At 37.1% G+C, this 72,089-nt stretch overlaps 2 protein-coding genes and 1 pseudogene across 2 annotated transcripts; 2 read left to right on the plus strand and 1 right to left on the minus strand.

Annotated features, from left to right (window-relative positions):
* Positions 1–19,508: 19,508 nt before the first annotated feature.
* Positions 19,509–41,794, minus strand: LOC127794591 (putative disease resistance protein At4g19050; annotated as a pseudogene).
* Positions 24,093–24,974, plus strand: LOC127794590 (uncharacterized). Its single transcript, XM_052325827.1, has one exon. The coding sequence runs from the start codon at positions 24,093–24,095 to the stop codon at positions 24,972–24,974; it is 882 nt and encodes a 293-aa protein (XP_052181787.1).
* LOC127794726 (uncharacterized mitochondrial protein AtMg00860-like) lies at positions 37,462–38,765 on the plus strand. Its single transcript, XM_052325973.1, has 2 exons — positions 37,462–37,650; positions 38,595–38,765. The coding sequence occupies exons 1-2, from the start codon at positions 37,462–37,464 to the stop codon at positions 38,763–38,765; spliced, it is 360 nt and encodes a 119-aa protein (XP_052181933.1).
* Positions 41,795–72,089: the final 30,295 nt, after the last annotated feature.

The following is a 72,089-nucleotide window of genomic DNA, read 5'->3' on the forward strand; positions in this document are numbered from 1 at the left end:
TTTGCAAGAATTACATCATCTCGGACCCATCCAGAGGAATCTCATCGAGGCACTGTCAACTCGAGGACCCTTTAGGCCCTCCAACCTTACTCGATGCATTACGCCAAAGAGTCTGAAGACTCTCGTCTGTGAACCCCACCAAGTGTCTATATATACCCGCTTGCATCAAGGCAAATAGATCTTTTTCCAACTCTTGGCTCCAACCCCTTTTGACATCCTTATTCGGGCTCTTTACATCTAAACACTTAGGACTTCGGACTTGAAACATCTTCGAACCTCATCAAAAGTCTATTCCTCGAAGACCTACACTAGACATTATATATACATTGGACATCATACATATGTGCACCTGCATTTCATCTACAGGCATCAGAGTTTGACTTAGGCATCGAAGGGCCTGCTTGGGGAAGATCCCTACATGCCTTCTAATTGCCTCAGTGTTGTTGTAAATATCACCAAGTCCAGAATCGAAAGACCTTGGAGACTCTCTGAACCCACCTGAAGTCGCTCCCCGAAGACCCCACAAGGATAGTCAGTCCTGAAGGCTCCCAAAACCCTCTGGGGACCTCGAAGCCTTCATCCTTGGGTTGGGCTCAAATCTTGCTAACCATTGATGACCCCTTAGATTTTCTCAAGAACTCTGATTTGGCTGTTTGCAAGACAAATAAATTTAATTGTTGTAGTTAGGCAACAACAATGTAGCACCGTCTGTGGGAACGTAATGAAAAGCCATCCCAAATGGTTAAAAGAACAAAGTCTACCCAATTAAGAGGATCCCGCCTAGAAGCAACTCAATCTAATATCCCAACACAGCATGATACTACCAGTGTGGAGCACTTGCTGACTTTGTCCCCCGAACCAGTGGCCAAAGGACATCCTCTGTAGGTGCCAGACTGGTTTGTGGGGCAAACATTTCCTATGCCCACATCTCTTGCACCCCAAACCTTTGGTCCAACCTAACTAGGCAATGACAGGGATAATCAACTGAGAGTAGATGTTCCTGGCACCTTTGGAGCTAAAAAATCCTCTATTATATCCCTTGGAGAGTTTCAAAGACTAGAGCAGAGATATAAGGATTTAAAAGGAGTGATGAGGAAAAATCCAAGACGTTGCAATAGCTAATTGAGCTATTGCGTGCACTCCTGCCTATCCAAGGAAAAATCCAAGACGTTGCAATAGCTAATTGAGCTATTGTGTGCACTCCTGCCTGTCCATGAAAACATTCTAGCCTCGAAGTCGCCTACTTCAAGAGGTGTTCGTATCAGTAATTCAACACCCTTGCCACAACTATCCTCTCAAATACCAGTGGCACTATTAAAACCTCAACAACCAACCTCTACCACAGAGGTTTTGTGTGTAGAAAGGTGTAAAAACGATGGAAAGGGCATCATGCATGAGGAAATGGTGGAGGGTACGACCTTGGCTAAGGAAGTGCACAAGCCCGGGTAGGGCACCGAGCCAAGACCCCTCCCAGCCTCTTTGAGGCTAGAGATTAAAAAATTGACCGAGGAGGTTTTCAAAAAGAAAGTGGCAGGAGCGATGGCTGATGACAAGCAACAGAGAAGGGTCCTTGTCACAATCCGAATTCTAATGGGTCATGACCGGCACTAACTCTAGGCCCAACGACCCCATTGTGGATTAGTAAGCCTCTTCTCTAGCTCGATTTGCTAAAAACATTAATACTATTGACAAAATGTAGAAACATGGAATAAAATACTATATCATCTTTCCACAAAAATATTTCAATATCTTATATACATCAGCTACACAAAAATATGAATATCCATCATTCTGCTATCATAAATACATATACAGTCCCATATCTCGGGCCTTTGGCACAATTATGTACCACAAAAATAAAATACAAAAGAACAGACTCAACAGTACGTGTACGTCTCCACAAAGCATCATATATCACATCAGGTATCAAAAGGGGTCTGACATCATACCAGAAGATCTGCTGGACCAATATTCAAAAGAAGAATCTCCTGAAAATATTTTTTTTTTTTAAAAAAGGGTAAGTCTTGTGGACTCGCGAGTATAAGGTATGTCAGCCCACTAGGAGAGTATGCAATAAAAATGCTAGAATGAGCATCATGGATACAATAACATAATAATAATATGAACAATTAGAATATATACCATAAGTTTAAATAATTTGCGGTTCAAAGGAAAACATAGTATAGGAAAAGTAGGTGCCTAGAGATAACCCACATAAGTTGTTCACCTAACCACTTAAGTCTCCTATACTTTTTATATGTAATGCATGCACCGAGTCTGAGGACACACTAGTAGAAACTGGCCTAATGCCTATACGCACATGCACACAAGTACATATAGTGGGACATACATCATCATCATACTATAATACTATCATAGCCCACGTGATAGCAGTGCTGAAACATACTATCTGTGTCTCTCATGGCCTTGGCATGCCAAGCCTCACAGTACCATGATCTTTTCTTGTTGTGAGTCACCAGGGAATCTACTAGATAGTCCTCTAATAGTAATGCAAATGATATCTTACTTAATGCAGAAATCATAACCATTTATCAATTCATGCGGTGCCTAAAATACACCATATCATTCAATATTTCACATTCTCAAGACAAGAAATTAGTTAGGGTATCTTTCTGCTTATGTCTCTCCTAGTAGGATGAAAATATTTCATGCAATTTAGAAACATTTAAAAGTGTTTTTCTATGATTCGCATATAAAAATCATATACAAGTTATGCATGGAACAATATATAAATATATATATACGTGCATAAAATAAGGTAAACATAACATATCCTGTCTACTCGCTTGGGAAATGATAACTCAAGTTCGAGTATGGGGAGAAGATCGAGCAAAATCCTAGGAATCCAAGCCTACAAATAATAGAATGGGTTGGTCACATTTGGGTAATAAAAATTATTGAAAATCCTAACCATTGCCTAACACCCTGAATCGGTTATTTTATACCTTAGCTCGCATAATATTTGAATTTGGTGCCATAGAATTCGTCGAGCTTAGCCATCGACTATGTTATCATGCCTTGCCTTGAATGCTACACGTAAGTGTATAGTGGAACCACACACCTATTTATAGGCTGCAATAAAAATAATATATATATTTATATATTCACCCATAAACTAGATTTCTTTTTATATAGATAATATTTTTAAAGTTTCTTTTTTTCCAAAATACATATATATTTATATTTATAACTCAATTGGAAAATTTTTAAAAACATAATAATTAATTAATTAGTGATTTAATAAATGACTTAAAAGAAATGATTTGTAATGTACTAGTCTCAGAATAAAATGAATCCATCAGAAATTAGGATTCAGGATAAACCCAAGTCATCATTATAGGCTAGCCTAGATAGCACTCGGGGTCAGTCTCGTTCGACCTCGAGTCATCTAATAGGGATTCGTTCTTAGATCTCTGATCAACAAAGTGACTCGCCAATCACATAGCCAATTCCAAGAGACTTAAGGAGAACCCAAATTAGACTGACGTCAATATCCTGAGTAGGACCAACTTAACCAAGTAATCCTAGGTCCATGGACAAGCGACAAGAAGGGAAAACAAATTAAGTGGGCCAGCCCAAGGGCTGTCACAACTGGGTCAAACCATGCCTAACACATTGGGTTATTCTATAACCCAATCGAGCCCCGTTATCCTAGGCCAAAACCCTACTTGACCTGCCTTACCCCAAAAGCCCATTTTTTTTTCTTTTCTTCTTTTCTTTTTCTCTTTTTTTTTCTTTCTTTTTCCTTTCTTTTCTTCTTCCCCACATACTGTCGCCGCCAGCCGACGAACCATGGCCGACCAGCATATCGAATCGAAGCCCTCACCACGAACATCGACATATCTCAAAATGAGAGCCATTAGACGGTTAGATTTTCAAAGATCTATAAATTAATTTTCGGCCAACATAGGGATGAAATCTGGCCATTGCCGACTGCCAACCACCGGCCATTTTGTCGACGATCGGAGGCTACCACAAGGTGCATAGCACCTAGGTGACCAACATACTCGAAAATAACAAAGATCGGATGGCTAGATCTTCATAGATTTAAGATTAACTTTTCGACCAAAAAGAACAAAACCCACTGCCAACGCCGCCGGCCACCATGGCCTGTGATTTTTGGCGATCTGAGACCGCCATCCGACACCCTCAAGCAATCCGGCCAACATATCCCAAAACCAACGAAATCCAATGGTCAGATCTCCATAGATTTGACCTTAAACAACCGACCAAAACCCACATCGCGCCTACACATACATCTCGTGAAACAACGGCCAAACCAACAAAAATCAAAGCGAAACACTTACCTCCTTGAAGATTGAGGGTGCTTAAATAGTAAAAATGAAGTCGGATCGAAGATCGGTTGGCTAGATTGCGAGAAATCAATAGAAATCTGAGAGAGAGAGAGAGAGAGAGAGATAGAGTTAATAGATTTCTGGGGGGGAGGGCTGCCCGCGCGCCTCCCCCTTTTCTTTTTATATTTTTATTTTCTTTTTTTATGATTTTATTTATTTATTATTGTTATTTTTATTTATTTATTATTATTATTAATTAAATTATTAATACTTTTATTTATTATTATTTTTTAATTATATTATTATTATTATTATTATTATTATTATTATTATATTTTTTTTCTAAATCTTTACAGTCCTCTTTTCCAAAGATGTGCTTAGTCATGCACTACCACTAAAATTCAAGCTTCCATATCTGCCTGAATATAGCGGTAGGGAAGACCCCATTCTTCACGCCCAATAATTTGAATCCTTGGCATAGCTTTATAAGTGGAGTTATGCCACTATGTGTCTAGTTTTTCCACAATCTTTAACAAAATAGGCCTATGCCAAGTTTAGTGAGTTACATGCAAGATACATTACTTCTTATGACAAGTTGCAAGCAGAGTTTATGGCAACCTTCACAACCCATGCCTCCCGAAAGAAAGACCCCACTTATGTCCTCATCATTTGGCAAGGACCCAGGGAGACACTGAGATAATACATAGACCGCTTCTGAAACCCAATGCTGGAGGTCCAAGATTTGACGATTGGAGTAGCCCTATTAGTTTTCCTACAAGGAACTACTCTTGTACCTCTGAGAGAATCCTTAGCCCTCAAATAGCCCACTACGTTAACTAACTTATTTGCACATACCAATAGATACATCATATAGCTAGACATTTTACGCACCTGTGATCCTTCTGAACAGCCCGATAAAGAAGCCAAGAAGAGAGGTCGGCCCATCGGAGGTGGAGGAAAGTAAGATGTGAAGGTTTCTAGATCAAACAACTAATAGAGTTGTAACCTGCGAGCCAATCATAAGAGTTGTGAGTTGGCTACATCTCTTATTAATCTTGAACATATTTTGAATAATAAAAGTATTTTTCTTTTAATACTTGGCAATACGTTCATCTTTATATTTTTTTATTTAGATGAAGCCCAAAAAGCCTAGCAATGCCAATCGGGTTATGATGAGATCATACTAATGAGGCTGAATGACTGATGCTTCATTCCTAAACTATTCCTGTTCATAGGATTATAAAGTGGGGCCTCTATAGTACCATTAAGACTGGTGCACACTATGCATGTTCATAAGCAGGGTAGTTGATCTCATTGATTACTTCTGTGGTGATACTAATGCAAGTGTGTGGTGCTCATTGGTGAATGAGTTCACTGAATAACCTAACCTCAGAACACCCAAATGGTAATTCTTACTAAAATTCAATTGGGAGCTTTATGTGGCGACAGGTGCTAGTAATCCTTTGACTTGAGGTACCATGATTATCTTGTATAAGGAGCGTCATGCCTTGATGCCACTGTATGGGATTCAGTAAGATGGGTCTCTAATAGGGTGGTTATTGTGTATGATCTAAATCATACAAAGGTAGGTGAGTATGGAAGATGAAATCTATCGATCTTAGTAAGATTTAGAAAAGGTATATGCCCTATGTGAATAATGAAGTCACAACTCGGGAAGTCATTGGCCAACGCAAATAGTTGAGAATTAATAAGATTTATTAATTCAACTATAGGAGTTTTAGACTTAGCATTCGTACACATAATGTTGGTTATTAGAGGTTTGACATTTTATCATACTTTTAGACCATACTAGGGCATTATGATAGAGGGATCAAACAACACTGGAACTCGTTGCCGAAAGGTTCATCTGAAGTGTCGTTTGCATTTCATTATGATATGGGGCCCATGATACATTGCTAAACGTCAATTTTGATCTAAGGGAAAGATAATAATCTTTATCATGAGATGACATAAATTATGGATCATAATCAAAGAGTTTGATTAAGAGATGATTATGTAAATTACCCTTTGACATCTTCATAAGGAACCTGTAAGGTCATACACAAGCAAAGAGAAGTTTTAATGGAAAATTCAATGGGACCGAAAAATGTTTTTGGGCCTAGATGAATTTGTGGGTTTTTGTAGCGAGCTGGCTGAAAAGTCCACAGGATGTCAACAAAATGAGTAAAAAGGAAAACGAGGCAAAAAAGGGTAAGGAGCCATGCTAGGCATGACCCAAGGCCCACGTACGCGTGACTTAACACATGGTCGGCCAGGAGCGCGCAGCCAATGTGGCTTGGGGCACATCATGGGTGGCCCAGCTTGCACGTGCGCTCACATGGGCAGCCCAGCCAGCTCGCGCCAAGCCCAACCCGCATGCTAGGCCTACGCGGCCAGCCCACCCATGGCCTGGGCCACAGCTTAGCATGTTTAGAATGTGCTGGGGCTTCTTAAATCCCTAGTTTAACTAGGTTTTGGTGAGATTCTCCATGTTTGCCTCATTCCTTTTGTTTCAAGAGAAAGAAAGTGGTTTTTGAGAAAAACCAAGAAAAATTCCAAGAGTTAGATAAGATCTTGCATGGTTAATGCGAGGAGATCAAAGGGGCATGCTCATGGACATCGATTGAAGCTTCTCTTTGATGTTGATCACTTATAGAGGGTGGGTGACGACTCGCGGCACAAGGATTCATCCTTTATTTCGTCGGATAACTACAAGGTTTGGTCTTCATTTTGTTCATTATTCTTGGAAAGATTATATATATATATATATGCAAACTAGATTCAGTCTTTTGGGTTTCATGGAAGGCCAAAGAGTTTGGTTGATCAAAAAAAATTAAAGTTTCCATTGCATTTCATTCCAAGAAACCTAACAACGACTACCTTGGGTATCGCCATCAAACATACATGCCACCCCTAGCCACAGCTTTGACCCAGGCTCTTGCCATTTTGCAAATAGAGCTTATCTCATCAACTCATGAGGAACACAAAGCAAAGGACTCGCAACCGTTCTGCGTACTCCACCATTATTCAGGCTATGCCACAAAAAATTGTCACTCGTTCTGTGAGTAGGTCGAGAAACTGGCCAAACCTAGAAAACTCGAACTCCTTCATAATCAGCCCAGATTTACCCTAGTAGACTAAAGGTGTCTCCATATAACCATTTACCACAACCATATAGGTTCCTCTAAACCAATCATGGCCTCGGAAGAGGACAACCTCGGGGTGGTGGAAACCAACAATATATGGCCGCATTGGAGTAGTAGAGGATGCCCTAAGAGGGAGAGACCTCCACATTGCCCATGGACAATGAACCTACACAGGAGCATATTCATGTCATCTCAAGAGGCGAGACCCTAGCTGGTGACTCTTCTACAGCCCGAAAGTCATACGCTCGCTAAGCCTTGCCTATGGACTTTGTGGCCCACATCACACCTGGGGAAGAACCCATTACATTCATCCCCTCTGACTAAGGGAATATACTCATGCCGCATGATGACCACCTGGACATCTCAATAGTCATAGCTAAGCACTCGAATAATTGACCGCATCCTTGTGGATAGTGGCAACTCCATCAATTTAATATACTGAAACAACTTCAAATGGATGCACATCTCCCATGACCATCCCTTACCAGTATCCTTCCCATTATATAATTTTACCGACGAAGTAGTGCCTTTGGCAGGTTCTGTACAACTGTCAATAACTTTGGATACACACCCTCACAATGTTACTCGTTAGGTGAATTTCATGGTGGTCAAAATAATGTCCACCACGTATAACGTTATTCTTGGAAGATCACTCATCAGTAATATGAGGGCAATCATACACCCAAGCTACCTCTTGATGAATTGCCAACTCCTGGCAGCATAGGGCAGGTTAGAGGAGACTAGAAAAAGGTTAGGCTTTGCTATGTCTCCTCTACTAAGGAGATTAAATGAAAAGAAGTTTCCCAAGCCCTTGTCAAGACCATGTCTATTTCGAAACAGGCATCCTTAAATCCCTAGTCGGTAGAAGCCCTTGATCTTGTTAAACTCTATGAGACTGATAATGAGAAGAAGGTCTACATAGGAAGTCAATTGCCACTAAAGGACAAATAGGAAATTTTATCTTACCTAAGGGATAATACAGATATTTTCGCATGGACATCTACAGATATGCCAGGAATTGACCTACAAGTGATTTCCCACCAACTGAATGTGAAGCCCGAAGCTAAACCTATTAGGAAAAAGAAAAGAAATATAGCACCCGATAGGTTACCGACTCTCGAAGAAGAAGTGAACAAACTCCTAAAAGCCGAGTTCATTTGTGAAGTCCATTATACCGATTGGCTCACTAATGTTGTGATGGTAAAGAAGCCTAGCGAGAAATGGAAAGTCTACATGAACTTCATTAATCTAAATAAGGCATGCCTAAAGAATTCTTATCTACTCGTGTGAATTGACTGCCTTATGGACGACACATCAGGGTACCATATGTTGAGCTTCTTAGACGCTTTCTCTGAATACCATCAAATAAGTATGTTTCCACCCGATGCTAAAAAGACCTTATTCATTACAGAAACAAGAACATATTGCTATAAGGTCATGCATTTTGGGCTCAAGAACGCAAGAGCCACTTATCAACACATGGTTAACAAAGTATTGAAGGAACTACTAGGAACCACCATGGAGGCATATGTCAATGATTTGGTGGTCAAAACCATAGAGAGGAACTGCATGTGGAAAAGTTGGCCCAAGTCTTTGCAGTGTGCTGACAATATAATATACAGCTCAACCCCAGCAAGTACGCTTTTGGCATCAAGTCGGGCAAGTTTCTTGGTTACCTCATTACCCAACGTAAGATAGAGGCCAATCCGAAAAAGATTCAAACAATCTTGGACATGCAATCTCCCTCCAACATCAAGGAGGTTCAACAACTAACTGGCCGTCTTGTAGCTCTCAATTGTTTTCTTTCTAAGTCCGCCAAGAATAGTCAATTGTTCTTTTAGGTGATAAAGGGTGGTAGGAACTTCCAATGGGATGATAAATTCGAGCAAGCATTTCAAGCCCTAAAAGACTATCTCTAAGAAATACTATTGCTCACCAAGCCCGGAGTAGGAGAAACATTGTACCTTTATCTTAGGGTCAGCTAAGCAGTCGTTAGCACGGTGTTGTTAAAAACGACAGATCAAATAGACTATTTGGTGTACTATGTTAGCCGAGTGTTTCATAAAGCCGAAACTCGGTACCCTTATGCTGAAAAGGTAGCGTTCGCATTGATTATGGCTGCTCGAAAACTATATTTCCAAGCACATACCATTGTGGCGCTCACTGACTAGCCTCTATGCCAAATCCTCCAGCGACCCGAGCATTCAAGAAGACTTACCAAATGGGTCATTGAACTCAGTGACTAGAACCTCCAGTTTGAACCTCGAAGAGCTATTAAGGGCCAGGCACTCGTCCATTTCATAGTAGAGTACACCCATGCAGTGGAAATAGAGATGGAATCTCTACCTAACTAGAGGCTATTTGTGAAGGGTGCTTCAAATGCACAAGGCAGCGAGGCCGATATAGCGTTAATTTCATCTAATAACGCCATTTTGGAATACTCTCTATAGCTCACCTTCCCCAGTTCAAACAATGTAATAGAATATGAAGCCCCCATTGCTGGCCTAACTATTGCCAAATGATTAGAGGCAAAACGGATAGTGGCCCATAACAACTCTCAACTGGTGGTACAATAGTTCCAGGGCACCTATGAGGCCAAGGATCCAACGTTTGCTAGGTTCCTATGAAGGTTAAGAGAATTAGGCCATTCTTTCCAAGATCTTTAACTAGTCCAAATTAATAAGTCACTCAACCAGCATACTGACGCCCTATCCAAATTGGCAGTAACTAAGGATACCCCTGGGTGCCTGATCCACATGGAAGTCTTCTAGAATCCTAGTATAGAGGAGAATGACGAGGCAAAGGTAGTGTTGTGTTGCTTATAAACATGGCCCATGATTAGAGAACACCCATTATGAAGTACCTGCTTATCGGGGAGCTTGCCACTGATCCTGAAGAAGTAAGAGTATTGAAAATACGGGCTGCTCGATGGTGATTATCGACATAATTTTATACAAGCGAGGCTTCTCAATGTCACTATTAAAGTGCCTAGGATCACAAAAAGCGCAGCAAGCACTGGACGTAGTACACAAAGGAGATTACAGAAAGCACCTTGAAGGAAGAGCCTTAGCCTCCAAAGTTTTAAGGGCCAGATTCTTTTGGCCCACTCTACACAAGGATGCCTCCATTAAAGTTTGCACATGCAACAAGTGTCAGAGGCATGCTCTATTATCCTCCACCCCAGTAACAAACATCCAACAAATCTTCCAGCTTTTCCCCTTCGCATAATGGGGGCTAGACATACTTGGTACATTCCTTGTTGCCTCCGGATAACAAAAATTCTTTCTCATGGCCATTGATTACTTCACCAAGTGAGTAGAAGCAGAGCTCTTGGCCACTATCATAGAAAAGGTGGAAAACATGGTGTGGAAGGATATCATCTACTACTTCGAAATCCCTATAATCCTCAATATAGATCACGCTACACAATTTGACTCTAATGTTTTTTGTGCCTTCTGCGACAGAATGGGAATCCTCATGCGAATGTCATTTGTAGCCTACCCATAAGCAAATGGATAAGTTGAGGCAACCAATAAGATTATCCTTCATGGTCTCAAGACTTGGCTTGATAAAGCAAAAGGTGCTTGGGTCGAAGAACTTCCAACCGTTCTTTGGGCCTACCGCACCACCAATCGACTATGCACCTGTGAGACTAATATTTTACTCTCAAGTTTTTAAAAGAGTTTTGATAATAACACAATGTTATGAAAATCAATCTTGAATCCTAAAGAAATAAGCTTGAGTGTTTAATTTCAAAATAAATATCATTTTGATAATCTCAACTTACTTTCAAATAAAACAAAGTTATCTCTTATAAATCAAATGTTATTCTTCATGATATTCTAGTAAATAGTTATCTAAAAGTTTTCAATCTGTCGACTGAGTTGAGTGCATCTGTCAACTATCAGTGCTCTTAAATTTGTTTCTATCGACAGAAGCTTTATCTTTGTCGACTACCAGTAGTGTTTTTCATGCTCTGTCGGCTATGTCTTTGATCTGTCGACTAAGAAATTGGTCTTGTCAACCAACATGTGTTGTTTGTCGACTATCATCATTGCTTTGTCGACTAAGCTTATTACTTTGTCGACTATATTCTAATCTGTCGACTATGATGAATGTTCTGTCGACTATGAATTTTGTTTTGTCGACTATGTATGTGTATGATGTTGTAAAATTTCTTTGTATTTTTGTATCTGTCGACTATGTGAATGTATATGTCGACTATCAGTAGTCTTTGTTGAACAATAGTCGACTATGCTTTCTTGTCTGTCGACTATGCCTTGTTTTATTTGAAAAGATAGTCGACTAACCAATTTTGTCTATCGACAGTTTGTTTCTCATAAACTTGTAACAGCTAGTTTTTTGTGCAATTAATGCTCGTCCAACCACCCACAACGGTCCAAATTTTAAACTTATCCACCATCAACTATAAATATGGGTTGAGAGAATTGATTGTGGCTGCCGAACACATTGAATATCTTCAACCACCAAGTTTTCACTGTTATATCGAGCGTTAAATTTCTCTCTATATATATTTTCATTTTTAAGGCCTTTGTATCTACACTGTTCCATTTATTTTAAGCCTCGATTCTTTATTTCAAGAGAGCTTGTAACTAAGAGTTATACTCTTAGACTCTCATTCTCACAATTTCTGTATCTTTCCTAGCATAAGCTAGAGGGCCCATTAAATTGGGAGGGTTGTACACTTCCCAGTCAAGGACTAGAGGACCTGCTCGTATTGAGTAGGGGATTGATAATGAAGTTGTTTTAAAATCCTTAGTGGGTAGCTAAGGTAGTGGACTAGGCTTGAAAAGCCGAACCACTATAAATCCTTGTCTATTGTGCTTCTTGTTTTTATTGGTCCTTGTTAGCATTTTTATCACTGTTTGATTCGTTCATTTATTCTTAAGATTTCACATTTACCTTTTACAAATCAAGATTGTTTTTACACGGTTGATACCTCATCGTGTCATTTCAAGATCTTGAGGTTTAACGAATCCGTGGTCTTAACAGACAAACGACATCTCCGTAACTCAAAGATTTTTTATATACCAATTCACCCCCCTCTTGGTGTGTGCCATATAATTTCAATTCTATCAGAGACTTTGTTCAACCTCGTGTATGGGACCGAAACCCTCATCCCTGTTGAAATTGATATTCAGTCCCTGCGAGTATTGGCCTTCGACGAGAAAAGGAACTCCAAGTAGCTGACTACCTGAACTTAATTGACGAACTAAGGGATCAAGCTAGTATTCGACTAACCACTTACCATCGAAGGGTGGCTGGTTACTACAACGCTCGTGTTCGAGACAGGTTGCTACGACTGGGTGACTTAGTGCTTAGAAAGTTGTTATTACATGAGAACTCCACGACGAAGGCAAACTATGAGCAAATTGGGAATGCCCTTATAGGATTTAGGAAATGCAAGGCCCGAAGACTTGCGTGCTTTAGACGCTCAAAGGGGAGCCACTTGGTAAAACATTGAACGCGATGGATCTGTAGAAATACTTTAATATGTAACTCACATTGTGTATGAATACCTTCCATGGTCTCATGGAGAAGATGCTTAGAAAGATAACATAAGCTACGCTTCCGTAGGATGCCGAGACCTAATAATTTGCATAGGTAAGTTTGAACTTGGGCAAACAAGTATGGCACCAGACTCATCTTAACATGCAACAACCATATCATGCATAGAGCCAGTATGCCATAGTCAATAAAGGGAGAAAGCCCTATTCTTATGCGACACGCTGGGGAGTGAAATGGCCACAAACGCTCTTTCTCAAGGTCAAACCTTCTTCTAAAAAGTTTTATTGGTTCTGGCATCCTCCTTCCCACATTCTGCGAAGGAAAGCACTGGATGTATAAATTCCCAGGCTCCTTAGCGATGAATAAACTAGGACACGCAATGATGACCATTAGACCTTTAGTAATAATCGATGTTTTAAGGTTGCCCAAGAAGAAGGGGCATGGCCAATCCCCTTAACTGTGGTCATTACATTAATATCCCTTACCCCATCACATCTAGTGCTTCTGCAAGCACAAATAATCCTTCTATTAAACCTTCCTACAAAGCACCATTGAGGTAGTATTCCTTTCTTATCACGACAGGGAACCTGATGGATGTTGCCTCGCCCATCCAGATTTTGACATCTCTTAAAGAGACTTTAAGGGTTTCAGTGTCTTCCCTCCTGCATTCTGCGAGGGTACACACTGGACGAATAAATTTTTGGACTCCTCAGCAATGAAAAAGATGGGGAATAGTGGCGACAACTAGTAAACCTCGACAATACCTATGAGATCAAGGAATCTTTGGAGGGTAAGGTTAACCCATTCCCCTTTCTCATGGTAATGATATGGGATCACCCGATGGTCAAATACACGTCTTCAAATATCATATCATCCCCTTATCCTAATTCTCGGGTATCGACCACCCACCTTGTACTCTTCCATTTGCCTTTCAACTAAAGGCAAGAATGGGGAGCTATTGTTGTGGGGTGCCTAACAAATTCCAAAAAATCTAAAATCCCAAAAATTCCTAAGTGTTTTGCATTGTTAGTATATGTGCTCTAGACCCAATCAGATTAGGCATGTTGTACACTGACAATTGTAATCATGTTTATTATTTGAATAAGGAGTTATTCAAATTCACAAAAAGTCATTCCATTAGTTTCTTGTTATTATTGTAATAACCGAATGAAACTAGATAGAAGTCCATATGATGTATATTTTGATTAATCTATAAAGATGTGAGATGATGCATCACAGTTTCTAGACATCATTAAACATCCCAAGTCGTAGCAATGTCAAGAATGGACATTGACAATTACGGTAAGACTTGTATGTGCTATGTTTTTGCTATGTAATAACAATGAGGGTCTCACACCCATAGGCATGGGGATGCCTAGACAAGTACATAGGTGACCAATGTTGGAGAACGTGTCACTGGACATGACTCGCCATGAGAATCCATTTTGGTTATATGTTGATGGAATTCTCATACAAGATGAGTGTAACTAATCCTTGGACCTGAGGTTGTCACGGTCATCTCATAAGAAGACCGATATGCTTTGACATCATTTCGAGAGGCCTAGATAAAGGCTGCATGTGGGCGATTGTTGGGCATATCGCGAGGCTTATGGAGATGGGTGCATAGCCAAGATGAGACTCGTCTATCCCTTGATAGAGGATGATGTATCTAAGGCGCTTTCGGTAAATATTCACTTTAAATCCATGGCCATGGTGAAAGAGATCAATAAGGAGTTATTGATTCACTTTCTATTAAGTGAAGATATCCGAATAACCGAAGAAAACTTATGTGATCGTAATCAAGCAACACATTGGCATATTTGAGATCACATAAGATACATTGACAAGATGATCGAATTACACGGTAACCATGCTCGTGAAAGGTTATTTGCGAATTATGAATCCTTCTGAATAATTGGGTAGGCATGACGCCTTGCTAGAGGCCAATCTTGTCTTATGTGTTCGTACCGACACATTACCAACATATTTGGAAGCCTAATGAGTCATGCGCAATAGGCATGGTCCCTAACTTAAACCAGGAGAGCGGACGTATGGTAAAGTGGGATACTTCGGCAAGAAGTTATGCCATTGTAGGTTCTCACAGAAAAAGAATAAATAGACGTAATGACGTCGATATGACGAGGGGTCGTCATAATGGAAAAAGTTTCCTAAAATGGCAATTGATTAAATTAAGAAGGAGTTTCTAATTTAATAATTTTCTATTTGTTAGAGTGGCAAATAGAAAATAAAATATATTTGGCCTTAATTTAATATTTAGACTAAATTAGATTTGGGTCAAATATTAAATTAAATATTATATTTAGACTTAATTAGATTTGGGCCAAATATTAAATATTATATTTGGGCTAAATTAGATTTGGACCAAATATTAAATAATAAATATTTAGGCTTGAATTAGATTTGGACTAAATATTTTATAAATGGATTTGGGCCACTTAATTATAATTCTAATTGAATTAGGATAAGCCCACTTAAGATTCTAGTTTAACTAGGATTAATGGGCTAGCCCAATCCATTAGGGTTTAAGAAACCCTAGGATGTTTTCTCTATAAATATCCCTTTATGAGTTGCCCCCAAAAAATAATGATTGGTTGTGTGATTTTTCAAGAGTTGAAAAACGAATGTCATTCACTCTTCCCCGTTTCTTTTTGGCATCGATTTGAAACGTGGGCGTTCTTTTCCGTCCATACATAAGCCGCAAAAAGGAGAAAGAGCTAGCACTCTTATTTCGCTTTCCTTGCCAACAAACGCGTGTCGCGCATCACGAGTTAGAGGCCGGACGCTTGGACAGCTTGAATCCGCCAACGACTCAAAAATCTAAAAGTTAGATTTATTTTATTTGTATGTGAATGATATCACTGGATGACCTTGAAGAGTCTACTAGACAAGAGTCCTGAAGATTCTCCAGGATGGTCGAGCCTTAGCATTTGCATAAGCCCAAAAAACCCCCAGTGTCTCTTGGGCACAGTTCATCCGATGGCTCCGAAGAGTCTTTGGACCCACCCAGAGGAATCTCATTGGGGCACTCTTACCCTGAATACCCTCCAAGCCTTCCGACCTCACCCTGTGCATTACCCTGAAGAGTCTAAAGATTCTCGTTCGCAGACCCCACCAAATGTCTATATATACCCACATGCATCAAGGCAAATGGATATTTTTCAAACTCTTGGTTTTGACCCCTTTTGACATCCTTCTCCGAGCTCTCTATAGCCAAAGACTTAGGACTTCAGACTTGAAACATCTCTAAACCCTATCGGGAGTCTATTCCCTGAAGACCTACACTGGACATTATATGTACATTGGACATCATACATATGTGCATCTACATTTCATCTACAGACATCAAAGTCTGACTTAGGCATCAGAGGGCCCACGTGGGGAAGATCTTAGCTTACCTTCTAATTGCCTCTGTGCTGCAAATATCACCAAGTTTATACTTGGAAAACCTCGAGTACCTTACCTCGAAGACTTCTGAACCCATCCGGAAGCCACTCCCCAAATACCACATAAGGACAGTCAGCCCCAAAGGCTCCCAAGACCCTCCGGGGACCTCGAAGCCTCCGTCCTCGGGTTGGACTCAAATCCTGCTAACTGTCGGTGACCCCTCAGATTTTCTCAGGGACTCTGCTTCGGCTGTTCCCAAGATAAATAAATTTAATTGTTGTAGTCAGGCAACAATAGTACTTAAATTAGAACTCAATTTAATGTTCCTATCCATGTTCTCATAATGATAATGTTCTTGAATATTTGTCTTTACCATTTAAATCCTATAATGCATCCAATGGGATTCTTCACCAAACTTCATGTCTTAGAACCCCATAACAAAATGGGGTGGCTAAACGAAAGAATTGTCATTTAATTGAGACTGCCCACACGTTTTTTCTTCATATGCATGTTCCGCTTCAATACTGGGATAATGTTGTTTTAACTGCATGTTACTTAATTAATCGAATGCCATCCTCTATCCTTAATGACCAAATTCCTTATTTTGTTCTTTTTCTACAAGTTGACTTATATTCTCTTCCTTCTCGTATCTTTGGGAGTACCTGCTTTGTTCACCATCTTGCCCCAGGTCGTGATAAGCTATTTATTCATTCCGTTAAATGTGTTTTTCTGGGTTATTCATGCCTTCAAAATGGGTATCGTTGCTACTCTCTTCAATTAGCTCAGTATTTACCTTCTTTGAGTCATCTCCTTATTTTCTCCCTTAGTCTGAGTTCTCCAAGTCCTTATCTACTGGATTACCTTTACTTGTTCCTTTTCTTGACCCCCCACATTCTCCTTCTCCACCACCCTTTGCCTCTTTCCTTGATCACCTCAATCTTCAGTTCTATCAGCGGTATGCTCAACCTGTGACCCAACCAGCAGCGCCTGTCGTCGCTAGTCCAAAAGAGTCGTCCACTAACTCATCCTTTGTGCCCATTCGTTCTTCCTTCTCTAGTTTATCTCCCTCGATTTCTAATCTTAGCTTACCTATTACTCTTTGTAAAGGTACTCATCATTGCATTACTATCTATCCCATTTCACATTTTGTTAGTTATAATTCTTTATCCCATGGATATTCTATTTTTTTTATCTTTTGTTTCTCTTCCTAAATCTATTCCAAAAGCTTTTTCCCATCCTAGGTGGCGTGTTGCTATGATTAAAGAAATGCCTGCCTTACATTCCACTAGGACTTGTGACTTGGTACCTCTTCCCAAGGGTAAGTCTATTGTTGGTTGTCGTTGGGTTTACACTATTAAAGTTGGTCCTGACAATCATATTGATCACCCTAAGGCTCGCATTGTTGCTAAAGGATACATTCAGGGTTTTTACCTTAATTATGGTGATACATTTTTTCCTGTTTCTAAGATCTCCTATGTTGGCCTTTTCTTGTCCTTTATTGCTATGTTTCATTGGCCTCTTTATCAACTAGACATTAAGAATACATTCATTCATTTCGATTTGCATGAAAAGGTGTATATGGAGCAATCTCCTAACTTTACTGCTCAAGGCGAGTCTGGGTTGGTGTGTCGCCTTCAAAAATCCTTATACGGCTTAAAACAATCTTCTCTAGCTTGGTTTGGTCAATTCAGTTTAGTTGTTCTTAAGTTTAGGTTATCTAGTTGTATATGTTGATGATATAGTAATTACAGGGGATGATGATGATGGTGTCACTGAATTGAAAACACATCTTCACCAATAGTAGTTTCAAACTAAGGATTTAGATTCCTTGAAATATTTTTTGGGTATTGAGGTAGCTCAGTTAAAGCAAGGCATCTATATTTCTTAAAGAAAGTATGCCTTGGATATGCTAGAGAAAACAAAATTACTTGGATGTAAGCCAACAGATACCCTTATGGATTCAAATATCAGACTGTTATCGAGATAAGGGGAGGCTCTTTCTACTGGGTGTTACCGTTGACTAGTTAGAAAACTTAATTACCTCACACTCACACGTCCTAATATTTCAATTGTTGTAAGCGTGGTAAGTCAATTTTTTGATTCCCCTTGTGACAGTCACTAGGATGCAATGATTCAAATTCTTTGGTATATTAAGGTTACCCCTGATCGGGGTGTATTTTATCAAAATCATGAATACAATCAGATTGTGGGATATACGAATGTTGATTGGGCAGGATTACTTAGTGACAGGTGATCCACATCTGCATACTTTGTATTTGTTGGTGGAAATCTAATCTCTTGAAAAAGTAAAAAACAAACTATTGTTGCCAAATTCAATGCAGAAGCTGAATATAGGGCAATGGCCATAACAACGTGTGAACTAATGTGGTTAAAACAATTAATTGAGGAGTTAGGAGTTACTTAAGTCAAGTTTATGCAATTGATTTGTGACAATCAAGATGCAATTCATATTGCTTCTAATCCTATTTTTCATGAGAGAACCAAACACATTGAAATTGATTGCCACTTTATTAGAGAAAAAGTATTCTCTAAGAATGTAGTTACAACATATGTGGGTTCCAATGATCAACTGATTGATTTACTCACCAAGTCATTTAGAGATTCTCATGTGAATTACATTTGTATCAAGATGGACATGCTTAATATATATGATCCAACTTGAGAGGGAGTGTTAAATAAGATAAGTAAGGCGTATTAATATAATTAATCTAAAACACTTATGTGTGTATATTCTCTTGTATTATACATTGTGTGAAATATACATTATTTTATTTACATCTATGCAGTTATTATCCAACTAACAAACTAATAGCTTAGGTACACACCACAAGCTAAGAGAAAATACAAACAAGAAACAATTATAACTAAATTATAACTAATACCCTTGGGGTCATGACATTGTGCATACACGTGATGCTTCAGACAACAATCTGTCCTACCTTCCCAGCCATAAGAGGACAATACTTAGCGGGAAGCTCGCCATATGTCGTACTAAAACTCTATAATGAACTACATGCAGCTTTCACAGGAGCAGATGAGATTGAGCCCATGTCTCCTTACTGGATATGCCACATTCACGTTATTGTGGAAGAAGAAAGAAATTTCGTCTATGATTGACGAGAAGCTAAGATAGGATTGGTCCTACAATTCCACATAAGTCATATAAAGTTTTCTCCTCCTCCATACAGAAAAGATAACGTTGATATAATAGGACTAACTTATGCTGGGAAGCAGCATAAAAACTAATAACACGAGGCTTTGGGACAAAGAAGAGTCATGACGCTGATCAACGAATATAAACCAGTTCTGGGTGAAATATAGAATGCTTAGCCGCTCCAGCATGCTCGTTGAAAGCCACAATAACATGTTTTCCCTTGCACTGATCCTATGGAAGCAAGAGTCGCTTGAGCCTGCTGGGATGCATGCATAAAATATCTCTGCAGTGGATGGTATTACTCCAACGGCCTGCAAAAGGAAAAAAAAAAAAAAAGAAGGTAGTTCCATTCAGAAGGTAGAAGGAAGAGCAACTGGAAAAAATGTCAAGAGGAGAGACATACACAAGCATTGTGTAATTCTCAAGATCAAAGGCATCAGTTCCATGGTGAAAATTTACCTAAAATAACAATTCAAAATCACTGAAATTGGAAATCCATACGATCTATCGATTAACATTCTCCCCAAACTTTTCTAGTTTTGGGCATTCCCAAAATTGAAGACAATTGGATGTCCCTTGCCATCTTCGACAACTGAGATAATATGAGGCTGTACTTGAACAAGAATCAGCAGAACTTGAAGGTTTGTTGGCACCTGGGGAGAAGAGAAAATAGTTGATAGCTTTGGACAACAATCTAGATACAGATGCTTAAGGTTTTGGAAGGTGCCTGTTTGCCAGTTCCCACAGTATATATGCTTGAGATTACCAGTACTGGAAACCCATAATACCTCTAAATTTTTCAGTTTCATAATCTCTCCTTCCTCCTGTTCACAGAAAACACTCTCCATCCCTCTGCACCTTTCTATCCAACAGCCTTTCAGTTGCTCAAGGTTGGACGCCCCTAAATTGGATAATAAGCTTTTTAAAACATTATCAAGCAGAAATACAGAGTCGGTATGACACAGAACCTCTTCAAGGCCTTCGGGGAAATCGTGGAATCCATGGATCTCCGTTGACCGTAGCATTTGAAAATCATACAAATATTTTGTTCTTAGGTAAGTATCTCTGGAAACAAAATCATCTCCCCACAAAGAGACAATTGCTTTTCTATCTTGCACCTCAATGGGATGAACAACGAAATGGAATTTTTCATAATCTTTCTGCCACAATGAGGGGTCTTCCTTCACAAGTTGTGAAATTGAGAACCATAAAATGCAGAAGGTTTCTCATTAATTGCAACTGGAAAAACAGAGATGGCCCAGTCACGCTGATTTGGTTCCTCTATATTGCTGCTGCTAGCTCCCTGATTCTTCATGTTTGGCAGATGAGAGATTCCAGTTGCAGGCAAATCCAGGACCGGAGGATTTGTCAACCAACGGTTACGCGACGCTTCTTTTGAGCATGGACAATCTCTCACATCAACATCATAAAGGTTTTCGAGTCTTGACATGGATGGTAACCGTTCAAGCTGCGTTCCAGAAAGGTCAAGAATCTGAAGCTGATTCATGCGCTCCACGAAGTCCGCTCTTTTCAAGGATCTAATACCACGCAAGTTCAGCTCCACAAGTTTTGTTAGAGATCCTAATTGTGGAACGTCACTCAAATCACTACAGTTTTTCAGCAAGAGATGACGGAGGTTGCAGAGTTTTGAAAGGTCGGGGACCACTGTAATCTTAGTTCCAGACAGGTCAAGCCTTAGAAGACGAGACATGTGCTCAAAGGACTTAGCATGCAGTTCTTTCAAAGAAGTGCAGTCTGAAAGATCAAGTGTCAAAAGATCTTTCAGTGTTTGTATGCATTTCAAGGTTTCAAGCTTACGGCATCCTTTTAAATACAGATGACGAGGACTGCCAATGTTAGCAGGAAGATTCTCAATTGGAGTTCCAGACAGATCAATGATCTTAAGGCCCTCAATACTTGCCAGATACTGATCGTTAATGTGGAACTCTTTAAATTTGCTAGCATTGGAAAGATCGAGAACTTCCAGAGAAGTTAAAGTATTAATGCCACACAGTCTACTCAACTCCGAACATCCACTTAGCGAGAGGCGAGTGAGCTTTTGTAGACCTTTAAGTAGTGGTAACTTCTCAACCTTTGTTTCTGAAAGATTAAGCACTTGAAGTTCCTTAAAACCAGAAAGTCTCTTGTGTAAGATATGAGCCAGAGATTTAGCACCAGAAAGATCTAGCACCATTAGTTTTTCACACTTGGTCAAATGTTTCAGTTCTTTTAGGTGAGAACACTCTCTAAGGATGAGCCAGCTTAGTTTACTAAGTTCTTCAACAGATGAGGGTAATGATTCAATTTGCAGGAAGGATAGGTTGAGGCTTTGAAGTTGGGGCATGTTCTTGAAAAAATAATCTGGGAATTGCCTGATGGAGCTTGGACCAGATATCTCAAGAACAGTTAAATTTTGAAATTCTAGGCCCCCTAGCCAGTCTATCTTCTCCAAGCCGTGACGGCATCTGAGGACAAGCACACAGAGATTGTGCATCTTACACAAAGAACGATATGTGCTTGGTGCGGGGTTAAGAAGGGCAAGAACCTCAAGTTCTTTTTGGTGTGATTCTGAGAAATTAGAAGGAAATTCTCTGTGGAGAGAATTCCCATCAAACAGTAAAGTACGGAGTTTCTCTTGTTTGTCATCAAAAAATGCTTCCATTGCACCATCCTTTAGCGTCAGTCTCCCAAGGCCTTTCCAGTTTCTATCCCCAAACACATTAGCTAATCCCAGAGTGGCTGTTCCACCAAATCCACGACGGTAGCAATCGTCTGAGTTCATTGTTGCCCTTTCCATGACTACACCATCCAAATTCAGTGTCGTTCTTTCGTCCATCATAACATAATCAACCTCCACTTCTCTCAGTATACGACAATCTATAAGCTCCAACAAAACCTGATGTCCCCTCTCATAAGCCTTCTCCATAGAATTGATGCAACCAAGATATCCTTCCATCATCCAGTAAGCTATTAATTCATTGTAATGCACGCGTTGACGAACTTGGAAGAAGTGGCGACCACTCGAATAACAATCAATTAAAATTTTGTTGGGCAGCAAATCATATCCACAACGCAGCAACTGTCTTGTGTCATAGATTTCATTGCGAGGTGTTTCCTCCAGATAATGTCTCAATTTCTCAACCCCAGAATCCTGTCGAGCAAAGTATCCGATGGCCTTATCCTGATGTCTCAACTTCTTAACCCCAGAATCCTGTCGAGCAAAGTATCTGATGGCCTTAGCAATCAGGATAATTGCAGCAGGCAAGTGTCAGGTAATGTCAATACACTGTTTAGCTAAATCTTTGATATCTTTGACCTCATCAAACACAGGCCCGACTTTTTCGCGTAATAAGGCCTCGGCCTCAGCCTCTCCCGATAAGCATTTTACCTCAATTAACTTACTGTCCTCGGCAACACTGCTGGGATTGTTTCTTGTAGTGATTAAAATTTTGTAGTTTTGTTGTTGAAGATTCAGCAAGGTTTCTAAATGACTGAATATTTGTTGTTCATTCATTTTGCTCCCCTCATCATCCAACACTAGAAGAAGCTTCTTTCCTTCCAGTGATGCAGATATCTGCTGTCGCTTGTCCTCAGAATCCGGCAACCCTGTGATGGAAACTAGGGACAGCTGATAAAAAATACTGCTAGAAAGAGAATCATCATTATATTCTCTACTGAGAAATACCCAGAGAGCAATGTCAATTTCGCCACTCTTTCTTGCAAGATGTGCCATCTGTCCAGCTGTCCATGTTTTTCCAACTCCAGCTTCCCCATAAAGAATAATCCTTCTTACTTTATCATCTTTTAGCAGTTGAAATATTTCTTTTTTCCTTTGCACCACTGTACTTGTGGCCATTGCTGATATAAGAAACCGCACTGCATATTGATTAAAGGATTAATCATCTAATTTCAACATAATGAAGAAAAAATAAGGGAAAATTGGTGTTTTCAGAGAATTAAAAAATCGGATGCTACAAGATTGCATCTGGCTAGATCAGTCCTTGCATGTTCCCAAACTTACTGCGACTATATTACTGTATCTACCCAAGCATTTAGTTCCAAGTCAGTGAACCACAAGCTAAAATGCATGTCACTTAAGACTCACATGATTGATATATAATAGCCAGATATGCAACTTCAGGTTTTTTTATGGGTCAAAAACTCCTGAAATCTGATATTTTTCTTCTTTCAACGTCTGTTGATAATTATGCTTTAGTTGCTGAGTCATCCATGAGTTTAGGAGGTTGTTATTTTTTTCTTCTGTTGCAGATTTTTTAGGAGTTTGTTATGTGCTTATCAAGTCAAGTTTAGTTGCTTAAATTTAGCTTTCTGTTGAAAGACTATAGCTGATTACGGGATTTGTAGCAGGTTTTCAGGATTAGCAACTGATTTAGTTACAAATCTCTTGTATTTAAGCTTCTGTGAATTTAATAAAAAGTGTGTGAGTGATTTCAGCTTCTCATCAGTTTCAACAGTGGTATCAGAGCCGTCATATCTTGAGGGACCTTGTGAGTGTAAAAAATGCAATCTGAGAGCTTTACAGCTGCGGCACCTCCTGTGTTCGACGGAGAAAACTATCAAATGTGGGCAGTGAGGATGGAAGCCTACTTGGAAGCCAATGATCTTTGGGAAACAGTGGAAGAGGACTACGAAGTTCCACCTTTACCAGAGAATCCAACAATGGCACAGATCAGAAATCACAAAGAGAAGAAGCAGAAGAAATCCAAGGGAAAAGCTTGTCTTTTTACAGCAGTTTCATCAACTATCTTTACCAGGATTATGACTCTCAAGTCAGCAAAGGCAATTTGGGATTTTCTCAAGAAAGAGTATGAGGGAAATGAGAAGATCAAAGGGATGCAAATGCTGAACCTAATCAGAGAGTTTGAGATGCAAAGAATGAAAGACTCAGAAACTGTGAAAGAGTATTCTGATAAGCTTCTTTGCATAGCAAATAAGGTAAGGATACTTGGTGGTGAGTTTCTTGACTCTAGAATAGTCCAAAAGATTCTGGTTACTCTTCCAGAACGTTTTGAATCAACAATTTCTGCTTTGGAGAACTCAAAGGATTTGTCCAGCATCTCTTCGGCAGAATTGTTGAATGCTCTTCAGGCACAAGAGCAGAGAAGACTTATGAGGCAAGAAGGAACCATTGAAGGGGCTTTACAGGCCAAACTACAGATCAAGGGCAAGAAGAAGCAGGGGAAGAAAGGAAGTGCTGATCAGCCTTGCAATTCAATCACACCTGGGGGAGCAGACAAATCAAATTATCCTCCATGCCAGCACTGTGGAAAAAAATGTCATTCTCCTTTTAAGTGTTGGAGGAGACCTGATGTGAAGTGCCACAAGTGCCAGCAATTAGGTCATATTGCTAAGATCTGCAAGAACAAAAATCAACAGCAGTAGGCAGGTGCACAAGTAGCAGATCAACAAGAGCAAGAGCAGGAACAATTGTTTGTAGCTACTTGTTTTTCCACTGTCAGTTCTGGAGAAAGTTGGTTGGTGGACAGTGGTTGTACTAATCACATGACAAATGATGAGGAGCTGTTTCAGGAACTAAGCAAGTCAACTACCACTAAAGTCAGAATAGGAAATGGAGAGTGTATTGAAGTCAAAGGAAAAGGAACAGTTTCCATTGAAACCTATTCAGGTACCAAGCTTATACCTGATGTTTATTATGTTCCTGACATTAATCAAAATCTTTTAAGTGTTGGACAGCTGCTTGAAAAAGGATACAAAGTCCTATTTGAAAATAGGATGTGTTTGATTAAGGATGCAAAAGGAAATGAACTGTTTCGAGTAAAGATGAAGAACAAAAGTTTCTCTTTAGATCTTATGAAAGAGGAACATGATGCCTACAATATTTCAGAACAGACAACTGAGTTATGGCACAAGAGGTTGGGACATTTCAATCAAGCAGCACTATTGCTGATGAGGACAAAAGAAATGGTGCAGGGATTGCCACCTCTGGTCTGGTTGAGCATTTACCAAATTGTAGAGCTTGCCAATTTGGTAAGCAAACAAGGTTGTTGTTTCCACAACAGGCTTGGAGGGCAACAAAAAAATTGCAGCTCATTCACACTGATTTGAGTGGACCAAAGATAGAACCATCACTGAAAGGGAGTAGATATTATATAGCTTTCATTGATGATTTTACAAGGATGAGCTGGATTTATTTTCTCAGGTTTAAGTGTCTGAAGTTGCAGGTATTTTTTGGAGATACAAGGCTTTCAATCTGACAATGGGACAGAGTACATCTCAACCAGTTTACTCAATTTTGTGAAGAGGCTGGTATAGAGCATCAATTCACTGCTCCTTACTCTCCACAACAAAATGGAGTAAGTGAAAGGAAAAACAGAACTATTGGTGAGATGGTGAGGTGCCTCCTTCATGAGAAGGATCTTCCTAAAAGTTTTTGGGCAGAGGCAGCTAGCACTGCTATATTTCTCCTCAACAGACTGCCTACAAAGGCAGTAGAAGGAAAAACACCATATGAGGCTTGGTTTGGCAGTAAGCCTCAAGTTATGAATCTTAAGGTGTTTGGTTGTCTTTGTTTTACTTATATTCCACAGGCAAAGAGGGATAAACTGGACAAGAAGGCAGAACCTGGTATTTTCATTGGCTATAGCTCACAATCAAAGGCATATAGAGTCTTTCAACCTGAGACTGGAAAGATTCTAATCAGCAGGGATGTTCATTTTGTTGAGGATGAGAAATGGTGTTGGAAAAAAAAGGAAGCAAAACAAACTATTCTACCTGAGTTAATTCCGGATGAAATTGTGGATGATCCAACAGTTAGAGGAACCAGATTGCTCACTGATATTTACCAAAGATGCAGTGTTGCAATACTAGTACCAGCAACTTTCAGTGAAGCAGAAAATGACCCCAAATGGAAGGCTGCAATGAAGGAGGAGATGTCAATGATAGAGAAAAATCAAACATGGGAGCTGGTAGACAGACCTCAAAATAGAAATGTTATTGGTGTGAAGTGGGTTTTTAGAACCAAGTTGAATGCAGATGGCTCCATCAATAAACATAAGGCCAGGTTAGTAGTTAAAGGCTTTGCACAAGTACCAGGAGTTGATTTTTCAGAAACTTTTGCTCCTGTTGCAAGGCTAGACACCATTAGATTGCTTTTGGCCATGGCAGCTCAGAAACAATGGAAGGTATGCCAATTAGATGTCAAATCTGCCTTCCTAAATGGCTACTTGCAGGAGGAGATTTTCGTTGAACAACCAGAAGGCTTTGCAAAGAAGGGACAGGAGGATAAAGTATGTCTACTGAAAAGGGCATTGTATGGTTTAAAACAGGCCCCTAGGTCTTGGTACAGCAGAATTGATGACTATCTCAAAGAGCTTGGGTTTGCTAAAAGTCTAAGTGAATCCACATTATATGCTAAGAGTTCGAATGTTGGCATCTTGATTGTGTCCCTATATGTTGATGATCTTTTAGTAACAGGAAGCAATGTCAAGCTTGTTGAAGAGTTCAAAGAAGATATGAGGAAGGTTTTTGAGATGACAGACCTTGGAATGATGACCGACTTCCTTGGAATGGAGGTTAAACAAGATCAGCAAGGAATCTTTGTGAGCCAACAAAAATATGCTAAGGAGATTCTAAGGAAGTTTAAGTTGGAAGATTGCAAACCCATGGCCACTCCTATGAATCAAAAGGAAAAGTTATGCAAAGAAGATGGAGCTGAGAAAGCTGATGAACATAGCTACAGAAGTTTGATAGGCTGCCTAATGTACTTGTCTGTAACACGTCCTGATATTATTCAGGCGGTCAATGTTTTATCCAGGTTCCTACATTGTGCAAAAGAGTCTCATCTCAAGGCTGCAAAGCATGTGCTAAGGTATGTCAAGGGAACTCTAGATTATGGAATTCAATACAGTCATAATCAGGAGCTCAAGCTGCTAGGGTATACTGATTCAGATTGGGGAGGATCTGTGGATGACATGAAGAGTACTTCTGGGTACTGTTTCACACTTGGCTCAGGGATTTTCTCATGGTGCTCAAAGAAGCAAGATATAGTTGCACAGTCTACTGCTGAAGCTGAGTTCATAGCAGCTACATCAGCAGTGAATCAAGCTTTGTGGTTAAGAAAGCTTCTAGTTGATTTACAGCTGGAACAAAAGGAGAGGAGAGAGATTTATGTTGACAATCAAGCAGCCATATCTATCTCAAACAACCCAGTGTTTCATGGAAAGACAAAACATTTCAATATTAAACTTTATTTCATTCGAGAAGTGCAGAAGCTAGAAGAAGTTATTCTGCTACATTGCAGAACCAATGATCAGTTAGCTGATATCTTCACTAAAGCTTTGCCCAGGGACAGATTTGAAACTCTAAGGACTAGGCTTGGTGTCTGCAGCCACCAATGCAAGGAGGAGTGTTGATAATTATGCTTTAGTTGCTGAGTCATCCATGAGTTTAGGAGGTTGTTATTTTTTTCTTCTGTTGCAGATTTTTTAGGAGTTTGTTATGTGCTTATCAAGTCAAGTTTAGTTGCTTAAATTTAGCTTTCTGTTGAAAGACTATAGCTGATTACGGGATTTGTAGCAGGTTTTCAGGATTAGCAGCTGATTTAGTTACAAATCTCTTGTATTTAAGCTTCTGTGAATTTAATAAAAAGTGTGTGAGTGATTTCAGCTTCTCATCAGTTTCAACAACATCAGATCTTAAGATTATCAATAATAAAACAACAAATCAAGTATTATTCCCACTAGATGGAGTCAGCTACATGGATTCTAGCTTGAAAATAATCTCTATCTATTTATATTTATACAAACAAATACTCAATATCTAATTATAACTAACCTTTGTCCCATGGTTTACAGTTTCACAGCAGTTATCCAATATCCACCATTTATAGCTGAAGATAGAAGTCACAAACTTTTCATGTACAGCTAATAGTTTCCATTATCTTTCTGTGAATATTTACGTATACGTACGTGTTACTTTGCAAGTAAAATATTTTATCCATACAAAAGAAATATAAAAAAGAATCTCGTCCACAAGCTACATGTGAAAGACCTTGCGAAAACTTAAAATAATAAGTAACTATGTGTGAGCCATTTATATGACAGAAATTCAACTTGAAGGTAATCCATATGGCATCAAAGTGGTCTCAAGTTCCAGAAAGGTAATCCATATGACAGCCTGCTAGACTGGCTGACCATGTTTTCCTTTTTCCCTTGGAGAAGTCACTCAAACATCCTTATCACATAGCAACCAAGAAACATTAATGCTACACCTGGAACTAGAAAAGAACAGAAACGGAAATAAACGTTCTTTTACAAATTAAAAACCACAAGTACATAAGTTCTGTTATTTTCTTTTCCTTTCCGTCAAAACATCCTTGTGCCGAACAGTGAGCAAGGGACAATCAGGCATGGAAGGATCTTATCCATTGCTAGATTGATTCACCAGCTTATAAGATACAAACACCCTATCTCTATATATATTTATTGAACACCCTATATACACCCTATATACTTGAGTAAAAGATTTATGGTGACAGAGAAAAAAAAAATGTTTAAACAATATATTGAACAAAAATGAAAAAGTTCAAAGCCCTTTCCTTAACCAACATTCAAAAAAGCAGAGCATAAAAATGAGAAAATCATTAAAATTTTGAAAAGTGAATAACAATAAGAAAACACGTAGCATATATAGAATAGCTGACTCAATCAAAAACGAGCTTTGTAAATGGACGTATGAAACAGGAGAAAGCAATACAATAAAAGCCTTTAGAATAGACCGGCAATTTACTTAATACATTTTTTTTTCCTGCTTGATCATATAAGTAGCAATCTAAGCCAAGAGTTTTGGATAGAATGTGAAATCACTGGAATCCTAGAGGATTAGAGAACTTGTAATCAGATCCCCTGACAAAGTAACATTCATTGAAATTTGAATCTCTTATACCAATTGCGTTACATAACCCAAGATTCCTACACACAAGAGAATGAATAATTACGTAAGAAGTGTTAAATAAAAACAAAGAAGAAAGATAAATATTCACTCATGGGTTTCTCCAGCGGAAGTGAATGGATCTTGAGTGGTTTGAGTTACTGATCACAGATGAAATCACAGGATGGAAAACGTCTAAAATATCCAGAGACTAAATGTCTTACCACACTCAAGAACTGCAAAGAGAGTTTCTTTATATATATATATATATATATATGCAACTTTACCACTTCTCTCAACTTCCAGAGAAGCGGTAGTAACTACCTAGCATTTACTTTTGACCCATGAGCCCCATATGAGCAGATCTAATCCGAATCCATGACCCGAATTCAGATCCATATTTCTTACATCTCCCACTCGCACATAATAAGCTCATCATAGTGCACGTATACCCATTAATATATACTCTCATTTTTAGTAAGTTTCATACATGCAAATAGTTCATGTAATCAGCATACTTATTTTCTTTGAGAGAGCTCATTGCTACATAAGCATTAGGTATATGTAGCAGCTCAAAAATTTACGTAGAGTTTGTAGAAAAGCTAAATGGTAAGAATTACCGAGAATAGGCTCAATCCATCAAGCTGGTCATCGATGGCAAAGGCAAACTGGGTTTCCTTACTGGCGAGACCAAACAACCACCTTCCAAGGACATAGCAGCCTTCTAGAAATGGCGTTCTAAGAATTCCTTCATAATCTCCTGCTTGATCAACTCCATGCAACCAACAATCTGTAAAACATACATGTTTTTGCCTACGACAAAAGACGTGCGGGAAGCTATTTGCTAAATCTACTCCGACGTCGAGACTGCCTCTCAAATCTTCGAGATGAAGACTCGACTGTGGCAGATGAAGCGAGAAGAAAGAGAGGTGATGGAATACTACACGGAGATGCTAGGTTTATGGCAGGAACTGAACCTCAGTTGTGAAGAATCTTGGGAGTGCATGGGTGATAGTGTGCGATTCAAGAAGAGAATGGAGAATGAGAGAGTGTACGAGTTTTTGGATGGGCTCAACAAAGAGCTCAACTATGTGAGGAGCCGAGTCTTGGGTCGCCCTGGCCATTACCGTCCATTCGAGAGGTGTTCTCTGAAGTTCGGTGTGAAGAGAGTAGAAGAAAGGTGATGTTGAAAAAGAAAATAGTGCCTGGGCCCGAAGCTTCTGCCCTTGTAACCTGTGGGCCTCCCACAGGATCTAGCCTAAGACAAAATAAAAGGCCATTTTGTGACCATTGCAAAAAATTGGGCCATTCCAAAGATACATGTTGGGCCTTACATGGCAAGCCTATTGACTGGAAGCCCAGATAGCCCAACAAATCCCACGGGTACCAGGCCTCAACTGAACAGCAAGCAGAAACAGGCACTCCAGCCCATCACTCAGTCAGCCTTTATTGGGGGTTTTAACCCCGAGCAACTTGAGAAGCTATATACTCTTTTTTCGACCTTTCAAGCCTCGAGTCAATCTTTTACCCCTCTGCCATTGGGTTCCTTAGCTCACAAATGTACTTTTTTAACTGCTCTTAGTCACAGGGTCACTCCTTGGATTATTGCTCTGGTGCATCTGACCATATGACTGATGCCCATCATTTATTTTCCACATATTCACCTTGTGCTAGTAACTTAAAAGTAAAAATTGCAGATGGTACTTTATCCCCAATAGCTGGCAAGGGGAGTATCCATATCTCTAAATTTATTACTTTGGAGTCTGTCCTTCATATTCCTAATCTCTCTTGCAATCTGTTGTTCGTTAGTCAACTAACTGAACAATCTCATTGCTCAGCTACATTTTCGTATTCTCATTGTGTCTTTCAGGACCTATCATCGGGGAAGACAATTGACAGTGCTAAGGAATGCGAAGGGCTCTACTACTTTGATGACGCTCACATGAGTAAACAATGTCATCCTTCTATTTGTAATTTTGCATCTAGTCTTAGGGATAGTGACCTTTTGTTATGGCACAAACGAATAGGTCATCCTAGTTTTCAATATTTAAAACATTTGTTTCCTTCACTTTGTTCGAATAAAACTCCCTTGGATTTACAATGTGAAGTCTGTGAACTTGCAAAACATAATTGCGCTACTTTTCCCTTATCTCCTTATCAACCATCACTGCCTTTTACCAAAATTTACAGTGATCTTTGGGGGCCTTCATGGGTTCCCAATAGGACCCACAAAAAATGGTTAATTACCTTTATTGATGACAATTCTTGTCTCTGTTGGGTGTATTTACTACACGATAAATCTGAGGTTAGTTCTATATTCATGAACTTCTACACTATGATTTACACCCAATTTCACACAAAAATCCAAATTCTTCATACTGATAAGGGCACTGAGTACTTTAATTATTCTTTGGGCTCCTATCTTCAAGACAAAGGTATTATTCACTAGAGTTCTTACGTTCACACCCCCAAAACAATTGGGGTTGCTGAACGGAAAAACCGACATATTCTTGAGGTAGCTTGTGCCCTACTGTTCACCTCTCACATGAAAAATAAATTTTAGGGTGATGCCATTCTGACCTCTGCATTCCTTATCAATCGAATGCCTAGTCGAGTTCTCTCATTTGCAACCCCTCTCCAAAAGTTCCAGGAGACCTTCCTTGATTCTCGGCTCAGTTCATGTCTCCCACTTTGTGTTTTCGGGTCCACGGTGTTTGTCCACATTCACACCTCCCAACATAATAAGTTGAGCTCTCAAATGTGTCTTCCTTGGCTACTCTCCCACTCAGAAGAGTTACAAATGTTATGACCCTCTCTCACAAAAGTTGTTTGTTAGTCTGGATGTCACATTTTTTTAGCATACTCCCTACTACTCGCTCCAGGGGGAGTCCTTGAGTGAAGCTCGACCATCAGACACTGACTTCGATGTTGCAATCTTTGAATCTACCCCATACAATACACCCCCTCCTTCTTTGTCCAACACAGAAGGAATCTTGAACTCAAGGGGAGGTGTGGGAAAACAAACACACAAAGAGACACTTGTCTACTCAAGGAGACCTAAATCAAAGCCCGATAAGACTCTCGCATCCAAAGCACCAAAAGACTACGGGTTCTCTTATCCTTGGCAACAAACCTGGACTAGCCACTCCATCAGTTTGACATAAAAAATGCTTTTCTGAATGGTGAGTTAGAGGAAGAAGTGTTCATGACGCTACCACCAGGATTTTAAAAGGAGGGAAAAGAAACCAGAGTATGCAAGTTGAAGAAATCCCTATATGGACTCAAACAATCACCGAGAGCGTGGTTTGATAGATTTGCAAAGGTGATAAAGAATCAAAAATACCAACAGGGACAGTCAAATCACACTATGTTCTTCAAACAATCCAATGATGGAAGGAGGACCATCCTGATCGTGTACGTCGACGACATCATTCTCATTGGAGATAACACAGGAGAGGTGGAAAGGTTGAAGAAGGTCTTAGCCACAGAATTTGAGGTAAAAAAACCTAGGTCAAATGCGATACTTTCTGGGAATGGAAGTCACCAGATCAAGGAAGGGAATTAGTGTCTCCCAAAGAAAGTATTTTGATTGAGACTAGTTTGCTTGGTTGCAAGCCATGCGATACTCCAATCGAGGCAGGAAAAAGAACGAAAGACGTTGGAAAGCCTATGGGTAGAGAAAGAAATCAGAGACTAGTAGGTAGATTGATCTACCTATCTCACACTAGACCTGACATTGTTTTTGCTGTAAGTGTGGTCAGTCAGCACATGTATTCACCAAAGAAGAGTCACCTAGAAGCGGTGTATAAGATTCTTAGATATCTAAAAGGCTCTCCAGGGCGAGGTCTATTCTTTAAGAAATGAGATAGTAAGAAGATAAAGATCTATACAGATGTAGATTGGGCAGGATCAACAGAAGACAGAAGGTTTACTACCGGTTACTATACCTATGTTTGGAGAAATCTAGTAACATGGAGGAGTAAGAACTAGAGTGTAGTAGCCAGAAGTAGTGTTGAAGCTGAATTCAGAGCTGTTGCACAAGGGATGTGTAAAGGGCTATGGTTACAAAAGCTTTTGGAGGAACTACATATCACAGTAGAGTTCCCCATCAAACTCTACTGCGACAACAAAGCTGCTATCAGTATTTCCCATAATCCTGTCCAGCACGACAGGACTAAACATATAGAAGTTGATAGGCATTTTATAAATGAGAAAATTGAGAAATGGACAATCTACATGACCTATATCACTACAAGAGAACAATTAACAGATATATTCACTGAGGGATTACAGAGGTCTAGCTTTAAAGAGCTTGTCTGCAAGTTGGATATGATCAACATTTATGATCCAACTTGAGGAGAAGTGTGAAAATCTCGAATGATTTGAAGGGAATTTGGAGGAGATTGTGGTAGGAGATTGAGGCCATAATGAGATCCGATATTTAGGCTGATTATTTGGGTTGACTTTTATGTTTCCATATTTTTTTGGTTCTCTTTGTAAATGTTAAATAGGGACCGAGTATGTAAAGAATATTATACAATTGAATAAAAGATTGATTCAAACGTCTTCACAATCAATAAGAGAAGACCAATGGTCGGTCGACGATGCCTACAATCCTTCATCTTCTTCTTCAGTCACAAGAGACATCAATGGGGAAGATGAATCGGTCGAACGGACGATTGCCATCAGAGAAAAAGAACCATGGTGGAGATAGCGATTACAACTGCAAGGGGTTGACAACGACAGCAACGACGACGACTACGAGAGGCTAAAGACGACTGCACAAGGGGCTAACAGCAATTGCGACAGTGACTATGAGGGGCTGACGGGGATTGATGATGCTCAGGGTTGCAAAGGATAAAATAAATAATTCGAGTATTTCAGCGCAGGTCTTATATACACCAACTCAATTCTAAAAAGTGTGCAATTCATTCAAAAGATATATACTTTAAGAATATAATTGAAATAATAAAAGTTTAAATGGTTACAAGAAAAAAATGTAAAAATGTAAAAATATAAAAATAAAAATATATATTTGGCCAAAGTATATATACACACATTCTACATATATCAAATGATAACCATGGATTTGATACCAATGTTAAATAAAAACAAAGGAGAAAGATAAATATTTACTAATCACAGACGAAATTGCAAGATAGAAAACGTCTATAAAATCCATAGCCTAAATGTCTTTTAACACACTGAAAAACTGTAGAGAGAATTTCTTTATATAAATATATATATATATATAACTTTCTGATAAGGCACCGGTTCACTAGACTTATCAAAGAAGGTCCAAGGGGCAAAGGCAGAGTGGTAAATTAGCTAGCCAGCCATGTGCATAGGGGTAGAGTGGGGAAATCGCTGGGTTGTGTAACAACCCAGCAAGTGCGTAACAAAATTCGGTTGAGGAGGCGGGAGGAGAATATGTAGAGGGTGGAGAAATTGGTAGGAGGGTGAGAAAGAATTTTGTATTGAGTTCTTAGGGAAAGTTAAGGGCCTCTCAAATGCCCAGATTTTTCCATTGTAACCTGATTGAAGTTGGAGAATTTGAATTCAATCTCTATGATTTACTTTGGGTTCCCATCATTTTGGTATCAGAGCATCACCAATCCTGATGGTGAATTTGACAGACCGAGTAGGAGAATTGGAAGGGAGGATGGAAGGCATGCAATGGGGAGTTGATGCCATGAGGGGTGAGGTTCAATCGGCGGAGAAGAATGTTGTGAACTTGCTGGAGCAGTTTGCATGGATAAGAATGAGGTGGGAAGAGCAGGAACGGGAGTGGAAGAACAAGGAGAAGTTGGGAGGCCAGCCTCCAAAATTCGTTCAGGATTCTGAGGCGATGCCAGAAGTAGGAGGACGGCACGCCAAAGCAGGTGATTCTGATGGGGGTTGACGGCCGAAAATCCGAGGGGGACAATTGGAGATGCCCCTCTTCGAAGGAGAAGATCCAAATGGTTTGATATTTCGAGCCGAATGGTATTTTGCGGTGACTGGGATGACTGATGAGGAGAAGTTAGATGCAGCAGTACTGTGTTTGGAGGGTGTTACTCTGTTGTGGTTCTAATGGGAGGAAAAGCGACAAAGGGTGAGGGATTGGGAGGACTTCAAGTTTCTGTTGAGGAGTCGCTTCCGACCCCCCAAGAAAGCTTCGTCGAAGAGAGGTTTCTAGCCCTCCAGTAGAAAGGGACTATCATGGAGTAGCCAATGCTTTGAGACATTGGCATCGCCTCTTGAAAACTTATCGAAAGCCATGCTAGAAGGGCATTTCATAAATGATTTAAAACCTCATATCAAGGCCGAGTTGAGGGTGTTGAGGCCAAGGGGTTTGGAGCAGATGATGGACTTAGCTCAACATATAGAGGAGCGAAATCAGGTGGTTCAGGGAGGTTTTGTTGGATCAAATTCGAACAAAGGACAAGCCATGCCAAACCCAATTTCGACTTACCAACAAGGGGAAATTCTGCCACCGTCACAATAACCCCTAAAATCGACAACGATAAGTCCTCCTAACCCATACCGACCACAAGCTAATGGGAGAGGGAGAAACCCACCCTTCAAACAGCTTAGCGAGGCTGAGTGGAAGGCAAAAAGGGATAAGGGCCTATGTTTTCGATGTGATGAGAAGTATACTATAGGCCACAAGTGCATAAATAAGGAGCTGCAAGTAATGATGATATACTATGAAGAGGTAGAAGAGGGGGTAGATGAGGGAGAAACGTTGAAAGAGATAGCTCAAAGGGGACATAGAGAGGTAGCCGGTAATGGTGCTTATCGATAGAGGGGCAACTCATAACTTTATAGCAACCGAGCTGGTGCAGTAGTTGGCTTTACCCAGGGAGGAGACAGCAAGATATGGGGTAGTTATGGGGAGTAGAATGGCAGTGCAAGGGGCTAGAATTTGCAAAAGAGTGAAGCTTAATCTCCAAAATATGCAAATCGTAGAAGATTTTTTACCTCTAGACTTGGGGAGCTTAGATGTGATTTTGGGAATGAAGTGGCTAGCAACAATTAGAAAAATGAATGTGGATTGGAAGGCCCTCACAATGAAATTTCAGATAAGAGGCATAACAGTAACATTGCAAGGGGACCCTAGCTTGAGTAAGACCTTGGTATCCTTGAAGGCGATGGTGAAGTCCTTTAAGGAGAATGGAGAAGGAATGTTCTTAGAGTTGGGAACCGTGGTGGCAGAGATCAAAGAAGCTCAAAAGGAAGCTCCAGTGATACTGAAAAGGGTGTTGGCTGAGTTTGAGAGGGTTTTCTCTACACTAGAGGGGTTGCCACCTTGTAAAAGGAAGGATCACACCATCAATTTGGTTTCGGGAACCACACCGGTTAGTGTAAGGCCCTACCGATACCCTTATTTGCAAAAAAAATGAAATTGAGAAGTTGGTGGGAGAGATGTTGGCTGCTAGAATTATACAGCCTAATTCTAGCCCATTTTCGAGTTTGGTGTTGGTTAAAAAGAAGGATAGAGGATGGCATTTTTGTGTGGACTATAGAGCCTTAAACAAGGTCACTATACTGGATAAATTTCCCATTCTCGTGATAGAGGAGTTACTAGATGAGTTAAATAGGGCTAGGGTCTTCTCCAAGCTCGATTTGAAATCTGGTTACCATCAGATTAGAGTCAAGTCAGAGGATGTTCCCAAGACAGCTTTCAGGACTCATGAAGAGCATTACGAGTTCCTAGTAATGACTGACGAATGCACCAGCCACCTTCCAATCATTGATGAATGACGTTTTTAGAGAATATTTGCGGCATTTTGTGTTGGTGTTCTTCAATGACATATTGGTGTATAGTAGGGATTTTGAACAGCACGCACAATATTTAGGTTGTGTCTTAAAGGTACTAATGGACAACTAGCTCTTTGCCAACATGAAGAAGTGCGTGTTTGGACAACTGGAAATTGAATATTTAGGCCATATTATATCTCATCATGGGGTTTTAGCCGATCGAAGTAAGATATAAGCTATGTTAGAGTGGCCTACTCCTACATCGGAAAAGGAATTGAGGGGGTTCCTTGGCCTCACGGGGTATTATAGACGCTTTGTGAGGGATTATGGCAAGTTAGCAAGGCCTCTAATGGAGAGATTAAGGAAGAACAACTTCTTTTGGGATGTGGCAGCTGAGAAGGCCTTCCAACAACTTAAGGCTAAAATGGTATCCCTACCCGTTTTAGCCTTACCGAACTTTGGGAAGCCCTTCGTCATTGAGACTGATGCCTCGGGACAAGGTATGGGGGTTGTATTAATGCAAGAGCAAAGGCCTATTGCTTATTTCAGTCATGCTTTCAGTTAGTTAGGGAGAAAAAAATCTGTTTATGAGAGGGAACTGATGGCCATAGTGTTTGCTATGCAAAAATGGAGACATTACTTGTTAAGTAGGAAGTTTGTAGTTCGAACAGATCAAAGGAGTCTCAAATACTTGATGGAACAACGGGTGGTGAGTCCGGAATACTTGAAATGGATGGTGAAATTGATGGGGATCCAATTTGAGATACAATATTGGCCAGGTTTGGAGAATAAAGCTGTTGATGGACTGTAACGAATCTGCCACCCAACAAGAATAATGGCCTTAACAGTTCCTAAAGTGTCCAAATGGATAAGTTAGCCAGTGAGGTAAAGGCAGATGCAAGATTGCAAGGAATTATCTAAGAGCTCCAAGCTGATCCAACTTCACACCCTAACTTCCAGTTGGTGGACAGCCTTCTCCTTTACAAGGGTAGGTTGTATTTACCCAAGGGATCCACTCTCATTCCATTGTTATTTCATGAGGGGCATGATGGGAGTATAGGAGGACACTCAGAATTCTTAAAAACCTACAAGAGGGTGGCAACAAATGTCTGTTAGCAGGGAATGAAGAAGGATATATACAGGTATGTAAGTGATTGCTCAGTTTGCCAATGAAATAAATATATGGCTTTAGCACCGGGGGGACTCTTGTAGCCTCTTCCTATCCCAAACCAAATTTGTGACGACATTGTTATGGACTTCATTGAGGGATTGCCAAAGTCGGGCAAGATGGATTCAAATTTGGTGGTGGTGGACAGACTTAGTAAGTACGGGCATTTTATTGGCCTTAAACACCTGTTTATAGTTGGGCAGGTGGCTGGAATTTTTGTTAAGGAAGTGGCGAGACTTCGTGGAATGCCAAGGTCCATTGTATTGGATAGAGACAATTTTCATGAGCAAATTTTGGGAGGAGATGTTCAGACTATAAGGTACCAAAATCAGCAGAAGCACAACCTATCACCCTCAAACAATTTGGCAAACTGAGGTACTTAACCAAACTTTAGAAACCTACCTTCGTTGTTTTGCTTCCTCAAAATTGAAGGCATGGTACATATGGCTACCTTGGGCTGAATTATGGTATAATACCTCTTACCACATTGCTGCCAAGGTGACTCCATTTCAAGCAGTGTATGGGCAAGAATCACCACCCTTATTGAGGTTTGAGAAGGGAACTATCCCTGTTTCAATGGTGGAGCAGTAGCTGATTGAGAGAGATTTAATCCTTGAGGAATTAAAGGCCCTGATAAGAGCATAAGCAGTGATGAAAAAGAGAGCAGATCTAAAAAGAAGGAAGGTGAAGTACAAAGAAGGGGACTTGGTTTATTTGAAGTTAAGGCCATATCGACAAAAATCATTGGCTGCTCGTGCAAATGAAAAGTTGTCTGCCGCTATTATGGTCCATTTGAAATTGAGAAGGAAATAGGTCTGGTAACTTATAAGTTGATATTGCCATCTCATTGCCCAATCCATCCTGTATTTCACATGTCCCAACTATGGGAGCCAAAAGGGGCTTTGGAAGCTAATGTGGAGCGTCCTCAATAGCTGAATGAAGACCTTGAGATGTTGGTGGAACCGAAGGCAGTACTGGGAGTTCGGCCAAGAATTTAGAAGAACTTACGGGGATTAGAAGTGCTCATACAATGGAAGGGGATACCCCCATTAGAAGCTACTTGGGAACCTTACCACTTGATCTAGTAGCAATTTCTATTTTTCCACCTTGAGGACAAGGCGAAAAGTTGGGGGGGGGGGGGGGGGGGGGGGGGAGTAATGATAGGCCCCCGGTTCACTAGACTTATCAAAGAAGGTCCAAGGGGTAAGGGTAGGGTGGTAAATTGGCTGGTCAGCCATGTGCGTAGGGATAGAGTGAGGAAATTGCTGAGTTGTGTAAAAACCCAGTAAGTGCGTAACAGAATTCGGTTGAGGAGAAGGGAGGAGAATATGTAGAGGGTGGAGAAATTGGTAGGGGGTAAGAAACAATTTTGTATTGAGTTCTTAGGGAAAGTTAAGGACCTCTCGAATGCCCAGATTTTTCCATAGTAACCTAATTGAAGTTGGCAAATTTGAATTTGATCTCTGTGATTCAGTTTGGGTTCCCATCACTTTCCCACTTCTCTCAACTTAGAGAGAAGTGGGTAGTAGCTGCCTAGCAGTTACTTTTGCCCCATGAACCCCATATGGACAGATCTGATTTGAATTCATGACCAAATTAGGATCCATATTTCTTAAAAGAAGAAAGATTACAAAAATTTGACATGATAAGTTCAACCATTAGAATTTCAATCAATGTTGAGGTCCCTAAAGAAGAAACAAGTACACAAAGATCTTGAAAGTTCACTATATGATATTATCAATTAAACATGCAAATTTGTATGGACGCATATCTACAAGAACATCAATTACAAGGCTTAATTTCACTAAGTGGAGTTGCTAAATAAATTCTAACCTCCAACCATCAACAATGTTCAATCCAATGAGTTTTAGCTATCCAACATAACCCCCATATTTCTTATGTATATGATTATAGTACATAATTTATCTTTATCTGTTTTATACAATAAGGAAAAACCCTTCTGTCGCCCCTACTGATCTTCTTAAACTACAACCAATCTCTTAGGCTACATTCTCTTTGTTATTTTCAGGTTATTTTTAGGTTTCAATTTCTAAAATAATGAAAATACGTTTACTTTGTCATTTTCAAAAATGTATTTTTGAAAATAAAAAAAAAATTAAAAAAAATCCAAAACAACAGCCAAAACAATCTCTAAGTTCAAAATATGAAAACCACAATCCATTTTCTATATTTTGACTCTAAAAAAGAAAAAGAAAAAAAAAGAAGGGAAAAAAAAGAAAAATTTATTCTTAAATTTTAAAAATAAATTTATATATTTATTTAAAATTTTAAAAATATAGTATATCTATATTATAATTAAAAATATAAGATATAGTATATTATTAAGTATAATACACATATTATGCATAATAATATTTAATATAAATTATCACTCATATGTCAATAATTTATTAATCAAATTTCTTATTTTATTTTAATAGTAAAATTTTATTAAAAAGAGTTAATTTTATCATTTAATAATCAAATTCATTTAAAATATCATAAAATAATTTTTCTCAAAATTCTATAGTAAAAGTATTTTTTTAATTTTTTGTTTTAAGAAATAATTTTGTAAAATGATAAAAGAAATACATTTTTAGTTTTCTAAAAATAGACTACTAAAATAAAAAATTAAAAATAAATTTAAAACTCAAAACTAAAAATTGAGAACGCAAAGAGAACGCAACGTTAGCACCTAAATCAATCGGGTTCACCTTTACCAAGATATTTCTTTCATCCAATCAAAATTCTTTTTTTCAAAACTCTGTGTTCCTAGTTTCAGGCCCCTTGTTCTCCACTTTTGGAAAGACCCAAACTATAAGGGATGCCAGTAAGTCAACCGAAAGTAAACTCTAAACAGCAAGAGGCCCAATTCAAAAATATCTAAAAGATTCTTGCAGATCGACCGCCAACAACTTTACAACTTAGATCTGAACTGAAATAGATCTACCTCCAAGAACTTTCCAACTTAGATCTGGACTGAAACAAGGTGGGAATCACAGAAGAGAATTCACAGTGCCTGGATTTGCATTTTTCATTAGCCATGAATCTTGAATTAAAAGAAAAACTGCACCTTATCAGACATCATGTAGAAGCTAGACAACGCCCAAAGAACTGCTGATAATACTGATACTATGGTAAGATTGAAGTATATAGATAACATACACAGACACGCGATATATATATCTGCATATATAAATACAGAGACAGAGAGAGAGAACCTGGCAAGACAAGAGCAGTTCCTCCTTCAGAGACAGGGCAGTACTGGGATAGTAAATGAATAAAGCGGTTGAGCAAGCTGTCTGCTTTGTGTAACAGCACACTTCATTTCGTATTTTTTTTTTTTCTTTTTGAAAATGAGGCTAGGAATGCTCTACCTGACAGTCTTAGGCAACTTTAGCATGGTGAGATATCTGATTGGTCGACTCGGAAATCAAGCAATGTCTTTTAATTCAACCAATCATATAAAAATTATTTAAAAAAATTAATAAACCGATGAGGATGAAGACGCCCATTTTTTCGGGACCCATTCTGTCACTATTGACGAGGGTAATTGCTGATGCCAAATTAGACAGGACAATGTACAATTATTTCAGTTAATGTGTGATTCTGGGGATAATTGAATTTTACATACAACCGCCCACTTGTTCTTAGAATATTTTATCGCATACCAAATTGACTTCGGCGTGTACTTGAAAACAAAAAAACAGACTTTAGTGTATTTGTAATAATAAATAATATGGAACTTCGCCTTTTTTCTTTTTATTTTCATGCCCAATTTTTATTTTTCTACAGTAGTTTGGAATAGGCGCTTGTGGAGATGACACAAAAATTGAGAATCCAAATTGATGGAGTTAAATATTCAATCTCTCCTATCAATCCCAAGGTACCATGCAATTTAAAGCTAGCAAGAAAAATAGATCATCGAGTAGAAGACATATAGCGAGAGGTCGGTTGAGAGGCATGATCACCACATGGAGTACCTCTAGACTTGCTACGTGACAAACAAACACTGTGGTGCCTAGCCTTTTTGGCCATGTTGGAGGGGAATGCTCAGCGTTGGTACTCTAGCCTCTGGAAGGGATCTATCAACAATTTTGAACAAATTAAGAAGAGTTTCTTGGCCCATTTTGCTTCTTGATGTAGGCACCTTAGAATAGCATTACCAATTTTCGGACGAGACTCTAAAAGACTTCCTTCTTGTGTTCAACATGGAGTACATGGGAGTGCATAATCTTGACCAAGGAATAGCCATGGCAGCCTTTCAAAATGGTCTCAAGTGCTATCCCTTCTCATTTTCTTTGGCGAAGAAACCCTCAGAGTCATTCTTGGAAGTATTGGCTCAGAGCCCAAAAGTACATAGATGCAGATGATGTATACTGAGGAAAGAAGGCCGAACAACTGGAAAAAAAAATTATAAGAGGAAAAGTGCTTAGGAGTTGGGATTAGAGGATCTGCGATCGAGTTGGATACATGACTAAAAGGAGGAGTCAGCCCAGATCATTTATCTTGATGAACATCCAACATGAAGACTTGCTCCGCTAGCAGGGTAGAACAAAGGCATCACTGAGCAAAAGGAACTGAGACAAGTATTACTGCTTTCACCCAAATCACGGTCATGATATGGATGAATGCATTCGACTAAAGGAGGCCATCTAGGATCCTGTAAATTGGGGTCTCTTTGGGAAATATGTCTCCCAAGGCAAAGCAAGCTGAAAGTCACCACTTGGGTGCAGAGAAGGAAGGGAATCCCATAGAACCCCAAACCACGATGAATGATGGAACTGTAGTGGCCAAACGCGCACCCGTTTGAGGAGAGAGAGGAAGCAACCTATGGAAAAACCCGAACACATGCGAGTGATCCATACTTTGGCAGTTGAAGAGCACCGAGATGGGTCCATAACCCAACCTCTACTTAAAAGGCCATGAAGGGAGGAATTCATTGCATTCACGAATGATAACCTGCCACTCAAGCCAAACTATGATGATCCGCTAGTCATATTGAGTAGGTAGCAGGATGTTGGGTATAGTGAATCTTCATTGATACAGGGAGCTCCTCGAAAATCCATAGCAGATGCCTACCTACGAATGGGCTATAAGTTGGAGAACCAGGTGTCGTGCAAGACTTCATTGGCTGGTTTTAATGCGTAGGTGGTTGAGGAAAATGAATCCATGGAGATGTCAATCACATTGGTCATGGCCACCGAGAGGCCATCATTAAGATCAAAGTCTTAGTGGTAAATTCCCTCTCAACTTAGAACATGAATGTTGGGAAGGTTGGCCCCGAGTGCATTAAATGTTAATGTTTTGAGACTTTCTACGAATAGTGAAATTTGAGTGGAAAGAAAATGAATTCCAGGAAATTGAATTCTAGGGAAAATGAATTCCTAAAAATTAGAAATTTAAGCTGTTTGATTGATATAATTTTCTACCTAGAAAATGATGTTATTTTCTATTTTTTGATGTTTGATTGGTAATATTTTTCACAGAATTGGATAATTTTCTTAGTATTTCGTGTTTGATAGGCATTATTTTTCATGGAAAATGACACATTTTCCATGGAATTTAATGGTGAAAATGTATTAAAAAATATTAAATCTTGTACAAAAAAATTAAAATAATAACGTATTTTAAATTAATTAAATTATTTTCTCAAAAAATGAAACTACAAAATTAATTTTTTTTGTTTTCTAAAGAAATAATTTATATATAATTTTTGACATATTCACTTTTTATATATTTATATTTATTAATTATTAAATTTTTGACATATTTACTTTTTATACATATATTTATATATTTATATTTATTAAATAACCATCCCAAATTTAACATATTCACTTTTTATACATAAATTTATATATTTATATTTATTAAATAACCATCCCAAATTTAACATATTCACTTTTTATACATATATTTATATATTTATATTTATTAATTATTAAATTTTTGGCATATTCACTTTTTATACATATATTTATATTTATTAAATAACCACCCCCTATATTTATATTTATTAATTATTAAATTTTTGACATATTCACTTTTTATTTATATATTTATATTTATTAAATAACCACCCCCTCCCCACAAAACCAAACCCCCAGCGGCCGCCCAGCTTCATTTTTCAATTGCCTGGAAAATTTCATCTCCTCCCCACTAAAGAATTTGATTTCCTTGATTTGAAGGAAAATGGTCTCACGTGACTATTAGTAGGAAAATGAGTTCCCTGGAAAAAAAATGCTATCAAACAATGCAAAAGTTGGAAAATGAGTGGAAAAACTACATTTTTGTTGAAAAAATTAGACTATCAAATGCGCCCTTAATGTTTTGAGACTTTCTGCAAAGAGGACCAGCTATTACTCTCCATAGAGAATCAATTGTCATTTTATGTTTTTAATATTTTTTATGTTTTCACTTAGTCAATTTAGTTATTATGTAGTTGCTTGATTTTAAGATCATGGTTAAGGTCATGGTAGGCACTTAGAAGTAATGGAGGTAGTTACTTCACACTTTCTCTCATGTAATCAATAGTATATAAGTTTTTCATGTATTCAAAAGAATTGTTCTCTTCCCGTTTAATTTATTTTGTGCTACAAATTTTTCACAAATTCACATTAAAGGCGATCATGTCTACTTATCATACGGTGATCCTTAATAAGCTGGATAGTCAAGGAAGCATGAGGAGACCCTATAATGGCCTGAGAATGCTAGATGGCAGGGGCAGATGTATTAGTGAGCTGCTCTGTGCTTCAATCCAAAGCAACTCACAACAAAATTTAAATTTATAAGATAACTTTTTTTATTTTTTAGTAATAACCTAGCCTAAATTTAGTCCAATCCACCCTAATTTTTTTCAGCCCACTTGCTCCGCGCCTACTAGATAGTGTCTCTATGAAGAAAGGCTAATGAAGTAATGGTGCTCCCAGCCACCAACATTTTACAAACTTGAGCAATTAATTTAAGGTTATAGAGGGAATGTGTGTGTGCGCGCGCGCGCATTTTTAGCCCCTATAACAAAAATGGAAAAGTTCAAAGCCTTTTTCCTGACCCACATGCAGAAAAGTGGAGCATAAAAAGGATAAAGCATAAGAAAACTGTGATAATTTGGCAAGTCAATTACAATAGGAAAATATGTAGCATAAATAAAAAAAACCTTAGAAACAGAAGTGTAAGTGGACATATAAACAAAAGTGTTAGAAATCTAGAAATCTCTCCTATAATTATTTTTTTCTTAAAATATTTTTATTTTTTATTGGGGAGTTTTCTTTTTATTAGGATAAGATTATGTTTCCTTGTTGGTATTGTTTCGATTTTTTTTTTCTCTTGATTGAGTTGACTAATCCCTAATTATTTGGGATTGATTATCTAAATCAGGATCCACACTTGTAATAAATGTCTAATGATACAATATAGAAAAGTACTCTTTTGCTCATAGTATCACAGCCACCATCCTTAGGCTCTCTCCCAATTAGCCTTCATTATTGATAATCGACCTTATTGTCGATTTTTTCTTTCTCTGCACCTTCAACAACTTGTCAATAATCATCCTTCCCTCCTGTGCCTTTACCATTTTTTTCGGCCTACCCAACACATTTCTTCCCTATCATTCCTGAATGGCCATAATCAACCTTTTACAATTTTTTCAACAATGAATGGTTGAAGAAGCATTACCTCCACACCAACTAGGCTTGTTTCATAGCTTTTAACTAATTCATTAAATGGAGAATTTTCGAATATGAGAAAATACTAACTTAGGAGAGAATTACATTCAATGGTCACAAATTGTGAAGATAAATCTTAAAGGGGACAAGGATAGTAACGGCCTTGAACATAACGGGATGCCAAATTTAGTGAAAACTGAAAGCCAAGACACATGACAAGAAGCCAAGATGGGTTATGGTGTGCTTATTGCAAGAAGCCATGACACATGAGAGAGAACTGTTACAAACTCCACAAAAGGGCAAAGTTCTCAATTGGACTAGGGGGCTAACAACAACGTGAAGCCCAATCTAACGAATGGAAAAGGAACTCATTTTGAAGAGAAGTTAAAGTCTACTAGCAAAGAACCTTTGCAAAGGGAAGAACTTGATAAAATCAAGGTCTTTCTTAACTTTCTCTATAAATATTCTAATGTGTTCATTAACTCAATCGGGTGAGTACCTAATCTCTAAAAACTCCTTAGTTTTTTATTATCTTGACTCATGGGTTCTTGATTTTGGAGCAACTAAACATATGGCACATGACCCAATCTATTTTGACACCTACAAAGCTTCCCCTAATAATAGAAGAATCATTGTCATTGATGAATCCTCTGTTACGATTGCTAGACAAGGACACATAAGTCTAAGTGCTCAACTCACCCTAAAAGAAGTTCTCCATGTTTCTAAGCTCCCTACCAACATTCTCTCCATCCACCAACTCACCAAAAATGTAAGTTGCAAATTGACATTTTCTACCAACCGTTTCGTTTTTTAGGACTTGAGAATAGGGATGATGATTGGATTTGCTAGGGAATGAAACATGCTCTACTATCTTGAGGATTCAAGCAAGTCTGATTGGGTGATCCTCGGCTGATGCTCTTTTAAGGCTCATGGTGTTTCCTTCAATTTATCCAATCTTTCAAAATCATTTGAAATTTGACTTTAATTTTTTTTGCTACGACATCCTTCTTTCAATTTACTAAAGAACACGTTTTCTTTACTTTTCCAAAATGTTTCAATCGATAATTTTCATTGTCATATTTGTGAACTTACCCAACCATCATTGTAACGCCCTGTTAACGGTAATTTAAATTAATTTTGGGATAATTTGATTTTAAAAAAAATATTAAAATAATTGGTTGTAATTAAATAAAATTAAATTATGTGATTTTAAGAAAATAAGAAATTAAGATAATTAATTTTATTATTTAGGAATTTCTGGAATTAGAGAAAAATTAAAATAAATTCAATTGTGGGATTTTCAGAAATTTCGGGTGTTAATGTAATTAATTAAGTGGGTGTTAGTGTAATTAATGGAAAGTTAGGGGTGCTGGCGTGAATCGCGGAATGGGAAAAAAAGTCACCTTAAATATAACTTAAATCTTATATAGGTTGAATAGGCATGCGGGCACAAGCGATCGCGTGCGAGGGTGACCAGGCTGCGGGCGTGGGATCGAAACTGGGGGCAGGCGCGCGCGAGGCCAAGGTTTTGGCTGATTTTAATCAGCCACTAGACGTCGAAACGACGTCGTTTTGAAGAAGGCGGTGGCCTCCCAGCGCTGCCACGTGGCACCCCCTCTGCTGGTCATTTTGGCCGAATTTTTAGCCGATTTCGGGCGTTTTCTTCTTCCAGCAACAGTGAGCAAATTTCAGTAAAATTAGAGCGCGCAAGCAAGCAAGAAGATTTTGGGCTAAAATTCTGATAAAATCCCGTTTAATCAGCGATTTAATTATCTAAGTATGTACCTAAGCTAGTAATTAATATTCTCTGCGGTCAAAATTTTATTTGGAGCCCAATTTTATTAATTTTGTCAATAATTGGGATATTGCAGTTTGTATAACTTTGACCGCGTTTGGTCAAATCGAACCTAAGGCTATCTTCGGAAAGGTAAGTTCCTTATACCCTCATTATCGATTCTTTCGTTATCAATTTATTTGACTTCCCTTCGTTGATTTCGGCTGTTAATAAATTATGGAATTTAAAACGATTTATTTTAAAACTTAATTTATTAAATTGGTCTCGAGGGTTTTATTCGTTGGTTGCCTACGGGGGTTTGTGCCACCCCTAAGCCTGTGGGAATGATGTTGTACTCACCCGGGGCTAGGTTCTTAGCTGTTCGGGTAGTATTATTGGCTTTTTGGTTGTTTATAGGCTAAGCGATTGTGCAGTGGGGGCAAGGATCGTCGGCTTGGTGATGGTGTGACTCTCGTACGGTCTATCTTAGGCTATCAGATGGTCTCTACTAATCACTGACCGCTGACCGGTGCCAAGCACTGCTGACTAGCTCTGCCAATATGTGATTATAGCATGCCTAGTATCATTTTATTCTTGTTGCATGGTTTGGTATGCACATGGGTACGGGCTGCATGTTGGGATTATCATGATTTGGTTATGCTTGATCACGGACATTCTAGATTGGTCAAGTTGCATCCAGCACGGGCATATGCATCGCATGTGATTTACTATATGGGCGGAGCGTGGCCTGATGTCTGGATGTATGAGCGCCTTGTATCACGTTGATGCTCATTACGCCTTGCATTTTATATGCATTGCATGGTTACTGGTAGTATTTAGTTCTCGGACGGGAGTACCGTTCCGAGGGAGCCTATGGCTCGGCTGTCAGGAGTACCGGCAGGGATACGGGTGATGGGAGTATCGACCCGGGATAGTGCGCACAGGTTTGTTGGAGATCCATGTTGCCTTTCAGGGTAGCGGCAGGTTGGTAGAGGACTTGGGTGCCAGGTGTATTATGTGGGCCCCAAGGACCGGTATGTGTTTTTATTATGCGGCACTGTTGCATTGTTGCGTCACATGGCTTGTGTGTACATATGGATTTATATTTGGAGTGATCTCCTCTTCTGTTTTATTTACAGCCTTCCTTTTCGTATAAATTTGCTGAGTCTTGCGACTCACCTTGCTTTCCATCATTCCAGGTAAGGGTAAAGCAAAAGTCGAGAGCGAGGACCGCGCCACCTAGCAGCCAGCCGTGTCGGTAGGGTGTACAGTTAGCTGCCCCCGTCTTCTTTGATGTTTTGTTAGGAGTTCTGACTCTCATTTTTGAGTGTGCCTGGTTGTTCCTTGTATCTTTTATTTGTTGACACAGGTGTTTGTATATTTTTATATACTCCTTACCTGCTGTTCCAGCAGGGTACTTGTGGGCGTGCATGTATTTTGTTTTGCTTTCGCTATTGTATTTTTCGTATGTATGTATGACAGGGTATTTTTGTCTTATGTCTATTTCTCTTTCCTCTATATAAGCGCTTTCGTTCGGATAGACCGAGTGGTTAGGATATCCGATGGGGGTGCTTATAATCATTGTGTTTCATTTCTTTTAAATAATAAAAGAGCTTTTAAACCTTTCTTTTTAATCCATGGTGATGTGTGGGAACCATCAAAAGTTGTGAGTCTTACTGGGGCTAGATGGTGTGTCATTTATTGATGATTATTTCTCGAACTATATAGTTGTATCTTATGAAAGAAAAAATTAAATGTTAGTTTGATCTTTTAGAATTTTCATAAAATGACAACTACTTAGTTTGATATATCAATCAAGAGGATTATATCTAATAATGAAATAGAATATTTTAATCAAACTCTTACAAATTTTCTCAAAAAATAAGAAATTATCCATGAATCCTCTTGTATTGATACACCCCAACAGAATAGGATACCTGAAAAGAGAAATAGGCACATTTAAAATGTCACTCGTACCCTCCTATTCCTAATTAATGTCCCTAAACACTTTTAGGGAAAAGCTTTTTTTACTATTGCTTACCTAATCAATCGAGTTTTCTCTAAAGTCTTGAGTAACAAGAGCCTTATACAGGTATTATCTGAATTCTATCTTGATTTCTCACCTAATCACAAACTGCCTCCTAGAGTCTTTGGATAAAATGTCGTTGTTCACATACACAATTAAAACCAAAGCAAACTTAACTCTAGAGCTCTAAGATGTATCTTCATTAGGCACTCCAACACTCAAAAATGTTATAAATGTTATCACCCATGAACCCATAGAGTCTTTGTCACCATGGATGTCACATTCAATGAAAAAGAAACCTTAGAGGCTCGTGAATACTAATATGCTCAATTAAATATTCGTAAACATATTCGATTAGAAATTTACGAATAGTTTGTGAACAATCTTTATAAATATATTAATATATTATTTAACATAATATTATCAAACTTAAATTATTATAATAATATAATTAAATTAAATATATTTAAAATTATTATATATATTAATTTAATCATTTAAAAGTCCCCATTTTTATTTGTTTTGTATATATATATATAATATTAACGGAAGCTTATCAGAGAAGCTTTAACAAAGGAGGAGAAGGAAACACTTCCTGTGGAAGTTTGTGATAAAGAGAGAGATGGGGGTTTGAGAAAGTTGTTGCAGTCCTTCTTCATCTCCTTCGTTTGTCGGAAACAACAGCAAGCAGATTGTCAGAAATAGCAATGAACAGGTGGTTGGCATTGTATCAGCAAGCAATGCAACAACATCTAGCGAAGCTCGTTACAAGTGTCCAAAGATGAAATTTCAATTTGTAGCTAAAACATCGTTGAACTTCAATTTCATAATTATTGTTAATTGTCATTAAAAGAAACTAATTGGATATTGACGTAGCTAAAAATGTGGACGGCTAAACAGCACAAATGATCACTGAACTGTACATAAAAATACAAAAAGGTCATTAAACTTTTGCACTACAGTACAAAAAAATCACTAAATTTTGCACTAAAATAAAAAATATCAGCATTTCTTTAGTCACTTTTAACGGCAATTGACAATAGTTATAGAATTGTATATTGAATCGAAGTTCAGTACTCTTTTAGTTGCAAATTAAAATTTAATAATCTTTTTGTATTTTGATATAAAATTCAGTAACCATTTATGCAATTTACCCTGATCTAAGATAACAAAAAAATAAACTTGCCAAATAAAGATAAATTTACATAGATGCCTTCTTCCCTCCCAAATAAAAAAAAAAAAAACAAATAAATACAAACAACCCTTCCTACCATTGAATCTAGTCACCTTCTTGGTCTCAACACATGGCAGTCACTTCAATCTAGATTAGGCCTATACATTTGAATTACCACACTAAGGCAACATTTAAAATGAGTAAGATAAAATTGTATTAAAATTAAATTAGAATATTTTTCGAATCAAAATATAGAATGATCAAGATAAAACTAGGAAACATTTTAAAATTTTTATCAAATTGTTTGTTAAATTTTTTGAAATGTACTAAATGACATATGCATTATTTTTTTTATCCATAATGTACAAGATAAATTTATCTAGAAGGGGGAGAGATAAATTTATCTTAAAAGTTCAAAATAAGAAGTCACGTGACTTCTTTTTTAAGGTCGCCTGATAAATTTAACAAATATAATGAAAAATATTTTTGTCTAAAATGTTTTATATATCTCATTTTTTTCGATTTATATCTTGGTTAACAAATACTACTTAGAAAAACATAACCAATTGTTAATATTGTGATTCAAAATAGATTGATATGTTATTTTATTTGACTAATTCATGTATATAACATATGGCATATGGTCAAGGTTGTTAAAATCGGGATTTTAAGTGGGATCGACAAAGGGTCTATAAAATCGTATCGTAAAATCGAATCGTAAAATCGTAAGATTTTAGAGATAATTAAAAATATCCTTTAATTTTTTTAAATATATGTATATAATAACATAATTTTGTAGAAAATGAATTAATATCATTTAATAACCTAATTATTCCTTATTATAATTCAAAAGATGATACTTTTAAAATATAGCTAAAAAACTAGCAGGTTGGTATAAGCAATTTAGAGGCAAAATATAGGTAATTTAGAGGTAAAATATAGCTTAAAATTATTTATAGGATGCTTCCAACGTCTTCCATTAGATTTAGATTGCAATTTTTTCTTGATTTAGTATTGATTAAATCAAGTAATATCCCGATTTGGAGTTGGGTGGTCCATTAATTAATTACTTGTTTGTCTTGATTTACTTATGCAATCAATGTTAGATCAAGTAAAAATTATAATTTAAATCAAGTAAATTGGAATTTATGCAATTAATGTTAGATGCTATGTGATATTAGAACTTATGCAATCAATGTTAAATCAAGTTCCAATTTAGAGGCAAAATATAACAATTCATTGCATAAGTTCCAATGTCAGATGCTATGTGACATTGAGACATTGGAAACATCCTATAAATTACAACTTAAATCAATGGAGGTCTTTGAACCGTAAAATCGTTTGGGGATTTTTGAAGCGTAAAATCGTAAAATCGTATATGTAAAATCGAGATTTTATAGGATTTTATCCCAAATTGGATTTTACATGGGATTTGAATCGTTTGGGGGTCTTCGAATCGTAAAATCGTAAAATCGTACGCGTAAAATCGGGATTTTAACAACAATGCATATGGTATTATATTTTGATATTAAATATATTAACAAAGTATATTCTGATTTCATTATATGTTTTTATTTGGATCAAATAATTAAATTGGGTTTTTGTATATAAATAATTGGGTTGGGTCGTTGGTGCCTGCAGCTCAACAAGCCTAAGCCCGTGTTTTATGTCAAACCCGTTAATGCCATCTGTGTCCCTTGGCCCATGTATATAAAGCAATGAATTAGGGATAAATCAGTAGAATAACACTTCTCTCACACACCCAATGCTTGATCAGAAGCCCTAATCGACCAAGTAGAACAATAGTGCATGTGAAGAGCAAGATCGAAGATCAGAGGAAGGTGATTAGTGGTTAATTTTATAAAAATTTTGTTATAATTATACCCTTCTTTTGATCTTAAAAATAGTTTAAATTAGATATTAATATATATTTTATGGTTATATGCAACTTTAAATTGAAAAATGAATGAAATGAAATTTTAAAGTAAAATTTAATAATAATAATAATAATATATAAAATTATATATAATACATATACATCATTATATGCATTCATGTAATATATATAATATAATATAATATATATATATATATGTGCCATGTGTAATACATATATATAATATATAATTTATTAATAATATTAAATTATTTTTATTTTTTTTTAGGCATGAAGAATTAAAGCCCATGAAGACTTAAAGTCCATGAAGAATTCAAGTCCATGAAGAAATCAAACCCATGGAAAAATCAAGCCCATTAAGAATTCAAGTCCATGAAGAAATCAAGCCCATGAAGAATTAAGGCCCAATTTGAGCAACCCATGGAAGATATTATTTGGAGAAGGCCCAAGGATTATTTTTAATCCTAATAAAGATTAAAAACCAATTTATAGAAATCTATTTTTATTTTTTATGTGAGAGCTTTATTAGGTGAGTTTTTTAGCTAAAATCCATTTAACTATTAGGTGGATATTATAGCTAAAATCCATTTAACTTTATGAATGCTTTATTAGGTATGTATTTTAGCTAAAATCCATTTAATATTAGGTGTGTATTATAGCTAAAATCCATTTAACTTTAAGTGTGTGAGTGCCCATTAGATATAATTATGTCTAGTTGAATAATTGAAATTGTGTGGTTTGTATTGCATCTTGTGGCCTATAAATAGATCACTTGATTGCATTTGTAAGTGTGATTATTATTCTTGAATCAAAGTTTAGTTATTTCCTTAGAATTCTCTCTTTGAGAATTGCTTTTGTTCTCTCTCATTTTCTTTAGTATTTTCTCTTGTGATCTTACTTTCTTCCTTTCTTCCTTTCTTCTTTTAAATTCTTATGTCATTTATTATTACTTTATTATTCACCGCCTAAATGGACGGTTAGTTTATGCCTTTAAATTCTTGCAATTTTAATTCTTGTATTTTAATTATCTACCGCCTAAATGGCCGGTTAGTTTCTTCTATTTTAATTCCTGTCATTTAAATTCTGTTATTTAAATTATGTCATTTAAATTGTTGTCAATTAATTTAATAGAGATGAGTAGCTAAATCTAATCTTGGGTTAAGGCAAGGACAGTGTCTAACGCCAATGATTCCCAAAGAAAGCTACGCTTTAAATGAGTAACATTGGTTTAAACTTCAATATGAGTTTGTTTTAATTATTGAAAAATCACTAGGTTTGGATTGGAGCATAAACCTAACTTAGAGCTTTCATGTCACGCATGAGAGTTACTAGAACTGGAAACGCTATCATACCCAAACCCGGATGATTAATTTAGTTGTTTTGTGTATTAATTGTAATTAAATTTATGGTAGTTTTTTAAATTAGAATCCCGCATATCATGTATGGGGATTTCTTAAACTAAAGCTATCATTATCTTTAATTGCATTTAATAACAAATCCTCATATATGAAATTAAATTAATGTTGCTAATCTTTTATGCTAATATTTGGGAATCAACGGGTTGGCACTGAAATTGTCTTAACTCAAGTACTTTCCAATTTCATATTCTCACGTTTAGTATTTATTTCAACTTCTGTCTTGCTTTATTTTCTAGTATTTGTTATCTAAAAAAATTATAAAAAATCATGTTATCAATCCATCTAAATGCGTGTGCGTGTGTGTGACATTCTTTTTTTTCTTTTGCCATAAATAAATCTCTCAGTGGACGACCTGGACTTATCCAGAAAGTATAAATTTAAATTTGAACTACAACTGCACTCGTACACTGACGAGTATAAACCTCTCGCCTAAATAAATAAATAAAATATAAAATTTTTATTGTGTTTTGTTTTGTGTTTTAATTGCAGGGTGAGAGTGCAGTCAAATTTTGGCGCCGTTGCCGGGGAGATTGAGGCAAAAACAAAAAGGAAAAAAAAAATATAAGAATAAGCATCTCCTGATAAATTCGGTAACTCTGTTTCTTTTTACTTTATTTTTATTTGTGCATAGTGTATGATACTTAGGTCAGGTAAAACTGTAGAAAATCAGTCACTCATGTCTCAACATAATGAGAACATGCCACTTCCACAGAACATGTCTGCACGTGGTAGTGACCACGGTGACCCTAATCCCATTGATCAAGAGATGATCAGACCCCTTAGGGAGTATCTTCATCCTCCTAGGCAGACAACCCCCTCATGCATTATTCTTCCCATCAACCATCATAGGTTTAACTTCAAACCTGGCACAATCCAATTGTTACCAACTTTTCATGGCATGGATTCTGAAAATCCATATACTCATATGAAAGAATTTGAGGAAGTATGTAGCACTTGCATGGACCATACAGCAAATGAGGATGTCATAAGATTAAAACTCTTTCCATTCTCACTGAAAGATAAGGCAAAAATATGGTTAAGCACTCTCCCACCTAGATCTATAGGAACTTGGAGAGAAATGCAAACAACTTTCTTAAAAAAATACTTCCCTGCCAACAGAACTGCTACTCTTCAAAGACAAATCATGAACTTTGCCTGTAAACCAAATGAGAATTTTGCTCAAGCGTGGGAAAGGTTTAAAGACCTTCTTCACACTTGTCCGCACCATGCTTTTGAGCAATGGAGAGTGGTCAGTTTCTTTCATGATTCACTCACTCCCCAATTGAAAATGCTAGTTTCTACAATGTGCAATGGAGAATTCTATGAGAAGACTCCAGAAGAAGCTTTCCACTTCTTTGACACATTGGCTGAGAATACAAGGAACTGGGAAGTTGGTCCAACATCTGCTCTTGATTCAAGAGAAAATCCACAACCTAGAGGGAGATACCAACTGAGTGAGAGTGACGATTTAAATGCAAGACTAACTGCTTTAACAAAGAAAGTTGAAAACATGCAACCCAAAAAAGTGCAATCTGTTAATCAAGTGAAGTAAAGTGTGCTGTGTGTGATGCAACAGATCATTCAACTGAAGAATGTCCTACCCTACCTGCTTTCAAGGAGGTATTGTATGGGCAGACTAATAACAATCATTCACACAACTTTGAGGGGAGACAAAATCAAAATCAGAGTGGAGCCTATTATGGGAATAATCAGAACTACAATTCATACCATCCCAATAATAGAAATCACCCCAATTTTTCTTGGAGAAATAATTCTGGAAATCATTCTCAACCTCCCTTCCCTACACAACAACATACCTTCCAACAAAATCAAGGTTCTTCATCCAATACTTACCAACCTCCTCATAGGAGATCTTTGGAAGATACCTTGCACCAGTTCATCCAAAGTCAAACAGGTATCAATAATCAGGTTGCTCAGCTTGTCAAAAATCAAGACCAAACAAACAGAGCCATAGAAGACATTAGGAGCCAGTTGACCAAGATAACACAAACATTGAGTGTGAGAGAACCCGGGAGGTTTCCATCCCAAACTAATCCTAACCCAATTAGGCAAACCAACCAGGTAGAAGCTTCAAATAGTGAAACCAACACTCATGAACAAGTGCAAGCAGTGACTGCCCTAAGAAGTGGAAGAATAATTGAGAAACCAACTGATCCTAGGATAAACCAACATGTTGATGAAGAAAAAGAACCAAAAGATCATGAATCCACCGTGGAAAAAAATGAAAAAAATGAGAAAAATGAAAAAAATGAAAAACAAAAAGAAGATGAGAAAGAAATTCAATACAGGCCCAAACCACCTTTTCCACAAAGGTTGAATCATTTGAAAAAAGAGCAACAAAATGCAGATATATATGAAGTGTTTAAGCAAGTGAGAATCAACATCCCGCTGTTGGATGCAATCAAACAAACACTTTCATATGCAAAGTTTTTGAAAGATCTGTGCACTGTCAAAAGGAAAACAAATGTGCATGAAAAGGCATTCTTGACTGAACAAGTCAGCGCCATTCTCCAATTGAAAACTCCTCCCAAATACAAAGATCCAGGCTGTCCAACCATTACATGCATCATAGGAAGTCAAAAGGTTGATCGGGCACTCTTGGATTTAGGAGCTAGTGTCAATTTGTTGCCATACAGTGTGTATCAACAGTTGGGATTAGGTGAGCTTAAACCCACTAGAGTGACCCTTCAGCTGGCTGATCGATCAGTCAAAGTTCCACGAGGAATTGTGGAGGATGTTCTGGTACAAATCGATAAGTTCTACTTTCCAGTGGACTTCATCGTTTTGGACACCCAGCCGCATCAGGGGCCTCAACCTCCTGTGCCAGTCATCTTAGGTCGACCATTCCTTGCCACATCAAATGCCATCATCAACTGTAGGAATGGTGTGTTAAAGTTATCTTTTGGGAACATGACTGTAGAAATGAATATCTTTAGGGTAGCCAAACATCAGGACACTGAGAGTGAAGTGGAGGAGGTAGACTTGATCCAAACACTGACCAATGACTGTTTTGAAGAGTTCATGAGAAGACCCAAAGAAGGAAATCAAGATCTTGAAGAAATAAAAGAAGTGGAAGTCATAAGCAAAGAAAGTGAGAAGCCTACATGGATGCCTGGTTTAGAGCCATTAAGAAACTTGGACAGTAAGCTCATGGCTCCTGATAGCCATCAGTCCACGCTTGAGAGAAAGCCATTGCCCAGTGATTTGAAGTATGTCTTTCTAGGAGAAGGGGAAGCATTCCCAGTGGTGATCTCTTCAAGTTTGACACCTCAGCAAGAGCAACAATTGATAGAAGTTCTAAAAGCACACAGGAAGTCATTAGGATGGACCATTTCAGATTTGCAAGGTATTAGCCCTTTGATATGTACTCATAAGATATTCTTGGAAGAAGGAGCAAAACTAGTTAGGCAAATGCAAAGGAGATTAAATCCCAACATGAAAGAAGTTGTCAGAAAAGAAGTGCTTAAGCTATTGGATGCTGGAATAATTTACCCAATCTCTGATTCTAAGTGGGTAAGTCCAACACAGGTAGTACCCAAAAAGTCTGGAGTCACTGTTGTAAAAAATGAGAACAATGAATTGATTCCCACGCGCATCCAGACAGGATGGCGTATGTGCATTGATTATAGAAAGCTCAATTCTGTGACAAGGAAAGATCATTTTCCTTTGCCTTTCTTGGATCAAGTTCTGGAGAGAATAGCAGGCCAAGCCTACTATTGTTTCTTAGATGGGTACTCAGGGTACAATCAGATAGAAATTGCACTAGAAGATCAAGAGAAGACAACTTTCACATGTCCATTTGGGACATTTGCATACAGGTGCATGCCATTTGGGTTATGCAATGCTCCAGCCACCTTTCAAAGGTGTATGATGAGCATTTTCAGTGAAATGGTTGAGCAAATTGTTGAAGTGTTTATGGATGACTTTTCTGTTTATGGAAGTAACTTTGAGGCCTGTTTGGAGAATCTGAAAAAGGTTTTAGCAAGATGTGAGGAAACAAATCTGATACTCAATTGGGAAAAATGTCACTTCATGGTGAAACAGGGCATAGTCTTGGGGCACATCGTTTCATCTAGGGGGATGGAGGTAGACAGATCAAAAATTGAAACAATTCAAAAACTCCCCATCCCTAGGAATGTGAAAGACATCAGAAGTTTTTTGGGACATGCAGGGTTTTATAGGAGATTCATTGCTTCCTTTAGCACTATAACAAGACCCTTGTGCCATTTGTTGTCTCAAGATGTTCCGTTTGAATGGAGTCCTGCCTGTCAAAATGCTTTTGATAAATTGAAAGATGCACTCATTTCAGCACCTATCATTCAGTCCCCTGATTGGTCCCTCCCGTTTGAACTTATGTGCGATGCTAGTGATTATGCGGTAGGAGCTGTGTTAGGGCAGAGGAAGGATAGGAAACCTCATGTGATATATTATGCTAGCAAAACTCTTAATGAGGCACAAAAGAATTACACCACTACAGAGAAAGAGTTACTAGCAGTTGTCTTTGCCCTGGACAAGTTTCGATCTTACCTCGTAGGGTCACTAGTGATCATTTTTACTGATCACGCTGCTCTGAAGTATTTGTTCACAAAGCAAGATGCAAAACCCCGTCTGCTCCGATGGATCTTACTCCTGCAAGAGTTCAACATTGAAATCAGAGACAAGAAGGGAGTAGAAAATGTGGTGGCTGACCATTTGTCAAGGATTCCAAGTCAAGATCTCACACAATTTGATGAACCAATTCATGACAATTTCCCTGATGAGCAACTGTTTAAAGTGAATGTTATTCGTGCATCATCTGTTGTCCCTTGGTATGCCGACATTGCGAACTACCTGGCAACTGGTCTGATCCCAGACCATTGGAGTAAACAAGATAGGCATAAATTCTTCAGAAAAGTCAGAACCTTCTTTTGGGATGAGCCTTACCTCTTCAAGTATTGTCCTGACCAAATCATCCGTAGATGCATACCCGATCATGAGCAACAAAGTGTTATCAATTTCAGTCATACTCTTGCATGTGGAGGCCATTTTTCTGTCAAGAAAACAGTTGCAAAAATTTTTCAGAGTGGATTTTATTGGCCGACACTGTTCAAGGATGTGTACAAGTTCTGTTCAAATTGTGATCGATGTCAAAGGTTAGGAAGTCTGTCAAGGAGAAACATGATGCCATTACATCCGATCCAAGTGTTAGAAGTTTTTGACTGTTGGGGTATGGATTTTATGGGCCCATTTGTCAATTCATTTGGTCATGAATACATCTTACTTGCTGTTGACTATGTGTCCAAATGGGTAGAAGCAATCCCGGCTAGAACAAATGACCATAGGACTGTCGTGAAATTTTTGAAAGAAAATATATTCAGTCGATTTGGGATGCCACGAGCAATCATCAGTGATGGGGGTTCCCATTTTTGTAATAAAGTTGTGGCAGGATTAATGAAGAAATATGGTGTACTGCATAAGGTTGCAACACCATACCATCCCCAAACCAATGGTCAAGCCGAGCTAGCCAATAGGGAGATTAAGCGCATATTGGAAAAGACTGTTGCTGCTACTCGTAAGGATTGGTCCTTAAGACTAGTAGACGCTCTTTGGGCGTACAGGACAGCTTACAAAACAATTTTGGGAATGTCTCCCTATAGGCTAGTATACGGTAAATCTTGTCATCTGCCGGTGGAAATTGAGCATAAAGCATATTGGGCAATTCATAAGATCAACAAGAGTCTAACTGAAGCAGGCTTATCCAGGAAGCTCCAATTGAATGAACTTGAAGAAATTCGGAATGAAGCATTTGAAAATGCAAGATTGGCCAAGGTTCGCATGAAAGAGTTACATGATAGGCACATCATTCGAAAAAGCTTTCAGGTAGGGCAACGGGTACTCTTGTATGATTCTCGATTGCATCTATTCCCAGGAAAATTGAAGTCTCGATGGGTCGGCCCCTTTGTAATCAAGTCCATCTCAGGATATGGGGCATTTGAGATAGAAAATCTGGAGTCAGGACAGCTTCTAACAGTCAATGGTCATAGGTTGAAACCATACCAGGGTAGTGTTGAGGAGAATGAAGGAGTTGTGGATTTAGATGATCCATCATCATCTGATGAGTAGGGAAAGTTTCCTATCGTCTGGGAATCTGACGTTAAAAGACCACCTTTCCTTTTAGGTTAAATGGATGTTTATAGATCTGAAAAAAAAATTATAAAAAAATAATAAAAAAATAAATAAAAAAAGAAAAAAATAAAATAAAATAAAATAATAAAGAATTATATATATAAGTTGTTCATTTTCTGCATTACTTAATTAACTTTGATTCAAAGAGTGTTTCTCTGTGTGCAGTCTAAATAAATTTTTTTTGCATACAAGTTCATGCATTGAAGACCACCAGGTATGCCTATCTTCTATCCTTTTATTGTCGATTGAGGACAATGCGCAATTTAAGTTGGGGGGTAAGGTGTACTTGATTTTATTGGTGTTTGAAACTGATCCATTGTGCAAAAAAAAAAAAAAAAAAAAACAAAAAAAAAAAATAATTAATAATAATAATAAGAATAAGAATAAAAAAATTAAAAAAAAAAAACAATAAAATAAAAAAAAAAAATTGAATTGAGAGACAGAATTGACGCTGGTGGTAGCTATCTTTTCTTGGGCAGTGCAATCACACTGCCCTATAAAGGATAAGGCACACTGCCAAATGTTGAAAAATGAGGCACCAAGCGTTGAAAAAGAGACGCCAAGCCTGACCCTGTAATTATGGCATGCCTCGAGCCGAGTGTAAAATAGTGATGGTCATTGCTCTATAAGAGACTCCATATCTGTATAAGGCAAGCCACCCTTCTTGAGCTCAGTCTTCTCTCCTTTGTGTTATTCTCCGATCAGGTACTCTCATCCCTTTTGTAAAGTTTATAGTTCTTTACTTTCTTCTTAGTATAGTTAAAAAAAAAAAAAATGGATCTTTATCTCTCAAAAATTCACAAGTACTATCCATCTCTCCCGCAGAATGATTTGAAAAAAATTTATGTTGCTAGGTGTGAAAGACTTAGGTTGTTGATGCTTAATAACATCCCTGAAGATATTCGTTGGCTGATCGAAGCAAAAGTTCGATTAACTGGTGAAACTTCACCTAGTTTTAAGCATTTTCCAGGCTTAGGGAAGAGTAGTTTTGCGAAGAAAAGAAGAGCGAAAAGAGTGAATGGTTGTTACAAATGTGCTCGATGGACCTGTAACACACGATGCAAATCTGTGGGGTTTACGTCCATAAATCGAGAAGATAAAATTAGTTTCATAAAGGATGGACTGAGTAAGGAGTCTCTAGATGATATCCGATTGACTCTTGAGACGCATCCGTGTGGAATAGTGCAAAGAGAACTTCTTGCTTTATGGACCCAGTTTAGAAGTGACCACCAACGCTATAGTCTTGGGAATCTGACTAAAAACGACCCTGTTTGCCAATCTATAAGAAAATTGGATGGGAAGCTTATCCCCACTTCATAGAAAGTGTTTAAGCCGTTTCTGGACGTAAAACCAGAGGAAGATGTGAGCCACAATCACAACTACTTATATATACGCAAGATTTTTGTTTGTATTTATTTCTTGTTGAATTGTTGTATAGCTACTTTTGATCTCCAAACTTCTTTTCAGGACATACAAAAGAAACAAACATGGAAGGGCAGTTCGTTCGTCAAATTAAAACCATATGTGTACTTTGTGGCTCTCAACTTGGGAGTGATATTTGTTACGCACTTGCAGCGAACGAACTTGGTAAAAAATTAGGAGAGAAAAAAATTAATTTGGTATATGGAGGGGGAAGTCGTGGATTGAATGGTTATGTTTCACAAGCTGTACATCTTGGAAATTCATCTGTGGTAGGTATAATGCCAATCCCTTTAGCTGAACCACATATTTCCGGAATTACACGCGGTCAACTTGTAGAAACGACTTCTATGTCTGAGCGCATGGCTTGTAAGATTTATCAGTCAGATGCCTTCATTGCTTTACCAGGAGGTTTTGGAACACTTGAAGAAATCTTTTGTATAATCTCCTGGGCCAAGAGTAATCTCCATACCAAACCCATTGGACTTTTAAATGTTAACCATTTTTTCGATGGGTTACTCTCTTTTCTTGATCAGGCTGTGGACCAACAGTTCATTTCTCGTTCAGCAAGAAAGATTCTCATTTCTGCATCCACCATTGATAAGCTGTTAGAGAAATTATATGCTTATGTTCCACAGTACGATCCTCATGAGCCTCGGATAGACTGGTCTAAGGCAATTAGTAACAAGCGCCCAAGGGGTCCGATTAATTTAGATTTATCACTGTGAGAAATGCTCTTTATTAAGATGGCTGAGTAAGGAGTACTTTTTGTACTCTTGAGACGCATCTAGTTATTGTACAACTTGCAGGATTTTTTTGGTTGTGTTCTTGAAAAAAAAAAAAAAAAAAAACAAAACTGTGGAATGTTGTTAGCAAAGTCTTTGATAAGATGGCTGAGTAAGGAGTACTTTTTGTACTCTTGAGACGCATTTTGCTTATCTTATGACTTGCATGAAATTTTTATTTTGGTGTGAAAATATAAATATATATCTATATGGTGTGCTCATTTGTTGTTTAAGTTTTAGCAGTTCACAGCAAATCTATGGACTTGTGGAGTTACAGGTATTCCTAACAACCCTGATTTATTACTGCAATTCAAGTTGGGGGGTGTAAGGTCTAGTCATGAATCATCTGGTTTATATTTAACTGTGAGTTTGTAATTACTAGTTTGTAGTCTTGTGGGAATTGATTGTCTTTATCTACTCTTATAAAAAAATAAAAAAAAATTATGTGTTTTAAATAATGCTATTCCTAAAGCTTTGAAGTTATGCACTGATAGCCGGCTAAGTTTGCAATACGAAACATGAATGCATTGATTTCTTATTTGAAAACGTATATGCATTAGAATAAGTAATTTGCATTCATCAGGGATTCAAATTTAGAAATTGGTTATCGGTCATAAAGTCAAAGGTAACAGTAATTAGTTGATTAGTACACTGTATGATCCCTCAACAGAAGTGGAGACTATTACCCAAGTAAGTGTTTGAGCCTAATAACCGTTAATTCTGAGTGAAATAACACTTACTCTAAATATGCTCTCTTGTTTATCTTATCTTTTCAATGGCTTCAAAATATCAATTCGCTTTGAATGTCTAGTATGATAGCGGATGAATTTGACTGGTTTCAAACTATGAATTAGATGACTGAGAAGCATGATAGGGGGATCAATTTCTTTCATTTTGAGCCTATTTTTTTTTTTAAATCAACCTCTTGTTAGCCCATTTGAGCCATTTGTAGTACAACTTCTTTCGTTACCCTTGTTTAACCCATAACCATATGAATTTTATCCAATCTGGTGTGATTTTGGGAATTAGTCTGTTTATCTATTTTCATATTTAAAAAGAAAAAGAAAAAAAAAGAGAAAAAAAAAAGAAAAAAAAAAGAAAAAAAAAAGTGAAAAAAAAATGGGGCAAATTCTCTTAGTTATTCAGCATAACTGTTTCAAAATGAATGCTAAAAAAAAAAAAAAAATTCCCGACACACCCTTTGCGCACTCTACCTTTTCTTTGACAACCCGTATTAACCTTATAGCTCCATTACAACCCAGTCTGGTCCCTTTTGATGCTATAAATCATGTGATCTCAGAATTCGAGTTTGGAGTAGGGAATCATGTTTAAATTCAGAAGTTACTCATCTAGAGCATTATTCCAATCATGAAGCTATGTCAATTTCCTTGTTCTTTCATGAAAATACGTTCCTTGTATTTGGGATGGCACCGAGTTTTGAACTTGTTCTGCATTTACTCTTATAACGGTGCACCCCTTTGTGTGTACACCTGAGGAATCCTTTTTATTGGAGAGAAAATCCATAGTAAGATTTGAAGTCAAAACTTCGAGGGAGTAAGTCTGTGTGTTGGTTATCCTAATTTCCATTCCTGAGATTGTATGACCTTTAACCAAAAATCTGATTTAGAATGCTAAATTATTTATTTAATTTTATGCATTTCGGTTTCGAATTTGAAATTTTTACATTCATACAGTTATTGTGAATAAAGTTTGGCAGGTGTATAATCTGATTGCTAAGAGACTAGCAATGTTTAAGTTGGGGGGTATGATTAGTGGTTAATTTTATAAAAATTTTGTTATAATTATACCCTTCTTTTGATCTTAAAAATAGTTTAAATTAGATATTAATATATATTTTATGGTTATATGCAAGTTTAAATTGAAAAATGAATGAAATGAAATTTTAAAGTAAAATTTAATAATAATAATAATAATATATAAAATTATATATAATACATATACATCATTATATGCATTCATGTAATATATATAATATAATATAATATATATATATATGTGCCATGTGTAATACATATATATAATATATAATTTATTAATAATATTAAATTATTTTTATTTTTTTTTAGGCATGAAGAATTAAAGCCCATGAAGACTTAAAGTCCATGAAGAATTCAAGTCCATGAAGAAATCAAACCCATGGAAAAATCAAGCCCATGAAGAATTCAAGTCCACGAAGAAATCAAGCCCATGAAGAAATCAAGTCCATGAAGAAATCAAGCCCATGAAGAATTAAGGCCCAATTTGAGCAACCCATGGAAGATATTATTTGGAAAAGGCCCAAGGATTATTTTTAATCCTAATAAAGATTAAAAACCAATTTATAGAAATCTATTTTTATTTTTTATGTGAGAGCTTTATTAGGTGTGTTTTTTAGCTAAAATCCATTTAACTATTAGGTGGATATTATAGCTAAAATCCATTTAACTTTATGAATGCTTTATTAGGTATGTATTTTAGCTAAAATCCATTTAATATTAGGTGTGTATTATAGCTAAAATCCATTTAACTTTAAGTGTGTGAGTGCCCATTAGATATAATTATGTCTAGTTGAATAATTGAAATTGTGTGGTTTGTATTGCATCTTGTGGCCTATAAATAGATCACTTGATTGCATTTGTAAGTGTGATTATTATTCTTGAATCAAAGTTTAATTATTTCCTTAGAATTCTCTCTTTGAGAATTGCTTTTGTTCTCTCTCATTTTCTTTAGTATTTTCTCTTGTGATCTTACTTTCTTCCTTTCTTCCTTTCTTCTTTTAAATTCTTATGTCATTTATTATTACTTTATTATTCACCGCCTAAATGGACGGTTAGTTTATGCCTTTAAATTCTTGCAATTTTAATTCTTGTCATTTAATTGTTCACCGCCTAAATGGACGGTTAGTTTATGCCTTTAAATTCTTGCAATTTTAATTCTTGTATTTTAATTATCTACCGCCTAAATGGCCGGTTAGTTTCTTCTATTTTAATTCCTGTCATTTAAATTCTGTTATTTAAATTATGTCATTTAAATTGTTGTCAATTAATTTAATAGAGATGAGTAGCTAAATCTAATCTTGGGTTAAGGCAAGGACAGTGTCTAACGCCAATGATTCCCAAAGAAAGCTACGCTTTAAATGAGTAACATTGGTTTAAACTTCAATATGAGTTTGTTTTAATTATTGAAAAATCACTAGGTTTGGATTGGAGCATAAACCTAACTTAGAGCTTTCATGTCACGCATGAGAGTTACTAGAACTGGAAACGCTATCATACCCAAACCCGGATGATTAATTTAGTTGTTTTGTGTATTAATTGTAATTAAATTTATGGTAGTTTTTTAAATTAGAATCCCGCATATCATGTATGGGGATTGCTTAAACTAAAGCTATCATTATCTTTAATTGCATTTAATAACAAATCCTCATATATGAAATTAAATTAATGTTGCTAATCTTTTATGCTAATATTTGGGAATCAACGGGTTGGCACTGAAATTGTCTTAACTCAAGTACTTTCCAATTTCATATTCTCACGTTTAGTATTTATTTCAACTTCTGTCTTGCTTTATTTTCTAGTATTTGTTATCTAAAAAAATTATAAAAAATCATGTTATCAATCCATCTAAATGCGTGTGCGTGTGTGTGACATTCTTTTTTTTCTTTTGCCATAAATAAATCTCTCAGTGGACGACCTGGACTTATCCAGAAAGTATAAATTTAAATTTGAACTACAACTGCACTCGTACACTGACGAGTATAAACCTCCCGCCTAAATAAATAAATAAAATATAAAATTTTTATTGTGTTTTGTTTTGTGTTTTAATTGCAGGGTGAGAGTGCAGTCAGAAGGCGCTCGACAATCAGAAAGGACGAAGATCGCAAGGCGATTCCAATCTTGTCTCACGGTTAGTATGTATCACTTGGGGTGGTTTTTGTGAGAGATTGGTGAGGTATGAGTGTTGGATTGCTCCGATATTTTGAGCATGGTACTCTATTGCATTTCATGTTATTATGGTTTCTGATTTGTGAGTTGCCGTGAGTATGATCTATTGATCCGAACACGTATATCTCTTGTTATTGGGTGCGTTGTGTTGTGATATTCGTTTCTGTTTTGGCTTTCGATTTTGTATTATTTCTTAGTACTTCTCTTAGTCTTGGTCGTGTGGCTGTGTGATTGGTTCACAAGTTTATCAACACTAATTTAATTAAGAAATTCTATATATGCACGCATACACACTTGTTATATCACATACACTAAAAATTTGATTACCTTGAATAGTTTACTTCATTTGTCCCAGGAACTTGTACAACTTCTCATCATTTATTTAACAAATTGATCTTGAATGTCTTATGATTGTATGGGGACAACTCCATTCTTCTAAGGTCTTTTTTTCTTTTTAGTCGCACATTTCCTTCATCTATCCTTGTCTCCATATATGACACAATGGCTGCACTCTCATCCTGCAATTAAAACACATTAAAACTTTTATAGTTTTTTCTTTATTTTGGTGAGAGGTTTATACTCGTCAGTGTACGAGTGCAGTTGTAGTCCAAATTTAAATTTATATTTTTTGCATGAGTCCAGGTCGTCCACTGAAAGATTTATTTATGGCAAAAGAAAAAAAAATATCACACACAAGCACACGCATTTGGACAAATTAGCAACAAGGTTTTTTATGGTTTTTTAGACAACATATACTAAGAAATAAAGCAAGACAGAAATTGAAATAAATACTGAATGTGAGAATATGAAATTGGATAGTACTTGAGTTAAGACAATTTTAACACCAACCCGTTGATTCTCAAATTTTAGCAGAAAAGATTAGCAACATTAATTTAGTTTCAGATATGAGGGTTTGTTATTAAATACAATTAGAGATGATGATAGTTCTAGTTTAAGCAATCCCCATACATGATATGCGGGATTCTAATTTAAGCAACTACCATAAATTCAATTACAATTAATACACAAAATAACTAAATTAATCATCCGAATTTGGGTATGATAGCGTTTCCAGTTCTAGTAACTCTCATACATAGCATGAAATCTCTAAGTTAGGCTTAGCTCCAATCCAAACCTAGTGATTTCTCAATAATTAAGACACACTCATACTGAAATTTAAATTAATGTTACTCATTTAAAGCGCAGCTTTCTTTGGGAATCATTGGCGTTGGACACTGTCCTTGGCTTAACCCAAGATTGGATTTAACTACTCATCTTTATTTGAAAGTTAATTGACAAGAATTTAAATAATAGAAATTAAAATAGTAGAAACTAACTGACCATTTAGGCAGTGGATAATTAAAAGACAAGAATTAAAATTGCAAAAATTAAAAGGTATAAATTAATCGGCCATTTAGGCGGTGGATAATAAAGTAACAATAAATGACATAAGAATTCAAGAGAATAAAGAAAGAAAATAAGATCACAAGAGAAAACAATAGAGAAAATAAGAAAGAACAAAAGCAATTCTCAAAGAGAGAATTCTAAGAAAATAACTAAGATTTGATTCAAGAATAATAATCACACTTACAAATGCAATCAAGCGATCTATTTATAGCCCACAAGATGCAATACAAACCACACAATTTCAAACAATTTCAATTATTCAATTAAACATAATTATATCTAATAGGTACTCACACACTTAAAGTTAAATGAATTTTAGCTATAATACACACCTAAAATTAAATGGATTTTAGCTAAAATACACACATAATAAAGCACTCATAAAGTTAAATGTATTTTAGCTATAATACACACATAATAGTTAAATGGATTTTAGCTAAAATACATACCTAATAAAGCACTCAAAAAAAATAAAAATAGATTTCTACAATTGGTTTTTTTTTATCTTCATTAGGATTAAAAATAATGCTTGAGCATTCTCCAAATGATGTCTTACATGGGCTTGCTTAAGTTGGGCCTTAATTCTTTATAGGTTTTAATTCTTCATGAGATTTAATTCTTCATTCTTCAATCCAATTTGAGTCTCCAAGCCCACCTTCTTCATGCCTACAAACAAGCAATTGAGTGTTATTAATAAATTATATATTATATATATGTATTACACATGGCACATATATATATATTTCATGCACGCATGTATTGATGTATATGTTATAATTATTATTATTATTATTATTATTTTTAAATTTTACTTTAGAACTTCATTTCATTCATTTTTCAATTTAAACTTATATATAACCATAAAATATATATTAATATCTAATTTAAACCATTTTTAAGATCAAAAGAAATATATAATTATAACAGAATTTTTATAAAATTGACCACTAATCACCCAATAATCAAATCGATCACATGTTGTAGTGTCTCATTCGTAGCATTTTCAATATTTGTAAACATACCACCTTCAATGTCTTCACTATGTATTTCAACTTCTTCTAGGTTTACTTGTGACAAATCGACACTCATGGTAGATGTACCATTATCATTGCCATAATCCCCCGCTAAAGAAAAATATATTCTCAAGGTGGATTTGTTATTGTCAAGATTTATAAAATATTATTAAATGCATTGTACCCAAAGGAATTAGGAATTCCCAACTCAAATGCCTTTGTTTTTCCATTCATTATATTATCGTCCATCCATTCATTATATTATTGTCCATCTCCTTCGATAAAACAAATATCTTTCTAACTACAATCTTACTTTTCTACATATTCAAAGAGAGAGACCAAGTGCAATAATCTTTCATGGCAATTAAAGACTTGAAATTTTTTTACTATTGTTGTCTATATTAATTGTTAATATTTTCTTATATGTCACAGTGGATACTTGGAATTCCCAATGCAACACACGCCATGTGCCCGACAGTAGCGATGTTGTGCAAAAGTCAAAACCAAAATAATGTTGTATTGTTGTTGCGACACATTAACAGTGCATAACAATATTTTTTTATTACAAAAATCAAGAAATCCTTGATCCATAGACAATCTTCAGTCTCGAACCATCACACATTCTTTATAAACTGCGATCTGCCTATAACACCCAATGTTACTAGTGTTAAGAGAATGAGAAATGAAGTGAAAAACTTCCAAAAACGCCCTTGAAAAAGTGAAGGATCGTTGAAAATAATGGTTCCCTATGAGATGAGCATTTTGATAATTTGGATAGTGAAATCCAATAAAGGGTATTTTGATAAATTTGAAAATAATTCCCAGGTGGGATTAAGCATACAAGTGAATTAATTCCCATTTTGCATTATGTAACGATAAATGGGAATTAAAATTCACAAAGGGCATTTTTGTAATTTGGATTGAAATTACATAAAGGAATTAAATTATGAAAAATAGTAAATATTCAATTATGTGAGAAAATAATCGATTTTTTCCTAAATTGGTGAATTAATGTGGTAATGCCACATGGATGGCTTTGATTGAAGCTTGGAAGCAGTGGCGGAGCCACCTTTTGGCCAGCTGGGGCCTTGGCCCCAGCTGGCTTTTTTATTTTTTCAATTTTTTATATATATTAGTATGAATAATTATAATTTTTATAATTTGATCAGAGCTAAAATTAACCCTTGGCCCAGACTAAAATTATTCCTTGGCTCCGCTACTGCTTGGAAGCCAAGGTTAGTGTCTAACGATGACACTTGGCAAGCTCTTGTCTAAGATAATGGAGAGATTTAAATAAATGCAAAAGAAATTATTTTAGTCTTTCAAGCATTTAATGAGAGGCATAATTATGGTGAATTAAAGAAAATTCAAAAAGAAATAAAAAATGGTTAAGCATTAATGATGAAAAATGGTCCCATTAAATTAAATAGGAAAAAAATTATATATGTATCTCAAGTGGTCACTCGTGTGATGGGGTGAAATTAGTCAAATTAAATAAATGAAGAAAATGGCTAATTTTGGAATGGAAAATCAAGATGATCCAAAGGTGAAGATTTAGTCTTGAAAATTTGGAAGAGATCCAAGAGATGGAATTAAAGGTTCTAAGTTGGCATAGATTGCCAAATGGGTTTAGAAATTTCAAGAGAAGAGAGGATGAGTGGTGGAGATTTAATCTCCAAATTAAATTAAAGGTTATGATTAAATCCTAGAAAAACACTTGGACTGTGCTTGTTCCAATGGTTGAGATTTAAGAAGACTAAAGGCTATGGATTGGGTTACTTTCAATGACTAAGATTTATTCTTTAAAAGAAAAGTGAAAGGCCAAAATTTATTTTTTTTATTAAAGCACGTGGATTGTGCTTTTGGTAAAGGACTAGAATTTATTCTCTTTAATTCACAAAGATCCAAGGGTTATGATCCATTCTTGAAAGTGGGAAAAATTAGTACAAATTGGCAAGTGAGGAAAACAAGTCTTCCTTTGACCATTTGAAGAAAGAAAGAAGAAGAGAAGAGGAAGGAAAGAGCAAAGGTAAGCTCTTGGTTTATTCTTATTAAAGTGAAGAGAGTCTTCTTATTCTTTCAATTTATCCAATATTCAAGAAAGCCTTTAGTCATCAAAGTTTTGTTTTCTCTTAAGGATTAAAAGCAAAGAAAGCCTTGAAGTTAAAGATTGCGAAAATTAATTAGCCAAGTGTGGTATGGTTAAAGCTCAAGTCTGCTTGTTGATCCTAGAATTAAGGGAAGAAAAGGATGAAACATAGTTCTCATCTAGGGCATTTCGTGTCGAAATATAGTCCACCATTCACAAATAGCCGGATATGTGAGTAATTCGGATGATTGTTCACAAATGACACCTGTAAGTGAGAGCAGGGCATCACACTACCCTCTTAAGCTAACGAGTAAAACAAATCTGGGTCAAAACTCGAACTTTGGCCCCTTGGATTGACACAAATAATACACAGGCTATATTGATCCAGACACGAACCCTCTTGTGGCACCCAAGCTCTCGAACATGTGCATAGGAAAGTCTGCACTAGTCTCGAGAGGTTTCATAACAATATATTGTGATGAATGATTTTAAATTTTTATTTTTAATTTGCTAAACAAGGTAATTTTTTTAGTTTTTATAATTAATGTGAGTGTTTTATATATACATCTGATTGTTTTATCCTCGTACACCAACAAACAATAATATTTTGTTAACATTAATTAATCTAATATTTTTTTTATTTATAAATTATATGGTTCCCATGCAATTGATTTTTTTTTTTCTTTTGGTTGTCAAAGAAAATAATTTTTCATATTCATGTTATTTTTTTTTAGTAGATTCAAGTCGAACAATGATAAAAGTTAATAAGTGAAACTTGAATGGCTTAGATCTCTGTCAAGAAAGCCCCATGAAATGCAGGGAGAAATGACAAATTCAAGACCACTGCTTGAATAGCTTAGATCTCTTGTATTGTATCATCATTTTACTAAAATGTCAAA

The sequence above is a fragment of the Diospyros lotus genome, chromosome 2, assembly GCF_014633365.1.
Source record: "Diospyros lotus cultivar Yz01 chromosome 2, ASM1463336v1, whole genome shotgun sequence".
Classification (NCBI taxonomy): Eukaryota; Viridiplantae; Streptophyta; class Magnoliopsida; order Ericales; family Ebenaceae; genus Diospyros; species Diospyros lotus.

Coding starts and splice junctions, on each gene's coding strand:
- LOC127794590 (XM_052325827.1), top strand. CDS start 24,093: ATGCAATCTGAGAGCTTTACAGCTGCGGCACCTCCTGTGTTCGACGGA.
- LOC127794726 (XM_052325973.1), top strand. CDS start 37,462: ATGTTAGAGTGGCCTACTCCTACATCGGAAAAGGAATTGAGGGGGTTC. Junction 37,651..38,594: donor AACAACTTAAGGCTAAAATG/GTATCCCTACCC, acceptor ATAGTTGGGCAG/GTGGCTGGAATTTTTGTTAA.